The 60948-nt window shown below is 39.9% G+C and overlaps 1 protein-coding gene across 7 annotated transcripts; it reads left to right on the top strand.

Annotated features, from left to right (window-relative positions):
* Nucleotides 1-2466: 2466 nt before the first annotated feature.
* Sugb (Sugar baby) lies at nucleotides 2467-55383 on the top strand. Of its 7 annotated transcripts, none has more exons than XM_071663522.1 (13): nucleotides 2479-2623; nucleotides 3616-3672; nucleotides 3953-4062; nucleotides 8738-8832; nucleotides 9068-9269; nucleotides 9965-10133; nucleotides 15635-15811; nucleotides 17563-17791; nucleotides 37474-37661; nucleotides 43088-43219; nucleotides 51159-51525; nucleotides 51655-51813; nucleotides 54530-55383. In XM_071663522.1, exons 4-13 carry the CDS (start codon nucleotides 8748-8750, stop codon nucleotides 54616-54618), a joined length of 1797 nt encoding a protein of 598 aa, XP_071519623.1. In that variant the 5' UTR covers nucleotides 2479-2623; nucleotides 3616-3672; nucleotides 3953-4062; nucleotides 8738-8747; the 3' UTR covers nucleotides 54619-55383. The 7 variants fall into 7 exon arrangements, with proteins under 7 accessions (XP_071519620.1, XP_071519626.1, XP_071519623.1 ...); XM_071663520.1 differs by having other exon boundaries at nucleotides 3616-3711; XM_071663521.1 differs by lacking the exon at nucleotides 2479-2623 and adding an exon at nucleotides 2724-2740 and having other exon boundaries at nucleotides 3616-3711.
* Nucleotides 55384-60948: the final 5565 nt, after the last annotated feature.

Below are 60948 nucleotides of genomic sequence, written 5' to 3'. Positions count from 1 at the left end.
TTCTCGACTTCCACACATTCTTCAAGGCCCCCAGAATTTTCGCCCCCTCCCCCACCCTATGATCCACTTCCGCTTCCATGGTTCCATCCGCTGCCAGATCCACTCCCAGATATCTAAAACACTTGACTTCCTCCAGCTTTTCTCCATTCAAACTCACCTCCCAATTGACTTGACCCTCAACCCTACTGTACCTAATAACCTTGTTCTTATTCACATTTACTCTTAACTTTCTTCTTCCACACACTTTACCAAACTCAGTCACCAGCTTCTGCAGTTTCTCACATGAATCAGCCACCAGCGCTGTATCATCAGCGAACAACAACTGACTCACTTCCCACGCTCTCTCATCCCCAACAGACTTCATACGTGCCCCTCTTTCCAAAACTCTTGCATTTACCTCCCTAACAACCCCATCCATAAACAAATTAAACAACCATGGAGACATCACACACCCCTGCCGCAAACCTACATTCACTGAGAACCAATCACTTTCCTCTCTTCCTACACGTACACATGCCTTACATCCTCGATAAAAACTTTTCACTGCTTCTAACAACTTTCCTCCCACACCATATATATATATATATGTATATATATATATATATATATATATATATATATATATATATATATATATATATATATATATATATATATATATATATATATATATATTTTTTTTCTTTTTTTTTTTTTGCTTTGTCGCTGTCTCCCGCGTTTGCGAGGTAGCGCAAGGAAACAGACGAAAGAAATGGCCCAACCCACCCCCATACACATGTATATACATACGTCCACACACGCAAATATACATACCTACACAGCTTTCCATGGTTTACCCCAGACGCTTCACATGCCTTGATTCAATCCACTGACAGCACGTCAACCCCGGTATACCACATCGCTCCAATTCACTCTATTCCTTGCCCTCCTTTCACCCTCCTGCATGTTCAGGCCCCGATCACACAAAATCTTTTTCACTCCATCTTTCCACCTCCAATTTGGTCTCCCACTTCTCCTCGTTCCCTCCACCTCTGACACATATATCCTCTTGGTCAATCTTTCCTCACTCATTCTCTCCATGTGCCCAAACCATTTCAAAACACCCTCTTCTGCTCTCTCAACCACGCTCTTTTTATTTCCACACATCTCTCTTACCCTTACGTTACTTACTCGATCAAACCACCTCACACCACACATTGTCCTCAAACATCTCATTTCCAGCACATCCATCCTCCTGCGTACAATACTATCCATAGCCCACGCCTCGCAACCATACAACATTGTTGGAACCATTATTCCTTCAAACATACCCATTTTTGCTTTCCGAGATAATGTTCTCGACTTCCACACATTCTTCAAGGGTCCCAGGATTTTCGCCCCCTCCCCCACCCTATGATCCACTTCCGCTTCCATGGTTCCATCCGCTGCCAGATCCACTCCCAGATATCTAAAACACTTTATATATATATATATATGTATATATATATATATTGCCATTTCCCGCATTAGTGATATATGTATCGCCATTTCCCGCATTAGTGAGGTAGCGTTAAGAACAGAGGACAGCCTTTGAGGGAATACCCTCACTTGGCTCCCTTCTCTGCTTTTTTTTTTTTAGAAAAGTAAAAAATGAGGGGAGTATTTCCAGCTCCCCGCTCCCTCCCCTTTTAGTCGCCTTCTTCGACACGCAGGGAATACGTAGGAAGTATTCTTTCTACCCTGTCGTATTCTTTCTCCCTTGTCATAGCCTTAACTACGTTCCCAGCTTATCGATCAACAGCGATGGGAGGATGAGTTGCTCAGAAATTTGTATACTTGGCAAAAAATTGTGGGAGGTGGGAATAAGACACGCACCTCTCCCCTCTCATCCAGTTCCGTCCTCCCTATTAGATGCAATGTCCAAGAATTATACTCAATTGACCGTCACTTTTCATGGTAATGCTAGACTACTTCCGCTCTACCAAGCGCAATGGCTGATAGTTCAATTCTTAGCTGAAAATAATGAAATAAGCTGTTTGAAAATATTATGCCATAAAATGAAAGACATGTCAACCGTATAAACAAAAAACTTGCATTCTTAGGAGAGTAAATGGAATGCAGATGTGGTTATATGACAGCTCATCTATTGTTCCTTTTGGGGAAGAATTTGTTGAATAGTTAGAATTTTATATTTTACAGAGACTTTTAATGAATTTCAACGTAAGTATAAAAAAGAAAACCAGAAAAGTTATATAGCAACATGTTAGATAGGTATTCGTACGCATTGTTTACATAGGCAACCATCCTTACCCAAAATCTTATCATTAGGTTTACTCTATTTACTTCCATAGTCTTTAGCATAAAGAAATGACCTCTAAAAGCTTCAAGTTTACCTTAAAAGTATTAACAATCTAAAGGCAATATAATATTACCTCTAGAGTGCCAAAAGTTACGGTTGATGTGAGTGAGATTACCGAACCTGGTCACGATTATACAAGCGGTAACCAGCATCTCGCAGTTGGAGTCGTGGACAAGCAATGTAAAGAGTTTTGGTACAAAACCTTGAGGGAAATTGAGTTACTTGATGGTAGGATTCGTACCCGGATACATATTTACTTGTGTATTACATCTAGTACGTATAAAGGTACGTGTTGGTGTTTGGATATAACTGGTGGTCTGTTTAGGGACGGATTATAACGCGTATAACATGGAAAGTGGCTGATGATGAAACAGTAGTTAACCCGGTGCGGGCAATGTGCCAGTAAGAATATGTTTATCGTTAGTTTATGAAACATTTTTATGGCGATTCTTTAATATAAATATAGTTAGTACATGGGTTGAACAGATAACATAATTTGGCCATGGTTCATGAAGAGGTTATTAACCGTAGGCCAAATGACAGGTTCATCATATTAATGTGGTAAAGGCGCTACTCACTGCCTCACAGCTGCTGCCAGGATGAAAGGGAAAGAGAAGGAACTTCACAAGGGATGGAGATAGTATTCCGCCATGGAAATGTTGTGAGAAAGTGTTGATAGTCAAAGTTTCTGTATTTTTGAAGTTCCACATCAGGTGTAGCTTTAGGAGAATGCTACTTATGGTAAAGGTTCTTTATATATATATATATATATATATATATATATATATATATATATATATATATATATATATATAGTAACGTGATTAAAATAGTACCCGTAGAGCATGATTTGGGACATTTAGATTTAATGATACTGAATGTATCCAAGAAAATATGGGTAACTTGTATAATGATTCAACAGAACTTAAGAAAAGCTCACCTAGCCTCATTAGCAATAAAGATTTATCTCAGTTTTCAATTGAGTAGTCAAAATATGCAGTACTAAGGAAAGTGCACCTCCAAAGTGGCATTAGATGTCAACAAACAGACTGCATGATTCCAGCAGATAACTATTAAATTGGTATATTTCTACTCTCATTTCAGCTCCCAAGTGAGATTTTTATGTGTATATTTACTATGACATTAATGAACCTTATATTTACCTGTATATACTTTTCTTGACTTTAAACCTTAAATATTATGTTCCAAATCATGTTCTGCATCTTTTTGTATTCTCCAAACATATAATAAATCTACTGATCATTCAATATTCATAGGTAATTGTGAGGTAGAGCCAAATGGATAACCAGAGTTCCTGCTTGGACATATTCGTGGTTCGTTGAGGAGGAGAATCAAAACTGAAACTGGATAATGTATCACGTTCATGTTACAGTTCGTTCGTTCACATATGAGATTTTAAATGTAGTACTTCTTATTGAGTGTTAGGAGTTCATTGATATGATTTTGTTTCATTTTTGTAAGTTGTTTCTGTAGTGCCCTTGAACTGTATATATTCTGAATTATGTACATTAATGGAAAACTTAGATGAGAATGAACACAACTGTTGAGAACCTTACCAAAGAAATAACTGAATACCTCCCCGTGAACTTTCAGATAAGAACAGTGCTCCTCTGAAAAAACCCTTGTTTATTATGGCTGCTCCAAGTGGAGGAAAGCAGTTGGCCATAACAATGACATATTTCTAATACAGAATTGAATATAAGGTAAATATTGAGTCTAAGGTTTTTATAGGCTCTCTTTATTTTGTAATAATGTTCTTTTTGTTTTCTGTAAAATCTACCTTATTTCCAACTTGTTTTGGGTGTTATAGGATAGGAACTACAGGTACATTTTACAACCAGGTATTTACGTATTGTACTGGGTGAGAACCATTTTAAAGCTAATTATGCCACAGCTGAAAATGTTCTTTTACTGAGAACAGGTTCTGATAAATGTTGAAGATGAGGAGTATTGTTAGTATCATAAGACCTCTTTCTTGTGGACTAATTAAGGTAAGAGTTTACAGTTAGAAGCTGAATTCCGCTAATTTCCGATTTTTTCCCAGGATCATTGATAAATAAACCGTTTGTTTTCCTTCATCCTCAAATGATAATTATTGTTCGAAGTCCTCTCTCCTATCAGGAGGAGTTTAAGGAGTAGCAAAGAGTACTCTGATTCAGAGGCAAATAGTCCAAGATCACCTGAATCACTTTGTGTTCTGAAATAGGGTATGCATTAGGTGCAAACTGCTCTCCCCACGCTCATGATGCTAAATTATTTTCAGCTTTACAGCAGTCTAAGGTTCTAGGAGCTCTTAAAATGTTCAACACTCATAGCACTCTTTTTAGCCATGATTTCTTACAGAATGACTGGCCATTGTACCATAAAAAAACTACAGCTGCTTGAGAACATGTGCATTGAGTTTGAGTTTATGTTGACCAAGCATCTGTTTATCTGAGACATGTGGGAGTTGACCAGGCTAGGCCTTGTTTTGTCCTGAAATTTCTAGAATTATTTCTTTGGTGTAAAGGTACAAAAAAATAGTATCGCATTATTAGACTTAGTAAATCAGTGCAAAACTACATGTATGTGTTCAGAGAGAATATTATATGTAGATGAAGTTAAGTAGATGTGCTCTGAAGTGATGCACAGCAGGTTGTTACATATTCTCCTGATGCTCTGTGTCCCATACTGTGGACAGAGGCTAACAGAGTATTCTGTTACATCCCAGACTCAGACCAATGGGTCCTTACCCAACCAAACTATGATTTAATGTGACTGACATGCACAGAAATTTCGGTTTCATCCCAAACTTATTCAGGTGGAGTCTGGAGGGTCATTTATAAGCTGATTTTTGATACATTGAAGCCTTTCAGATTGAGGTTGCACTTCATTTAAGTTTAGAAGTACATTGTTTTTAAAGAGAAAAATTAGAGAAGTGTATAATTGTAGCTGGTATATAAAGGGGAGTATTTATGCATTGCACAATTGTTCATATCTTTGATATTTTATTGTCACTATAAAATTTTGCTGTGGAGAGCATGATTTACAAGATCAGGGAAAATGTGGAATGAATGTTGCCTGTGCTACATTAGGGTTTCAGTAATGATAAGGTTTACTTTTGTGCCTTCCATTGGTTAACTTCTCTTTGTGCTTGGAGAGTGTCTTTATGATTAATGATCACTCATATCTATTTTCTTTCAATCTATTGATACCAAAAGCTCACCAAATCTGAACTGGTTTTGGGAGACGAGTGAAAAGATGGAGCTGAAATTGAATTACCTATACGGGAGAAAGAATACTTCCCACGCATTCCCTGTGTGTCATAGAAGGCGACTAAAGGGGACGGGAGTGGGGGGATAGAAACCCCCCCTCCTTGTATTTTAACTTTCTAAAAGGGAGACAAGGAGTCACGTGGGGAGTGCTCATCCTCCTCAAAGGCTCAGATTAGGGTGTCCAAATGTGTGTGGATGTAACCAAGATGAGAAAAAAGGAGAAATAGGTAGAATGCTTGAGGAAAGGAACCTGGATGTTTTGGCTCTGAGTGAAACGAAGCTCATGGGTGATGGGGAATGTCTTGGGAGTAAAGTCAGTGGTTGGTGAGAAGACAAAAGCAAAGGAAGGAGTAGCACTACTCCTTAAGCAGGAGTTGTGGGAGTGTGTGATAGACTGTAAGAGAGTAAACTCTAGATTGATATGGGTAAAACTAAAAGTGTTTTGGGAGCAACAGAGTGAGTGTGTTAGCAGCTTTGATGCACGAGACTGGGTTATAGTGATGGGTGATTTGAATGCAAAGGTGAGTAATATGGCAGTTGAGGGTATAATTGGTGTACATGGTGTGCTCAGTGTTGTAAATGTTGTAGATTTGTGTGCTGAAAAAGCAATGGTGATTGGGAATACCTGGTTTAAATTGAGATAAGTATGTAAGTAGGAGAGATGGCCAGAGAGCATTATTGGATTACATGTTAATTGATAGGCGCATGAAAGAGAGACTTTTGGATGTGCTGAGAGGGGCAACTGGGGGGATGTCTGACCATTATCTTGTGGAGGTGAAGGTATAGAGGTTGTTCAGAAAAGAAGAGAGAATGTTAGGGTGAAGAGAGCGGAGAGAGTAAGTGAGCTTGGAAAGGAGACTTGTGTGAGGAAGTACCAGGAGAGATTGAGAGCAGAATGGAAAAAGGTCAGAGCAGAGGACGTAAGGGGAGTGGGGTAAGAATGGGATGTATTTAGGGAAGCAGTGATGGCTTGTGCAAAAGATGCCTGTGGTATGAGAAAGGTGGGAGGTGGGGAGATTAGAAAGGGTAGTGAGTGGTGGGATGAAGAAGTAAGATTATTAGTGAAAGAGAAGAGAGGCATTTGGACGTTTTTTGCTGGAAAATAGTGGAAATGACTGGGAGATGTATAACAGAAAGAGGCAAGAGGTCAAGAGAAAGGTGCTTGAGGTGAAAAAGAGGGCAAATGAGAGTCGGGGTGAGAGAGTATCATTGAAGTTTAGGGAAAATAAAAAGATGTTTTGGAAGGAGGTAAATAAAATGCATAAGACAGGAGAACAAATGGGAACAACAGTGAAGGGGGCAAATGGGGAGATAGTAACAAGTAGTAGTGAAGTGAGCAGTGTGGTTTCATAGGTGGTAGAGGATGTGTGGATCAGGTGTTTGCTTTGAAGAATGTATGTGAGAAATACTTAGAAAAGCAGATGGATTTATGTGTAGCAGTTATGGATCTGGAGAAGGCATATGATAGGGTTGATAGAGATGCTTTGTGGAAGGTATTAAGAGTATATGGTGTGGGAGGCAAGTTGCTAGAAGCAGTGAAAAGTTTTTATCAAGGATGTAAGGCATGTGTACGAGTAGGAAGAGAGGAAAGTGAGTGGTTCCCACTGAATGTTGGTTTGCGGCAGGGATGTGTGATGTCTCCATGGTTGTTTAATTTGTTTATGGATGGGGATGTTAGGGAGGTGAATACAAGAGTTTTGGAGAGAGGGGCAAGTATGCAGTCTGTTGTGGAGGAGAGGGCTTGGGAAGTGAGTCAGTTGTTGTTCGCTGATGATACAGCGCTGGTGGATCATTCGGGTGAGAAACTGCTGAGGTTGGTGACTGAGTTTGGTAAAGTGTGTGAAAGATGAAAGCTGAGAGTAAATGTGAATAAGAGCAAGGTTATTAGATACAGGAGAGTTGAGGGACAAGTCAATTGGGAGGTAAGTTTGAATGGAGAAAAACTGGAGGAAGTGAAGTGTTTTAGACATCTGGGAGTGGATTTGGCAGTGGATTGAACCATGGAAGCAGAAGCGAGTCACAGGGTGGGGGAGGGAGCAAAGGTTCTAGGAGCATTGAAAAATGAGTGGAAGGCGAGAATGTTATCTCAAAGAGCAAAAATGGGTATGTTTGAAGGAATTGTGGTTCCAACAATGATATATGGTTGTGAGGCATGGGCGATAGATAGGGTTGTGCAGAGAGGGGGTGGATATGTTGGAAATGAGATGTTCTAGGATAATATGTGGTGAGGTGGTTTGATTAAGTAATGGAAGGGTAAGAGAGATGTGTGGTAATAAAAAGAGTGTGGTTGAGAGAGCAGAAGAGGGTGTATTGAAATGGTTTGGTCACATGGAGAGAATGAATGAGGAAAGATGGACAAAGAGGATACATGTGTCAGAGTTGGAGGGAACGAGAAGTGGGAGACCAAATTGGAGGTGGAAGGATGGAGTGAAAAAGATTTTGAGCGATCAGGGCTTGAACATACAGGAGGGTGAAAGGCATGTAAGGAATAGAGTGAATTGGAACGATGTGGTATACTGGGGTCGATGTGCTGTCAATGCATTGAACCAGGGCATGTGAAGCATCTGGGTTAAACCATGGAAAGTTTTGTTTTGCCTGGATGTAGAAAGGGAGCTGTGGTTTCGGTGCATTACACATGACATCTAGAGACTGCATGTGAAAGAATGTGGCATTTGTTGTCTTTTCCTAGCACTACTTCGCGCATGGGGTGTGTGTGTGTGTGTGTGTGTGCTGCTGTTTTTCATGTGTGGCAGGGTGGTGACAGGAATGGGTGATGGCAGCAAGTATGAATGTGTACATGTGTATATATGTTTATGTCTGTGTATGTATATGTATGTATACGTTGAAATGTATAGGTATGTATATGTGCGTGTGTGGGCGTTTATGTACATATGTGTGTATGTGGGTGGGTTGGGCCATTCTTTCGCCTGTTTCCTTGTGCTGCCTTGCTAACTCGGGAGATCGTGACTAAGTATAATGATAAAGAATAAATAAGAAAAGAAATATGTGTATATTTATGAAGTTAACCAAAACCAGCTGGAAAACAAAATTTATTATATATGATAGACTTTGTTAGTAAATTATTTGATGTTTTTGGTTACTGATGATTGTATATAATTTCCAGATAGTGACTCATGTCTTTGCAGCAGTATTTAAACAAAATGAAGATCAATATGAAATATTTGCCTGTCAAGGCTCACTACTTTCTTTTGTTTGCAGGTTTGTATTTCACATTCAGTCTGGAAATACTGATATATATGTATGTGTGCGTATATGAGTGGATGGGCCATTCTTTGTCTGTTTTCTGGTGCTACCTTGCTGACGTGGGAAACAGTGATCAAGTATAATGATATAATGATAATATATATTGTCATGATTTGTTGATAGATTTATTAATGAATTAGTTGATAATGTATATTCATCTAATGTGTATGAACTTTCAATACTGCTCCAGGCACAGCTCCAGTTCTTCCATTCTTGCCAGTGTATGCTCGACAACAGGGCATCTCTCCTGCTGGCATTGGCCTAATATACACTGTCTTACCTTTTGTTGGACTCATTGTTAAAACAGCATCAGGAGCACTCTCTGACTGGCTGCGGATCCATCGTGGAATGTTTTTGTCTGCTATTGTTGTATGTGCACTTGGCTTTTTCAGGTGGGTTAAAAAAGATTTACCGCTATGCATCTCCTTTTTCCTTCTATAAACCCTCCTTCCATACTCTCATTTTGCATGGCCCTCTGTCTCAAGTACAGTTGTCAAATTACTTTTTTGAACCTTTGAACTTCAAAAGATATCAGTTAGGATTTAGTGTGTGTTTGATAAATGACACTGATTTTAGCTATGCATCTCCTTTTTCCTTCTATAAACCCTCCTTCCATACTCTCATTTTGCATGGCCCTCTGTCTCAAGTACAGTTGTCAAATTACTTTTCTAAGCCTCTGAACCTCAAAAGATATCAGTTAGGTTTAGTGTGTGTTCGATAAATGACACTGATTTTAGTGGTTTGGGCTGTATTAAAAGGAGAGAGAGAGAGAGAGAGAGAGAGAGAGAGAGAGTCAGTTATATAATTAATTTGTGAAATTAAGGCAGTTGGAGGATACTGTAGTTTTATAGAGTGTAAATAGGGATTGCTGGTACCTTGAAATAGTTTGTGATTAAGGAAGGAAGTTATGCTTACTCTGTTGTCTCTACAAAAATTTGCTGATAGTTTATGATTCCTCATTTTGTTAAAAAGGACATATTTGTATCATCTTAATGATATCATTATTGAATTTTACTTTGCATTGAGATTCTGTTGTACTGAAATGTTTTACCTCTCTAATACGGGTACTTAATTTGTTCTCATATAGCATCTACTTCACCCCTGCTGTGCCTCAGAAGCCAAGCCATGCCTTAGCTCATGTGAAGCTTTACTGCAATGACTCTTCCACTTCATTCAAGCACTGCTTTTCTAAAGATAAATGTGGCCAAAGTGATTTTCTTAACAGCATCTCAGGGAACTATACAACAGATTGTGAGGTTAGTAGATTAAAACGAAGTTTCAGTTGTGATGGATTCTGAGATTATACAAGAGAAAAAGATTGTGGGCTGATGACATTCATTCAGGAAAACTGGATCACATTAAATGTTAACTATCCACCTAGAAATATTGCACAAGGCTTTGTTAGTTTTATATTCATATCACTGTCATTAATGATTGTTCAGCTCTTGTTAGATAGGATGTAAAATCAGTATTGCCATAATCTAGTCCAACCATTAGACATTGCCATCATCCCTGTGACCTGTCATCTGTTTATTTAAAGTCTATGGCAAATTCATGTATGTTAGGTTACAGGATATCTTAGGCTCATTCACAGACTTGAAAGATTTTTTTTTATAACAAGTCAGTGCTTGTGGGATGCTCACATAGAAAGGATTTATTTAATGAGTTAGAAGCCACTTACTCAACTAATCTTTGGCAAAAGGTGTAATAGTTGTTAGAACTACTTATATAGACCATATAAAGATGTAAGCCTAACTTTCAGAGTTCAACAGTTGGATGGATGTATAGTATACTGGTGCCTAATCTTTCTTTCATACTTTCATACTTGTTTCATGCCATTTAATGCTTTCTTCTTCCACAATTACACCTATACCCTTTGTTGTTTCATTAAGGGACTTAGCGACTCATACCCTGCACATCTCTCTTGCTCATCTCTCCTTTTGTCTCACCAAACTTAGCGAGGAACCAGAATTGCTCCTAAGTACTTAGATTCTCTTACCTCTTCTGGTCTTTCTTCCATCATTTCCAAAACACAGTTTATTACACTTTCTTCTTTCACTATGTATGGTTTTGCAAAATCTATACTTTCACTCTCTTTCCTTTCAAACTCCATTACTTTACCGTTACTTGCATTTGCCATCAATTGCATATGCTTGCACGTATCATTAAAGACACAACCATCTGCAGTTACTCTTCACTCTGAGCAAACAACACAATATTATCCTCAAACACACACACACACACACACACACACACACACACACACACACACACACACACACACACACACCTATATATATTTTTATTTTTTATTTATTATACTTTGTCGCTGTCTCCCGCATTTGCGAGGTAGCGCAAGGAAACAGACGAAAGAAATGGCCCAATCCACCCACATACACATGTATTATACTTAAATGCCAGCACATGGACTTATACATACATGTACATTTCAACATATACATACACAGACATATACATATAAACACATGTACATATTCATACTTGCTACCTTCATCCATTCCCATTGCCACCCTGCCACACATGAAAAGCATCCCCCCCCTCTCCCCACTCACACAAAGTAGTGCTAGGAAAAGACAAGAAGGCCACATTCGTTCACACTCAGTCTCTAGCTGTCATGTGTAATGCACCGAAACCACAACTCTCTTTCCACATCCAGGCCCCACAAAACTTTCCATGGTTTACCCCATACGATTCACATGCCCTGGTTCAATCCATTGACAGCATGTTGACCCTGGTATACCACATCATTCCAATTCACTCAATTCCTTGCACACCTTTCATACTCCTGTATGTTAAGGCCCCGATCTCTCGAAATCTTTTTCACTTCCCGCTTCTCCTTGTTCCCTCTACCTCTGACACATATCCTCAACACACCCTCTTCTGCTCTCTCAACCACACTCTTTTTATTACCACACATCTCTCTTACCCTTTCATTACTTACTCGATCAAAGCGCCTCACACCACATATTGTCCTCAAACATTTCATTTCCAACACATCCACCCTCCGCCACACAACCCTATCTAAAGCCCGTGCCTCACAACCACATAACATCGTTGGAACCACTTCCGAGATAATATTCTCGCCTTTCACACATTCTTCAACACTCCCAGAACCTGTATTTACTTTTCCAAGAGAAGGAACAAAGAATGGGGCCAAGTGAGGATATTCCCTGTAAGGCTCGGTCCTGTTCTTAATGCTACCTCGCAAATGCAGGAAATTGCTAATATGTATGAAAAAAAATTGCATTGCCCTGCCTCACACCAACATTTATACCAAAACACTCACTCAACTCTCTATCTACTATTACACATGCATTTGCTTCTCAGTAGAAGGCTTTCACACCGTACAACAGTTGCACCCTTGCTCATTATATCCTTATCACATCCCATGAAACATTCCACTCAGCTGTGTCATACACTTTCTCCAGATCCAAAAATGCTGCAGCTTATCTTATGCTAGATACTTTTCCCACAGTCATTTTCACCACAAAAATCTGACCCACACATCCCCTTCCTTTCCTAAAACCCCCTTGTTCCTCACTTATTCTGATTCAGTCACTTCCATCACTCTTGATCAACACCCTTGCATACACTTTTTCTGGTATACTTGATAATAGACTTAATCTCTTGTGATTGCTACATACATACTTATCATCTTTTTCCTTGAATATAAGAACAGTTATAGCCTTCACCCAGTCCTCAGGCACAGTCTTCTGTTTCCATGCTTAATTACATATCATGTGCATCCAGTGTGTCACACTTTCTCCTTTACACTTCAACATTTCAGCTATAATCCCATTCACTCCGGGTGCCTCTCCTTCCCTCAGCATCATTATTGCCCTTTTTACCTCCCTTCTTGCTAAAAGCCCTTCCACTTATATACTTTTCCTTCCATCCTCCATACCCATGCATGTAACAGCTACTACTTTACCTTCTCCATCATTCATCAGTTCTTCAAAATACTCGTCCATCTTCCTTTCACTTCCTCCTTTTGATTCAGCAACTCCCCTGCCTTACTTCTCACTGTAACTTTTCCACTCTTACATCCACCTCTTTCCTTTTTCACCTCCTACCACTACAGTCTCTTATTTTCCTTAAACTGTTCAGTTAACTGTCTTCCAAAATCTTCACTTACTGTTTCTTTGCTTTCCTCTATCAGCTTCTTAACATTGCACTTGCACATCTAATATTCTTTCCTCCTCCTTTGCTTAACTTCCACTGGTATCTTCTCACAGCTAGCACTGCCTTTCTCAACCTTTCATCCACTGCCACATCATCAGATCAAACCCTTTTGCTCTCTTCCTCCAACATTTCTCATACATGTGGATCATCTTGTGCTGAAAACATTTGTTTGCAAGGAATAAACCCCTCTCAGCACAGACATCCACAAGGTAACTTCCAATCTCATTTACTCTAAGCACTCCCTATTTACCTACTGTCTCGCCAGTTTCATCACATCACCTTTGCATTCATATTGCCCATTACAACCACCTTTATCTCTGCATCAAAACCATTTACACAGTCATTTGAATTCCTCCAGAAATGCTTCATTTCATCATTACCTTGCAGTCTTCATATTCAGAGGCACACATACCCATACCTATGCATATTTCACAGTTCCAGTTTTGTTTCACCCTTGCTATTCTTGATTTATTCCATGCATGCTCTGTGACACTCTCCCATGCTCTCAGTGACAGCAGAATTGCATATCCTTCTTTCCCCTTTCCTTGATGATTTTCATTTGTTCCCATCCATACCACTCCTCCTCCCATGCCTTCCCATAGCTTGGATTCATCACTTTCATTTTGAGTCCATACACCCTGCCCAAGGATGTAGGTTACCGCAATCACCAGCACATCCAAACTATAACTTTTTGAATTTCTCCACAAGCTTCCTCCTTCTACTCTAACCAATCATTCTGTTTACATTCAGAGCCATCTCGCTCAATCGCTAACCCCTTTTACTCCCCGGCATATTTGGTAGTCTCCAGTGCTGCTTTTTGGCCATTTGTGCCTCACCCTTGGCAGTCCACTAGTAGAGAGCAGCTCCTGTGCAGTGAGGGATCCTAAATTGTTTTAAAAATTAAATCCCCATCACACTGCTATTATTTACCTGTATTTATGAAACTTTTACTACTATTACCCTGACAGAGCTGGGCAGTGCCCCCCCCCCCTTCTGTTCCACCCCTAATGGTGTAATAATGAGGTCACCAGCAGAAGTGGGGTGAAACTTAAATACTCCAGATAACTATAGTATCCCCTTGAGGCTCTAAAATTCAAGACTTTTCCCAATTTTGAGCCTATACCACGGTAGCAGCACCCCTTGACCTCTTTGGTTATGAAACCGCCACTGTGCAGAGATAAGATGAGAAACAGAATATGATGACAAGCATTAAAAAGAAAGAAGCCAGTAGTTTGGTTTATGGATGGCAGATTTATGAAGTTTACCCAAGTATTTTAGTTTTAATGAAATGGAAAGTAAGACCAGCAGTCCTGATACAGATAGTGCAGGTACACTCGAATTTCCGGCAGCTGATGGTTCGGCACCTTTAGGGACAGAATTACGTGAGGAAACTTGAAATTACTGCAGCCACCAGACTAGTTTACTGGGCAGCCACAGATGGTGTTGTGTGTAGGGCACGCTTATTAACATTCTTTACTCTGCACTTGTTGGTGGTGATACTGCAATTCTGTGAGATTCTTAGCTTATTTTGCTTAGATTTAATCTAAGCTATGGCTTTAAGGCATATGAGAGTGTCACTCATGGTGTCAAATGTAAACACCAGTCCATATTGATCCAAGATAAAGTAGAACTGTTGAAAAAATGGATGATGGTGTTTCGACAACATCGGAATCATGGAGTGGACTTGTCAGGTAGCATGATAATGGACCAGGCTAAGTTGTTCCATAAAGAACTTAAAGTACAACATGAGCATGACTGTAGTGTAGGATGGGGTCTACAAACCTCAAAGGTGCTGCCGAGTATGTTGATGAATTTGCAAAACTCGTAGCTGACAAGCACCTCAGTCCTGAGCAGGTGTATAATGCTGACAAAACTGCATTATTCTGGTGATGCACACCCAGGAAACCACTTACAACAGAAGATGAAGAAGACCCCAAAGGATTCAAACAATCTAAAGACAGACTTACCATCTTAGGGTGCTCAAACATTTGATATTTGTTTAATTTAAATTTCTAGCAGTCCATGGTATACTTTAGACACAGGAGATGTATAATTAGTGGGTTAGAGGTGTGTTGATGAATTATTATTACATGACCATGGTTGGTCCAGCAAAATGATTAATCTGACAAGGCTTTGGATCTAAGAGTGCCGGAAAATTGGTGGTGTATCTGTATAACATAATTCCAAGCACTGCTTTATTAATTAGGTATGACTGCTGTAATACTTCCTGGGGTGGTTTTTGTGTATAAGTACATATTTGTTTAGAAGAAATCTTACCTAGATTCTGAGTCATCTTATACCAGATATCCTTCTAATTAAGGTGATAGTTTTACAAAGTTAAACATTTATCCTTGTAATTATTAAACACAAAGTGTATATTACAGTTCTGCCAAAATTAGGCTCACTGTACTCACTTGTAGGGTTGCTCAGAAGTGTGATATACTGAAGGGAAAGATCCCAGCATTAAATTCTTGAATTCTGAATATAGGTTGAAGTTATGATTTAGATTGAAAATATTCTTAAAATATATTAAGATCCTTATTTTACATCTCAGGTTATCTGTGATGCACATGAAACAGAAGCATTGAATATATGTGATGCCTGGAATGTATCTTCAGTTTGCGAAGGTGGTGAACTCAACTTAACAGCATCCACCAACTTGCATGATAATGATCAAGAACACCTCTGTACTTTCTTTCCCATCTTGGACATTACAGTTGCAGGACAAGAGGTAAAATTTATCTCACTTTAATGATGACTAAGTTAACATCCACTGTTATTTTTTTAATTGTAATCTGAAAAAAATCCCCTTTCAGGTATGATAGCATTATTTCTCTATATATACAAGCTGTAATGTAGTTGAATCTTTTTTTGATTGTTAGCATGTTATATCTTATTTAAAGTAAATTTATATTTGCACATAAAGATTTTACTTTGCAGATTTGTATTTTCATGTGGTCTGGATTTAGTAATTCATTTTTATCTTAAGAGCTGAAGTTATACCTTGGAGAAGAGTATGAAGTGCAGTGAGAGCCTAGGTAAATAAGTTAATTGTAATATTCAGAAAGCCTGCATGATTAATAACCCTTGTGTTTATAGCATTACTTAACTGCCTCAAGGACAAGTCATTCTTTATTCCTTTTTATCAACAAGAATGTCAACTGCAGTATAAAAATAACTGACTGTAACCAAGATTCACTCTCCCTCATTATCCATTACCTTGGTTTATGTGTGTGAGTTTTAAGAGATAAGTAGAGTAAAGAATAAAGATATGAGAAGAAAATTAGTGGAGAATAATGAGAAAAATACTTGCTTGAATGCCTGAAATGGCCTTGCAGAATATCTGGTAGATGAGATATTAGGGAGATCTGTTTGCAGAAGAGATAAACAACTCCAAAGAGAGAAGTGTGAAAGACTTGGATTGTTTTAGATTTGAATGCCTGTGAATTTATAGTCAACCCTTTAGAACTAAACTTCACATACATCTATGTTACCTGGAGAAGGGAACCTTGTGTAGGTCCTATGATCTGTGTTTTTGCACCAATAATCAAATTTCAGCAGATCATTGAGGACAATGCAAGATTCACAAGTCCTCCTTTTACAAGAATTACAAGAGTTTTTCTGGAACTCTTTAGCCATGGCATGGCCTGCTCAGGGCAGATGACATCTAGCTGAATTTAATCCATGAGATGAGGTGTCTGTCTTTCCAGATGAAAATATGTTTGTTAATGAGTATCCATTTGCACCAAGTGGATCATAACAATCTAAATGAGATGGTGACAGTTGAGGCACATCAACACCAGGCTAAGTAGTGCTTGGCTTTGTCTCAGCATTATACTCCTACCAGAAGTTTTTATTTCTCCTGGGGAAACTTGTGGCAGTTTCACGTTTCTTTGTTTTGTTCTTATGTAATTTTTTTTCTTTCCGCAAAATTGTGTTTTCCTCAGAAAACACCCATTTTTCAGAAGCATTAGAAAATTTATGGGCCTTCTTAAGGGGTTACTTTTGTGCAGAGATGTTTCATGTGCAAGGGTGGAAGTGTAAGATGGAATTTTACTCATATCACACAACTTCATTTAGTGTGGAAAGTGCAAAGTAGTTCTTTGGAAGACTGATTTTTCAGCGTACACACAAATTTGGATACTTGTGTGTATGATTAGAATCTGTATGCACATGATCTGCCACATGTAAATTTAAAGATGATAGACAGAACTTTGAAATGGCATAGTTGTGGAAAATATTGGGAAGAGTTTATGAAAATTGTATGCAAGGAAGAAGGAAAAAATTAAAAACATAAACTAGAGGGATAGAGTGAGGATATACAGAAATTTTACTTGAGATACCTTGCTGGATAGTGGAAGACATATTTTGCATCAACCAGAATATTGTGGTACTAGGGTGAAGTTCAGATGATAATTTAGTGATACAAGTATCTTAGTTTTTACTTTTATTCACATAATTAAAAAAATATTATTTTTTCAGCTGGCTGATTCTACCTGCCCAACTGAAATTACAATCAATTGCTCCATGGTTTGTGATGATGGCAGTTTTATGAACTATCTGGATGCTCCTGTTACCGTTCCACCATCCACATATCACGAGTTGCTCTCCTATTATCAGTTTTGGCTGTATGTGTTGACAGTTGTTATTGCCTGGTGTGGGTTGGGTGTCACTGTTGTCATGTCAGACACAATATGCTTCCAGGTTTTAGGTAAGTTATATTAATTTCATAGATAAAGTAAGATAAGTATGTATCTTTCGTGATAGTTTTCCTTAGGTTATATTAATCAAGAAATGGGCATCATGTATACTTTTCATGTACAGTATGTGAAACTTGGGTCACTTCAGAGTTCTGTGCAGAAGTAATTTATATATGCAAACACCTTTTCATTGAGCTCCTGCCTCTCACTTGGGGCATACTGACTTGTAACAGTGTTGGATGAGACTGTTAGTAATTGTCACTCCATTTAGGTATATGAATCGATCAGCTTTTTTATTTTCCCCATTTCATTTTTGTTGGAGGCTCCAATCACTGACAAAAATCAACATCAAGGCTGGGCCTTAATTGAAATGTAAAGTGGTTAATGAATAGTAAAAAGAAGAGGTAAGTTTGAATGGAGAAAAACTGGAGGAAGTAAAGTGTTTTAGATATCTGGGAGTGGATCTGGCAGCGGATGGAACCATGGAAGCGGAAGTGGATCATAGGGTGGGGAGGGGGCGAAAATCCTGGGAGCCTTGAAGAATGTGTGGAAGTCGAGAACATTATCTCGGAAAGCAAAAATGGGTATATTTGAAGGAATAGTGGTTCCAACAATGTTGTATGGTTGCGAGGCATGGGCTATGGATAGAGTTGTGTGCAGGAGGATGGATGTGCTGGAAATGAGATGTTTGAGGACAATGTGTGGTGTGAGGTGGTTTGATCGAGTAAGTAACGTAAGGGTAAGAGAGATGTGTGGAAATAAAAAGAGCGTGGTTGAGAGAGCAGAAGAGGGTGTTTTGAAATGGTTTGGGCACATGGAGAGAATGAGTGAGGAAAGATTGACCAAGAGGATATATGTGTCGGAGGTGGAGGGAACGAGGAGAAGTGGGAGACCAAATTGGAGGTGGAAAGATGGAGTGAAAAAGATTTTGTGTGATCGGGGCCTGAACATGCAAGAGGGTGAAAGGCGGGCAAGGAATAGAGTGAATTGGATCGATGTGGTATACCGGGGTTGACGTGCTGTCAGTGGATTGAATCAGGGCATGTGAAGCATCTGGGGTAAACCATGGAAAGCTGTGTAGGTATGTATATTTGTGTGTGTGGACGTATGTATATACATGTGTATGGGGGTGGGTTGGGCCATTTCTTTCGTCTGTTTCCTTGCGCTACCTTGCAAACGCGGGAGACAGCGACAAAGCAAAAAAAAAAAAAGAAGAAGAAACAAGGAAAAGAATTTACTCATTTTGGATGAAGTGAAAAACCTGTCTTCTGGAATATGCCTGGTCATAGTTATTGGGAAATACATGAGAGGGTTTAGAGTTTCAAAGTATCGAGATGTTGGGAAAGAGCATTATCAGAACTTCTCACCAATGAGATTTTAATGGCCCCATAGTAATCACACGACACAGCAGCTTGCCAAGTATTGTATGGTGTAGCTAATGTTGGAGGCACTCAAGCAGCTAGCTCTCAGGAGCACAAACCAAATTTATACCTATAGAAGAAGGAGTAGACAACATTCTCGCATTCCACATATTCTTCAACGCTCCCAGAACCTTCGGTCGTTCCCCTACCCTGTGACTCGCATCCGCTTCCATGGTTCCATCCGCTGCTAAGTCCACTCCCAGATATTTAAAACAATTCACTTCCTCCAGTTTTTCTCCATTCAAACTTACCTCCCAATTAACTTGTCCCACAACCCTACTGAACCTAATAACCTTGCTGTTATTCACATTTACTCTCAACTTTCTTCTTTCATGCACTTTACCAAACTCAGTCACCAACTTCTGCAGTTTCTCACCTGAATCAGCCATGAGCGCTGTATTATCAGTGAACAACAACTGACTCACTTCCCAAGCCCTCTCATCCAGAACAGACTGCATGCTTGCCCCTCTCTTTAGAACAGACTGCATGCTTGCCCCTCTCTCCAAAACTCTTGCATTCACCTCTCTAACCACCCCATCCATAAACAAATTTGACCACCATGGAGACCTCACGCACCCCTGCCGCAAACCAACATTCACTCTCCTCTCTTCCTACTCGTACACATGCCTTACATCCTGGGTAAAAACTTTTCACTGCTTTTAGCAACTAAGAGCAAGGTAATTAGGTTCAGTAGGGTTGAGGGACAAGTTAATTGGGAGGTAATTTTGGATAGAGAAAAACTGGAGGAAGTGAGGTGTTTTAGATATCTGGAAGCGGATTTAGCAGTGTATGGAACTGTGGAAGCAGAAGTGAGTCAGGGTAGGGGTGGGGAGGAAGGTTCTGGGAGCATTGAAGAATGTGTGGAAGGCAAGAACATTACCTCAGAGAGCAAAAATGGGTATGTTTGAAGGAATGATGGTTCCAACAGTGTTATGTGGTTGCAAGGAGGCATGGGCTATAGATAGGGCTGTGCAAAGGAGGGTGGATGTGTTGGAAATGAAATGTTTGAGGACAATATGTGGTGTGTGGTGGTTTGATCGAGTAAGTAATGAAAGGTTAAGAGAGATGTCTGGTAATAAAAAGAGTGTGGTTGAGAGAGCAGAGGAGGGTGTATTGAAATGGTCTGGTCACAGGGAGAGAATGAGGGAGGAAAGATTGACAAAGAGGATATATATGTCAGAGGTGGAGGGAACGAGGAGAAGTAGGAGACCAAATTGGAGTTGGAAGGATGGAGTGAAAATGATTTTGAGCGATTGGGGCCTGGACATGCAGGAGGGTGAAAAGCATGCAAGGAATAGAGTAAATTGGAACTATGTGGTATACTGGGGTCAACATGCTGTCAGTGGATTGAACCAGGGCATGTGATGCGTCTTGGGTAAACCATGGAAAGTTTTATGTGGCCTGGATGTGGAAAGGGAATTGTGGTTTCAGTGCATTTATTACCACACATCTCTCTTACCCTTTCATTACTTAATCAAACCACCTCACACAACATATTGTCCTCAAACATCTCATTTCCAACACATCCACCCTCCTCTGCACAACCCTATCTATAGCCCACGCCTCGCAACCTTATAACATTGGTGGAACCACTGTTCCTTCAAACATACCCATTTATGCTTTCTGAGATAATGTTCTTGCCTTCCACACATTTTTCAACGCTTCTAGAACTTTTGCCCCCTCCCCCACCCTGTGACTCACTTCTGCTACCATGGTTCCATCTGCTGCCAGACCACTCCCAGATATTTAAAACACTTCACTTCCTCCAGTTTTTCTCCATTCAAACTTACCTCCCAATTGACTTGTCCCTCAACCCTACTGCACCTAATAACCTTGCTGTTATTCACATTTACTCTCAGCTTTCTTCTTTCACACACTTTACCAAACTCAGTCACCAGCTTCTGCAGTTTCTCACCGGAATCAGCCATCAGTGCTGTATCATCAGCGAACAACAACTGACTCACTTCCCAAGCCCTCTCATCCACAACAGACTGCATATTTGCCCTTCTCTCCAAAACTCTTGCATCTACCTCCCTAACAACCCCATCCATAAACAAATTAAACAACCATGGGGACATCACGCACCCCTGCCGCAAACCGACATTCACTGAGAACCACTCACTTTCCTCTCTTCCTACTCGTACACATGCCTTACATCCTCGATAAAAACTTTTCACTGCTTCCTGCAACTTGCCTCCCACACCATACACTCTTAATGCCTTCCACAGAGCATCCCTTCAACTATATTATATGCCTTCTCCAGATTCATAAATGCTACATACAAATCCATCTGTCCCTCCAAGCATTTCTCACTTACACCCACCAAACCAAACACCTGATCCACACATCCTTCACCACTTCTGAAACCACACTGCTCCTCCCCAACCTGATGCTCTGCACATGCCCCCACCCTCCAAATCATCACCCTCCTATATAACTTCCCAGGAATACTCAACAAATCCATACCTCTGTAATTTATAATATATGAATAGATATTTATTTATTTATTTATACTTTGTCGCTGTCTCCTGTGTTAGCGAGGTAGTGCAAGGAAACAGATGAGAGAATGACCCAACCCACCCACATACACATGTACATACATACACGTCCACACACGCACATATACATACCTATACATTTCAACGTATGCATATATATACATACACAGACATATACATATATACACATGTACATAATTCATACTTGCTGCCTTTATTCATTCCCGTTGCCACCCCGCCACACATGAAATGACAATCCCCTCCCCCGCATGCGCGCGAGGTAGTGCTAGGAAAAGACAACGAAAGCCACATTCATTCACAATCAGTCTCTAGCTGTCATTTATAATGCACCGAAACCACAGCTCCCTTTCCACATCCAGGCCCCACAAAACTTTCCATGGTTTACCCCAGACGCTTCACATGCCCTAGTTCAATCCATTGACAGCACATCGACCCCAGTATACCACATCGTTCCAATTCACTCTATTCTTTGCATGCCATTCACCCTCCTGGATGTTCAGGCCCCGATCACTCAAAATCTTTTTCACTCCTTCTTTCCACTTCCAGTTTGGTCTCCCACTTTTCCTCGTTCCCTCCACCTCTGACACATATATCCTCTTTGTCAATCTTTCCTCACTCATTCTCTCCATGTGACCAAACCATTTCAAAACACCCTCTTCTGCTCTCTCAACCACACTCTTTTTATTACCACACATCTCTCTTACCCTTTCATTACTTACTCGATCAAACCACCTCACACCACATATTGTCCTCAAACGTCTCATTTCCAACATGTCCACCCTTCTCCGCACAACTCTATCTATAGCCCACGCCTCGCAACCATACAACATTGTTGGAACCACTGTTCCTTCAAACATACCCATTTTTGCTTTCCAAGATAATTTTCTTGCCTTCCACACATTTTTCAACGCTCCCAGAACTTTCACCCCCTCCCCCACCCTGTGACTCACTTCCGCTTCCTTGGTTCCATCCGCTGCCAAATCCACTCCCAGATATCTAAAATACTTCACTTCCTCCAGTTTTTCTCCATTCAAACTTACCTCCCATTTGACTTGTCCCTCAACCCTACTGTACCTAATAACCTTACTCTTATTCACATTTACTCTCAGCTTTCTTCTTTCACACACTTCACCAAACTCAGTCACCAGCTTCTACAGTTTCTCACCCGAATCAGCCACCTGCGCTGTATCATCAGCGAACAACAACCGACTCACTTCCCAAGCTCTCTCATCAACAACAGACTGTATACTTGCCCCTCTTTCCAAAACTCTTGCGTTCACCTCCCTAACAACCCTATCCATAAACAATTTAAACAACCATGGAGATGTCACGCACCCCTGCTGTAAACCTACATTCACTGAGAACCAGTCACATTCCTCTCTTCCTACTGGTACACATGCCTTACATCCTCGATAAAAACTTTTCTCTGCTTCTAACAACTTGCCTCCCACACCTCATATTCTTAATACCTTCCACAGAGCATCTCTATCAGTTTATCATATGCCTTCTCCAGATCCATAAATGCTACGTACAAATCCATTTGTTTTTTAAGTATTTTTCACATACATTCTTCAAAGCAAACACCTGATCCACACTTCCTCTACCACTTCTGAAACCACACTGCTCTTCCCCAATCTGATGCTCTGTACATGCCTTCACCTATCAGTCAATACCCTCCCATATAATTTTCCAGGAATACTCAACAAACTTATACCTCTGTAATTTGAGCACTCGCCTTTATCCCCTTTGCCTTTGTACAGTGGCACTATGCATGCATTTTGCCAATCCTCAGGCACCTCACCATCAGTGATATACATTCATTAGATATCCTTACCAACCTGTCAACAACACAGTCACCCCCTTTTTTAATGAATTCCACTGCAATACCATCCAAACCTACTGCCTTGCCGGCTTTCATCTTCCGCAAGGCTTTTACTACCTCTTCTCTGTTTACCAAATCATTCTCCCTAACCCTCTAACTTCACACACCACCTCAACCAAAACACCCTATATCTGCCACTCTGTCATCAAACACATTCAACAAACCTTCAAAATACTCACTCCATCTCCTCACATCACCATTACTTGTTATCACTTCCCCATTAGCCCCCTTCACTGATGGTCCCATTTGTTCTCTTGTCTTACACACTTTATTTGCCACCTTCCAAAACATCTTTTTATTTATTCATTTATTTATTTATTTTGCTTTGTCGCTGTCTCCCGCGTTTGCGAGGTAGCGCAAGGAAACAGACGAAAGAAATGGCTCAACCCACCCCCATACACATGTATATACATACACGTCCACACACGCAAATATACATACCTATACATCTCAATGTACACATATATATAAACACACAGACACATACATATATACCCATGCACACAATTCATGCTGTCTGCCTTTATTCATTCCCATCGCCACCTCGCCACATATGGAATACCATCCCCCTCCCCCCCTCATGTGTGCGAGGTAGCACTAGGAAAATACAACAAAGGCCCCATTCGTTCACTCTCAGTCTCTAGCTGTCATGCAATAATGCCCGAAACCACAGCTCCCTTTTCACATCCAGGCCCCACACAACTTTCCATGGTTTACCCCAGACGCTTCACATGCCCTGATTCAATCCACTGACAGCACGTCAACCCCGGTATACCACATCGATCCAATTCACTCTATTCCTTGCCTGCCTTTCACCCTCTTGCATGTTCAGGTCCCAATCACTCAAAATCTTTTTCACTCCACTTTGGTCTCCCACTTCTCCTCGTTCCCTCCACCTCCGACACATATATCCTCTTGGTCGATCTTTCCTCACTCGTTCTCTCCATGTGCCCAAACCATTTCAAAACACCCTCTTCTGCTCTCTCAACCACGCTCTTTTTATTTCCACACATCTCTCTTACCCTTACATTACTTACTCGATCAAACCACCTCACACCACACATTGTCCTCAAACATCTCATTTCCAGCACATCCACCCTCCTGCGCACAACTCTATCCATAGCCCACACCTCGCAACCATACAACATTGTTGGAACCACTATTCCTTCAAACATACCCATTTTTGCTTTCCGAGATAATGTTCTCAGCTTCCAAACATTCTTCAAGGCTCCCAGGATTTTTGCCCCCTCCCCCACCCTATGATTCACCTCCGCTTCATGGTTCCATCCGCTGCCAGATCCACTCCCAGATATGTAAAACACTTTACTTCCTCCAGTTTTTCTCCATTCAAACTTACCTCCCAATTGACTTGACCCTCAACCCTACTGTACCTAATAACCTTGCTCTTATTCACATTTACTCTTATTTATTCTCCCTAAAATTTATTGACACTCTCTCACCCCAACTTTCATTTGCCCTCTTTTTCACCTTATTACACCTTTATCTTGACCTCCTGCCTCTTTCATTTATACATCTCCCACTCATTTGCGCTATTTCCCTGCAAAACTAGTCCAAATGCCTCTTTCTTCTATTTCATTAGTAATCTTACTACTTCATCCCACCACTTAATACCCTTTCTAATCGGCCCACCTCCCACGCTTCTCATGCCACAAGCATCTTTTGTGCAAGCCATCACTGCTTCCCTAAATACATCCCATTCTTCCCCCACTCCCCTTACGTCCTTTGCTCTCACCTTTTTCCATTCTGCACTCAGTGTTTCCTGGTACTTCCTCACGCAAGTCTCCTTCCCATGCTCACTTACTCTCACCACTCTTCACCCTGACATTCTCTCTTCTTTTCTGAAAACCTCTACAAATCTTTACCTTTGCCTCCACAAGATAATGATCAGACATCCCTCCAGTTGCACCTCTCACCACATAAACATCCAAAAGTCTCTCATGCACCTGTCAATTAACACGTAATCCAGTAACACTCTCTGGCCATCTCTCCTACGTACATACATATACTTATGTATATCTCTCTTTTTAATCCATGTATTCCCAATCACCAGTCCTTTTTCAGCATGTAAATCTACAAGCTCTTCACCATTTCCATTTACAACACTGAACACCCCATGTACACCAATTATTCCCTCAACTGCCACATTACTCACCTTTGCATTCAAATCACCCATCACTATAACCCGGTCTCATGCATCAAAACTACTAACACACTCACTCAGCTGCTCCCAAAACACTTGCCTCTCCTGATCTTTCTTCTCATGCCCAGGTTCATATGCACCAATAATCACCTATCTCTCTCCATCCACTTTCAGTTTTACCCATATCAGTCTGGAGTTTACTTTCTTACACTATCACATACTCCCACCACTCCTGTTTCAGGAGTAGTGCTACTCCTTCCCTTGCTCTTGTCCTCTCACCAACCCCTAACTTTACTCCCAAAAGATTCCCAAACCACTCTTCCCCCTTACCCTTGAGCTTCATGTCACTCAAGAGCCAAAACATCTAGGTTCCTTTCCTCAAACATAAATATATATTTTTTTATTTTTATACTTAGTCGCTGTCTCCTGCAGTAGTGAGGTAGTGCAAGGAAACAGACAAAAGAATGGCCCAACCCACATATATGTGTGTGTGTGTGTGTGAGTGGATGGGCTATTTTTCGTTTGTTTCCTATCACTACCTTGCTGACGCAGGAAGCGGGGATCAAGTATTGTGTTTATTGAGGAAATTGTGTCTGGACAAGATGTAGGTTGAGTGAGAGAAGGAGTAGAATTAAAGGATGTGGAGGAATGTAGTGTTGAGTCATCAGTGTGTGAATGCATTTGAATTTTTTTGTAGAAGCAAGAAAATCATTGATAAAAAAGAGAAAGAGTGTATGAGACAGTGAGGAGGATTAAAGTTGAGAAGTAAGGATTTGTCTGAGTCTATATCTGTAGTTCCTGTTCCCTTCAGAAACTCCCATCAAGGAAATAGCCACAGCAAAGCAGTCTCTGCTTATCCTTGTTCTTACATGCCTCCCTTGCATGCAACATTCCACACATTCTTCCAGCATTTCTTTCCTTCTGGTACTCTTCCTTTCCATTTTCATTTGTCCCAGGAGATCTTACTCTCACACCAACCCTTTTAATCATCTTATCATACATTCTCCTTGTAAACTACCTATCTTGCATTCTTTCCTCATGCCTAAACCACCTCAAAGGATTTCATTTCACCCACTCTACCACTCCACAATTTGCATTCCTTGCCATACCAAATCTCTCATATGCTCCCTCCTATCTCTCTCTATTCCATCTAGTCAAGCCACATGAAACAAATGTCAAGTTTGAAAGTCGCTGCCCCCATTTCTTGATCATTAGCTGTTGAAGATAATTTCCACACACCCTTCAGTAACCTCTTGTAACTATTTTTTTATTGCTTTTGAACGCTTATGGTTGTTAATGCTGGTGTTGGCGGTAGCATGATGGTTTATGGTTTGTAATGGCGATGGTGCTGGTATTGATGGGTAATGGTGGTGTTGGTGATGGTTAGTTATGTTGGTGGTGATTGATGATGGTAATGATGATGTTGCTGCACTGATTAATGGTGGTGCAGATGATTGTGGCAGTGACCCTGATGAGTAATGGTGGTTTTGCTAGTAGTATTGATAGTTGGTAGGGGTTGTGTTGGTTAGTAATGGTGGTGCTGATGTGATTGCTGATGGTTGATAATGGTAGTGCTACTGTTACTGATGATGGTTGGTGATGATTGTGGTGGTAGTTGTTGATGATGATGATGTTGCTGATGGGCAGTGGTGTCTGGTAACAGTGATGATGGTGATGGTGGTATTTGTGATAGATGGTAATGATGGTGATGTTTGAGTTAGCTAGTAATGGTTTTGGTGGATTGGTAATGATGGTGGTGTAGGTGTTGATAGGTGATGGTAGAGGTGTTTGTGATAGTTTATGATGGTGGTAGTGTTGGTGTTGGTTGGTAATGTTGGTGTTTATGATAAGTGGTAATGATGGTGGTGTTTGTGTTGATTGGTAATGGTAGTGATGTCTGTGATAGTTGGTAATGGTGGTTGTGGTTGTTAATGGTAGTGCTGTCATTCTGTTAGTTTTTTATCTATCAAATTTATTGTTGAATTAATCAGATATGTTTTTAGAGGATGGATATACATCAGTTCATTAATGATATGAGGAATAGTGGAAGAAATTAAAAAAGACAACAGAATGATGAATGATTTAGGGGTAGACAGAGGAGGTGGGGAAGGAGGTAATGTAGAAGGGGTGTTGGGAAAGTAGGATGGGCCAAGGGAGGAGAGAAGAATAAGGTGGTAAGGAAAAGCCAGTCATAAAAGAAGACAGGGCATTTCCTCCTCTTACATGTTATACATCCATAAACATAATAAAATTGTCTATAATTAAGATCGTAGGCCACATGGGCACAATTTCAGGAGCTTAGGGGAGCATATAACCCCGATGTTCCTCCAAAATCAGGGCCTGATATTTGGGGCCTTTCTTAGAAGCTTCAATCTACTGCTCATGCACCTCTTAATCTACTACTAGGGAGGCAACACTTTGAAGCTTTGCTTCGAGCGGCATTTCTCCTTGTTACTGCACTGTTATTAGTGGTTTTGAAGGTTGGTACTGATGAGTAGTGTTGTTGGTATTGATGGGTAGTGGTAATGCTGGTGGCATTGCTGATGGTTTTGGTAACAATGGTGTTAGTAGTGATAGTTGGTAATGATGATGGTGGTTTTAATGGCGCTTGTGATAGTTCTGATAGTTGGTATTAGTTGTGGTGCTGGTGGTTGTACTGATGGTTAAAAACTGTTGTAGGGATGGTTGGTAATAGTGGATGGCGTTGGTGCTGACAAGTGTTGTTGTGGTGGTGCTGTTGTTGTTGGTGGTGGTGGTACTGATGGGTTGTTTTAGTGATGATGGTTGGTAACAGTTGTGGTGCAGGTGGTAATGGCACTGATGGTTAGTGGTAGTGCAGTTGGTTAGTAATGGTAGTGGTGGTGGGTGGTGGTGGTACAAATGGGTCTTGATGGTGCCTGTTGTAGTGCCAATTGTTGATGATAGTGGTTGGTAATGGCATTGGGATTGATGGTTGTACTGATTGGTAGCTGTGGTGCTAGTGGTTGTGCTGATAATTGGTAATGGTTGTGGTGATTGGTAAAAGCGATGAGGGTGCTGCTGCAGGTGTTAGTGCTGGTGATTGGTGATGGTGTTGGTGCTGATGGTACTGATTGGTAACATGTGGCAGTAGTGTTGATGATTAGTGATGGTGTTACTGATGGGTAGTAATGGTGTTGAAGGGTGGTTATGATGCAGGAGTTTATTAATGGTGGTGTTGATGGTACTAATGGATAGTTGTGGTGGTGTTCATGGTATTAATGGGTAGTAGTGGTAGTGCTGTTGGTACTGATGATGGGTAATAGTTGAACTAGTGGATTGTAGTGATTGTGGTGGTGGTGGTGGTGGTGGTGTGATGTGTGATGAGGCCTTTTTATGTGAATAGAAACAATTTATTTGATATTGTGATACATAAGATTGAAGGATTTGGGGGGTTTCTGGCTGCAAACCTTTTATTCTTAAACAAAAAAAAAAAAAAATTGTGCACCTAATGATACATTTTTTTCCCTGTTTTGAACCTCTACAGGAATTGTGCTTGGTAACTTGTTGTTTTTACTAATATTATACTAGGAGCACAGCAATAGTATATTTTTAGATTTAGGTTTACTTTACGGTATTGTATTTGTTTGACTTATGTGGCTGCTTTGGACTGTTGTTAGACTTATTGGACTTTTAATTTCATGTCCCCATTGAAATGCTGATATAATGAATCAAATATATTGGAGAAGTACACTCATCAGACAGATTCTAACCCCCAATTAATCCATTTAATGAGGCTTTACTGTACCAGACACTTATATATTTCTCCCCAGGCCACTTGATACATGAACAATGAGAAAATCTCCATGGCCTCTGGGGGATAGAAGCTCTCTTAGGTTAATGCCTCTCACCCATTGCTAACCATTTATTCAGCAGTTGTAGCTCTACTTCATTTCCCTTTAGCAGTCACTATTTGGTAATGACTTCATTGTCGTACCACAAATCTATATACACTAGGCTAGCTGTGTCTTGATTCATCTGGATCTTTAAGCTCGTCAGAAGTGTACAGCTCTCCTTGTCTTTGACATTCATCCTGCTGGCAGGGTTCATATTCTGTGGAGCATGTATGATCTTGGATATGTTTTGAAAAACTTAGGAAGGAGTCCAAGAATTTTAGTGAGGGTGTGGTGTCTCTTAGCTGGAGATCTTATAAAAGAATGTATGATTAGATTTGTAGCCAATAAGTAAGTATAATTATTTCACCATGGTGCTATCACCAGATTGGTCTCCCAAACACCAGAATACTCCTTAAACTTCAGATTAGTAAATAGAGAAACCCTTTTCTCATAAATAAAAGAACATTGTATAAGAATGATAAAACAACCAGGAAAGAAGTGATATAATTCTAGCTTACCCAGGAAGAAATTAAAAACTTGTGTTGCAAGCATAATGGTAAGATAATTCACCAGTGCACTCCAGCCACAAGATTTTTTTATCGTTCCTGTATGATGCACTTTTATTTCATGAGAGAAATAGTTTTTCACTTCACTGTTCTGGTAATTAAGATATATAATTGTTGTTTGGGAGACTGATCTGTTGAGGGGACTAGGACAGAATGATTCTTTTCTTTGGCTTGGAATCTTTTGGTAATTTATATCAGATGCTTTTTTGCTAGCTAATTTGAATGCAAGTTAGGCATTTTGGATGTTATGCATTGTGTTATTCTTGTATGTTTCCACTAATTTCACTATGTTTTGAGGTTTTGTTACACTCCATCTCCTTTCGCTATTTTTATATTACATTTTCCAAATATATAAATGATTATATTAATTATTACATTAGATAAGAACCTTTTAAAGGGAAGTGTGTAGGAAAGATGCATGAGAAATACAGTTTGCTCTATTACGTAATCATTTATATGTTTAATATTTGGAAACGATGGCTGTTGGAAGCTATGCAGTAATTTCATTGCCTTTGTTTATTTTCTCTTATATTTTAGTAGATATGCTTAGGATTTTTGCTTCTTGCAGTAAGTAAGAACCTTTTGAAATGAGCTGTGTAGAAAAAATGCTTGAAAAATACAATTTAAAGTCTTGCTTCATTGTCGTGTTAGAGCGTTTGAAAATAGATGATCAGTAATGTTTGGGAGGAGGTATGACTTCCATTTCTTTCACTGATTTTCTCCTACATTTTTCTGAATGTATAGGGGATCATTAAGTTAAACATTTTGTAAAAACCTTTGGACAAACTATGAAAGATTTTGATTCAGTGTATCTTCACCAATTGTGATTTGAATGTTTTGATACCAAGTTGATCTTTAGTCTTTCCTGACTGTATGTACATATTATGTATATGTAAGATTTCTTTGTGATTATTCTTAGTGGTTAAGGAAACTTATGAGAGCAATGCTTGGTATGTTATTAGGGGTTTCAAGTCCTTTACCTTGTATTTGTATAGAAAACCATTGAACTGAAGTTCATGCAGCTGAGACTGGTGTGATTCTTTGGTCGCTTTTGCATGAGATATCATGACGTTAGTGTTCAGTGCTATTGTATAAAGGCAAGGAGGGCAAAAGTGAATGTTTGAATTACAGGAGGGGAGGGCAGATAATTTGAGATCTGATGTTCATAACAAGGTTATGTGTAAAAACAAAAATGAAAAAAATATCCTTGGATTGGGGAGAAAGAATTTTACCTCCATGTTCCTTGTGTGCCATAGAAGGGAATCCTCCCCTTCTTGTATTTCAGTTTCTAGAAGACAGAATAGAAGATGGAGCCAAGGAGGGAGTACTTATCCTCTTTGAAGGGTCAGGCAGGGGTGTCTAAATGTGCATGAATGTCATCAAGATGAGGAGAGATAAGGAGTATGTTTGAGGAAAGAAACCAGGATGTTCTGGCCCTGAGTGAAACAAGATTCAAGGGTAAAAGGGAAAAATAGTTTGGAAATGTCATGAGTAAAGTTAGGGGTTGGTGAGAGGAAAAGAGCTAAGGAAGGAGTAGCTATACTACTCAAGCAGATGTGTGTGAAAGAGGGTTAGGAAGTGAATTCTAGACTGATATAGGTAAAAATGAAAGTTGTTGGCTAGTGATGGGTGATAATTAGTGCTTATGTGCTTGGCGATGAGAAGAAAGATAATGAGAAGCAAGTGACTTGGAGTGATTATGTCAGCAAGTTTTGATGCAAGGGACTGTGTACTAGTGATGGGTGATTTTAATGTGAAGGCGAGTGATGTGGTAGTTGAGAGTATAATTGGAGAGTGTGGAGTATTCATTATTATGAATAGAAATGGTTAAGAACTTGTGGACTTGTTTGTTAAAAAAGGACTGGTGAATTGGTATTCCTGGTTTAAAAAGAGGGACATTCACAAGTATTCGTATGTGAGAAGGAAAGATGGTCAGCAGGCAACATTGGATTACATATTGATTTATAGGCATGTGAAAGAGAAACTTTTTGTATGTATATGCATTGAAAGGGCAGCTGATGGGATGTCAGATCTTCACCTGTGGAGGAAGAGTGAAGGTTTGTAGAGGTTTTAGAAAAAGAATAAACAATATTGGAGAGAAGAGAGTGGTGAAGGTAAGTGAAATTGGAAAAGGGACTTGTGTGAAGAAATACTTGGAGATATTGAGTGTAGAATGGCAAAAGTTGAGAGTAAAAGAAGCAAGGGGAGTGGGTGAGGAATGGAAGGTATTTAGGGAAGCAGTGCTGTTTCATATGCAAGAGATACACATGGCATGCAAAAGGTGGAAGGTTGAAAGGATAGTGAGTGGTGGAATGAAGTAAAATTATCAGTTAAATAGAAACGGGAGGCATTTGGGTGTTACTTTAAGGCAAGGAGTGCAAATGATTGGGAGATTTATAAGGATAAGTGGCAGAGGGTGAAAAAGAGGGCAAATAAGAGGTGGGGTGAGTGAGCATTAGTGAACTTTAGGGATATTAAGATGTATTACAAGCAGTATGATAATATGCAAAACAAACAAAAGAACAAATGGAAACATTGGTGAAGGGGGCAAAAGGGGAAGTGGTGACAGGTAGTGATGAAATGAGGAGGAGATGGATTGAGTATTTTAAAGGAATGTTGAATGTGTTTGATAGATTGGCAGGTGAAAAGTCATGGAGAATGGTTTGAATAAGAGAGAAGAGGTGGTGAAAGCCTTACGTAGGATGAAATATGGCAAGGCAGCTGAAGTGGATGGTATTGATGTTGAATTTATTGAGAAAGGGGTGACTTTGTTGTTAATTGGTTATTTTGATCTTAGCGCTTGGGGATTGGCAGAATGCATGATTAATGCCTTTGTATGAATGCAAGGGGGATGAAGCTAAGTTAGACTACAGAGGTATAAGCTTGTTGAGTGTACCTGGTACGTTGTATGGGAGGGTAATGATTGAGAGAGTGAAGGCATGTACAGAACATCATATAGGGGAGGAACAGTTTGATTTCAGAACTGGTAGAGCAGGTGTGGATCAGGTGTTTACATTGAAGAATGTGTGTGAGAAATATTTACAGAAACAGATGGATTGCATATGGCATTTATGGACTTTGAGAAAGCATATGATAATGTTGATAGAGATGCCATGTGGAAAGTTTTAAGAATATAGTGTGGAAGGGAAGCTGCTAGAAGCAGTGAGAAGCTTTTATCAAGGGTGTAAAGGATGTGTGTGAGAAGGAAGAGAGGAGAGTGAATTGTTCCAAGTGAAGGTTGGCCAGTGGTAGGGTTATGTGATATCACCATGGTTGTTTAATCTTTATGGATCGGGTAGTGAGAGAGGTAAATGCGAGTCTTGGAGAGGGCTTGAGAATTGGTCAGTTGTACTTTGTTAGTTATACAGTACTAGTGGCAGATTTGGGTGTAGAACTGCAAAAGTTGATGACTGAGTTTGGGAGGGTGTGTGAAAGGAGGAAGGTGATAATGAATGTGTGTAAAAGCAAGGTTATTAGGTTTAGCAGAGTTGAGGGATGGGTTAGTTGGGATGTGAGTTTGAATGGAGAAGAATTGGAGGATGTTATGTGTTTTAGATACCTGGAAGTGGACTTGGCTGCGAGTGCAACCATAGAGGCAGAAGCAAGTCATAGGGTTGGTGAAGGGACGAAGGTCCTGGATTCACTGAAGAATGCTTGGAAAAGAGATCATTATCTGAGAGGGCAAATATGGATATGTTTGAAGGTAAAGAAGTCCCAACATTACGATATGGATGCAAGGCATGGGCTATAGATAAGACTGTGTGGAGAAGGGTGGGTGTATTGGAAATTAAAGTTTGATGTGATTTGATCGAGTAAGTAATGAAAGGGTAAGAGAGTGGTGTGATGATGAAAGGAGTGTTGTTCAGAGAGCAGAAGAGGGTGTGTTGAAAAATGGTTTGGACATATGGAGAGAAAAAGTGAGGAAAAGTGACAAAGAGAATATATTTGTCTGAAGTTGAAGAAACAAGGAGAATGGGGAGGCAAAATTGGAGATGAAAGGATGGAATGAAAAAAGCTAGCGGTAGGATCCTGAATATGCAGGAAGTTGAAAAGCATGCATGGGATTGAGTGAAATGGAATGATATGGTATACTGGGGTCATCGTGTTGTCAGTGGACTGCACCAGGGCATGTGAGCATCCAGGATAGACCATGGAAAGGTCTGTGGGGCCTAGTTGAGGGTTCAGTGCATTACACATGACAGTTAGAGAATGGATGTAAGTGGATGTGGCCCTTCTTTGTCTCTACCTGATGCTACCTTAGGCAAAAATGCTTCTTGAAGCAGTGAGGAGTTTCTTTCAACAAATTAAGGTATGTTTGTGAATTGGAAGTGAAAAAGTTAAGTGATTCCAGATAGAGATGGGCATGCAGCAAGGGTGTGTGATGTCATCATGACTTTGATCTGTTTATGGAAGAGTGCTGAGGAAGGTAAATGTAAGAGTCTTGAAGAGAGGTTTGGATTTGCATTCTGCGGGGGGGTAAGATGAGTCATTTGCTGTTCACTAATGGTAGGCTTGAGTGAAAAACTACAGAAGCTGGTGCTCAAGTTTGGAAAATCTTGTTGAAGGAGAAAGTTGAGATTTAGTGTAAGTAAGGGTAAAGGTATTAAGTTTAGCAGGGGAGAGACTGGTTAGTTGGACAATGAGTTTGAATGGAGAAAACCTGGGAAAGGTGGAGTGTTTTAGATACCTGGGAGTGATAATGGCACTGGAGAGAACAATGAGGTTGAAGTAATCTATAGGGTGGATGAGGAGGCTAAGGTCCTGGGCTCATTAAGGAATGTATGGATGGAAAGGTCACAGTCTCTGAGGGCAAAGATATGTATGCTTGATGGTATAGTTGTCCTGACAGTGTTGTGTGAATGTGAGGCATGTGCTATGGATTGAATAGTGTGGAAGATGGTAGATATGTTGGAAATGAAATGCTTGAGAACATTTTTTTGGTGTAGGGGTTGATCAAATAATAAATGGTAAGTAAAGAGAGAGATATAACAATCAGAAAAGTATGGTTGATAGAGCTGACAAGGGTGATGTTTTGATGAAAATTAACTCAGGACATTATACCTTAAAAGGCTATCAATGTTACTTAGAAGTTTATTTGTTATAATGAAGGTTGCATATTCCAAAATTCTTTAAATTGCCTAGATATGACCTGTACATCTGTATCTTGACACATGATAATGCATCTACAACATGGGGCAGTAAAACCTCGTATGGAAAATGATATGCACACAATCCTAGCAAGAAAACAGTTTGTAGAAAATATTAAGACTCTTTAGCAATGTGCCAATATCAAGTGAATGCAAATTATGGAAGCTCTATATAAATGAATTTAACTCTGTATCATACAAGAATGAAGATTGGAGACAAATTTCCTGTTTATTGTTTGTTTCTTTTTATTCAGGAAGGTCTGCTGAAAGTCTTCACTGACAGTTCTCAGTTATACCTCACCTAGTCTGTTGGAACATTGTCGGGTTAGACCCATATGGATAGAGAACCTATCCTCCAGTCATCTATGTCTCACAAATGGAGAATACACATTACTTTCTTTGAAGATAGGACAAAAATGCAATTGTCATGCTGTGTCTTCTCTTTATCAATAAGGTAGTTGGAACTTCTTCGGTCACACTCTTCTTTACTTACTTTTCTTCAGATAAGGTTACTCATTATCATTAGAGCCAGATTGTCTTGATCTGGTATGGTAAATAAGCAATCCTAGCAACCCTGAGAAAGTGCCAAAAAGGAGTCAGCCAGACAGTTATTCCTTACCACACCATGGATGGAACTGTATTAGAGTCTAAGCTATGAAGAACAACATACACTTTTTTTTTTTGCTCCTACTAGGCACCTAGAACCACTTTTATTCCTCCATTTCAAGGCAGGAGCGTAGGATATTAAGGTACTTTCCTGTTCAGGATTGCTCCTTTATGTAATAGAATTGGAATGATATCGGGAAGATTAGTTCCTTTTCAGATGAGGCTTTGCTGCCGTGCTTTATTTTGGAAGTTTGACATACGAGTGTTTTATTATGTTGTGAAAAGGTCTGGGTAAGAGTTGGACCTCTCAGTCCTTCCTTCCAAAGAGGAATTTGGGACAGCCATATTTCATTGTTTCAAGAATTTAGTCTGAAAATGTTAGACTAGGTGTAACAGACCTTGCAAGAGGAATGGTTTTGCAAATACACCCTTGTTCTTGTCAGGACTTTAGTAGAAAAAGAAAGATTCTAGGTCTGGCTTTAAATACCTGCATCAGAGAGCACAAATATAGGATGACCATTGCACAGGTAGTCAGTCCATCAGTCCCTATGGATAACAGTTGGACAGTCTATTTGGGAACTAAAAAACACTAACTGGCACATAACCTTTTCATCGCAGAATGAATAAGCTTTTGGCTCTCAAGTTTAGGAATTAACCGATGTTCATAGTGATGCCTTTTTTGGATTGTGTATAGCCCCACAGGTTATTCAAGATTGATGGCCTCCCTCTTTTTTTTTTTCTGTTAATTGCAAATTTTATTGGAAGAATTTACTATGGTAGGTTAATGATTCTAGAATGCCCTCTTTAGAAGCAGGTTTTTGGTATCAACCTGAAAAATCTTGGTCATTTTTCTATCAGAAATTTACTTGTCTTTTGATAGATTGGTGCACTCATTTGGGTTCTTTGTGTCTTCCATGGGGAACTGTCTTTAACAGTCTTCAACAGACTGAACCCATTTATGCAGTGACATAGTGAGGGATCATGAAAGTGCCACAGAATAATGTATGATAAGATGTGTTTATGTTCATCTTTTCTGTGGATTAAGAAGTTTTTGACTAACCCTCTGCCTCCATGTTGTTATTTTCTTATTTCTTACGGGACAATCTGACCTTGGAGAGAAAAGTGATTCGCAAAGACTTCCTTTGGGGCACTGTTCAGTGAGCAGCTTTACTGGTTGTTTTTCCCTGTCTATCAAAGAACCTTTCTTTTAACTGCATGTAGTCAGCATTGTGGTGATGTCCTTGTTCTGATATTGTGAGGTGATCAACTGGGTGCAGTGTGACAGCTGGTGAGACAACAGTATCATTGCCAGCTAGTGATGCTGATTGAAGGAAAGGAAGCCTGAAATGAGCTATAGCTGTTGCTACTGAATGGATTATTAGCAAAGGTTGAGAGGCATTAACCTCACCAAAAGGTAAGAGGTTAGATGCCCCAACCTGTGGAGGTTATCGAGATTCATTCATAACTTGCAGGATGCTGTCTCTGAGAGAAACAGTTTTTCTATATACTTCAGAACTCACTTTTTTTGTCCTTCTAGGAGATAATGCTAACAAGTATGGTGAACAACGCATGTTTGGTTCCTTGGGTTGGGGATCATTGGCTGTCATTGCTGGTGCACTTATTGACTACTCCTCTAGTGGTTTGCCTGAGAAGGACTACACACCAGCATTTGTTCTAAGCCTTGCCATCCTTTTCCTTGATCTTTTGACTGCCACTCGTTTGGAGGTGAGTAAATCATGTGTAACCCTTTAACTGCCGTAGTCAATTGATGATGCACAGGCTTACTGTTAATATCACTGATTGATGATGAAATGGTTCATGCCTTCATTTGAATTCCCAGTTATTGTTTGATTTCACTACTTTCACATAGATGTCACTAGCATTCTCCTGCTATTGTTTGAAAAATGTCACAAGTCATAGATAAACATATGTATTCTTGTAAAAGGTAAACATTATGCAAGCTCACATTCTTTCCCAAAGGAAAATACCAACAAATGAAAAGTGATAGTTTTACAATAAAAACTATTAGTGTAGTATTACGTCTTATGATTATGGTGATAAGAAGATTATTACTTCTCTTTTTTCTTTCTTTCATACTCGTTTGCTGTTTCCCACGTTAGTAAGGTATGCCAGGAACAAAGAAAACACATTGCTTGCTCATGTCCATTTTCTTCCTGTTTTGAATGATGCAATGAAGCTACAGCCTCCTATCCTCAACCATGCCTCACAGATCTTTCCATTGTATCCCTTGGCTTCTTCACATGCCCTAATTCGTTCCATTGACAGAATGTTTCCCACTGTACACCACATTGCTCCAGTTCACCCTATCCCATGCATGCCTTTTACCCCCCTTACATGTTCCATCCCTGATCACTCAAAATCTTTTTCCAGCCCACCCTTCCATTTCCAATTTGGTCTCCTTGTCCCCTCCACTTCTAACACATATGTCCTCTTCGTTAACCTTTCCTCACTTTTTCTCTTAATTTGTCTAGATCATCTCGGCACACCCCCATTCAGCTCTTTCAACCATATTCTTCTTATTACCACGGCTCACTCTTGCCATTTTTTCACTTGATCAACTTTCGTCACACTACATATTATCCTTAAGCATTTTGTTTCCTACACATCCATTTGCTCCACAAATTTTCATTTATGGTCCATGCCTTGCATCCATATATCATAATTTAGTATAATATACTGTAGTATATTATTCCTATTTTTCCCCTCCCAAATTATGATCTCTTTCCACATTCCTCTCTGCTCCAAGAACCTTCGCCCCCTCACCCACCCTATGACTCACTTGTGCTTCTATGGTTCCATTCACTGCCAAGCCCACTCCCAGGTATCTAAAACTCTCTACTAACTTCAAATTTTTTCCATTAAAACTCATACCCCATCCTACCTGTCCCTGTCTATCAATACCTCTGAAGCCCATTCCCTCCAGGAACTCCTCCCATTAAGGGGGTTGCCACACAAAAGAGTCTCCACTTATCTCCATCCTTATATACCTCCCTTGCATACACCATTCCATGCATTCTTTCACCATTTCTCTCCCTCCTGTACTCTTCCACTCTATTTCTCAGTGTCATAGATGGCCTTCCTCTCACATCACATCCTTTAATTGTACTATCACATTCTCCTTGTAAACTCTCCATTTTGTATTCTTTCCACATGCCTAAGCCACTGTAAAGTATTACATTTCACCCACTTTACAATTCATTCCCTTTGCATTCCCTGCCATACAAAATCTCTCATGCACCCCATGATTTGTTTCTTCATCCCATCTAGTTGTACCACATTCTTCTCTCAAACAGTTCACTTCTTTAGCCTGGATTCTTGACCTTTGTGACTCTTTCCATGTCCACATTTTGGATGCATAGTTCAGGGCCGGGAGGACTCTGCTGTCCTTTGGTCCTTTCTCTACTTCATTTCATACACCCCTACCCTTCAGTATTCTATTAAGGAACCCAGTGGCTCTTCTACCCTGTACTGCTCTCTCCCTTATCTCTCCTTCTGTCTCACCAAACTTACTCAAGATAACTCGTAAATTCTTACATTCACCTCTTTCAGTCTTTCTCCCCCATATCTGTAATACAGTTTAGTACACTTTCTTCTTTCACAATATAGGGTTTTGCTGAATCTGTAATTTCACTCTTGTCTTCTTTCAAACACCATTGTTTTACTGTCACCTTCAGTCACCTACTTTTACACACTATAAAACACACATTCAACCTTCTGCAACTACTCTTCACCTCATCCACAGACAGGCTTGTAACTGGACACCATACTTCATTAACACATTCCCCTCTTTCTCCAGGACAACCTCTTCCAATCAGTGTTTCAACCATTCCTGTTCTGTGGCCTTTCAGGCAAGGAGTCAAGCATATTGGGCTTAGAAAAACTGTCTTTCCTCCAACCCCCATTCACCATTTATTACTGTCCATAATTATTGCAAGTACGTTATCCTTGAGGCATATTGTTTCTTTATTCAGAGGAAGTGTGATTACTTCTCACCATACACTGATAAGTCTCTTTGGTCTTTAGCTAAGGGCATCTTTAACAACTTTTGTCACTCAACTTTTCCTTCACTTTTACATTCTTCTTATGGTGCTATAGCTGTCTCTCTGGTACACAGAGCAACTCTGTTTGATGCCCATTTCTCCCATAACTCTACCTTGGATGACTAACATTCCTTCACCCATGATGCTTCTATTGATCCTATGCCCCTTCCCTTAATCTCTTCAAACTGCCTGAAAAGCCCTTCTCTTTCTAGATACAAGCAAGACCTGTGATCGTGATGGCACCAATCTCTCTGCATTGAAAGAGTGTCTCTGAACTTAAACCTGTACTTGCTCATCTGTTTCATTTCTGTTTAAAGACCAGAAATTTTCCTTTTTGTTGGAAGCAAGCATTGATACGTTCCATCCCAGAGAAGAGTGACCATTCTAACCCCTCTAACTATCGTCCTATTACTTTGACATCTGCCATTTCCAAAGCTTTTGAATCCGTCCTCAATTCCCATATCCCCAGATATCTTGAATCTTATAGTCTTCTCTCTAATCACCGATATGGATCCCATAAGGCTAGATCCTCTGGTGATATTCTTTTCTCTCCAGCTAGTATTTGGTCACCATCCCTGAAAGATTTTAGGGAATCCTATGTAGTTGCCCTTGACATAACTTGACATAACCAAAGCTTTTAACAGAGTGAAGCATTGGTGTCTCATCTGTAAGCTCCCCTCTTTTGGCTTCCCTCTCTCATATCCAGCTTTCTCCCAGTCTGATCTATCTTAGGGGTTGTTGATAGATCAGCCTCTCTGCCTTTCTCCATCAACAGCAAAGCAATGTCCCTCAGGGTTCTGTCCTGTGTCCTGCACTTTTTCACCTTTTTAATCAACGATTTCCTTTCTTCCACAATAACCAAAAGCACTCATACACTGATGACTCAATACTGCATTTACTCAGGGTTCTGTCCTGTGTCCTGCACTTTTTCACCTTTTTAATCAACGATTTCCTTTCTTCCACAACAACCAAAAGCACTCATACACTGATGACTCAATACTGCATTTCTCTACATCCTTCAATTCTTCTCCTTCTCTCACTCACTTTGCATTTCATCTCGATACAACGTCTTCAGTAAACTAGGACTTTTACAGGATATTGTGGTGGGATACATGAAATCTGGTTAAGTTTAATGCCTCAAAAACCCAATTATTACCCATCTTTGTGTTGAAAACTCCTTGCACCTTTTCTCTCTCCTTTAATGGTTCTGTGATTCCACCTCCTTACTCAGTGAACATATTACTGTTACTATAACATCCACTCTATCTTAGAAACCCCACATTACAGAAATAGCGAAGTCTACCTCTAAGAAACTGGGAGTACTGTTTAGATGTCAGAATTTCTTTCTTTCAGTTTCTCCTTTCACACAAAGGATTGATCCATCCTTGTATGGAGTACTTCTGCATCTGTACTTAACAGAAGTGAGTTGAAAGTGATCTGACTTATAAACTCTCCTAGGCAAACTTTAACACTTGACCCACTTGCTCAACACTGAAATGTTGGTTCGCTTTCCTTCTTCTATAGGTATTACTTTGGTTTTGGCTCCCAGGAACTGGCTACTTGTATGGCCCTACCATTAGCTAGATCATGCAGTACTCAGCAAGCTGTTGCATCACACACTTACTGTATTGCCACTGGCAACTCAAGGGTGGGCCTGTTTGGTAACTGTTTCTTTCCTAACACCTTTGAAGATTTGGAACTCTCTACCCTCCCATGTCTTTCCCAACAACTATGACTTGGCATATTTTAAAAGACAGGTTTTTCACTTCCTTCAGAATTCATGATTACCTTCTTTTGTCTGTTCTTTTTCCCTTTCATTAATCTCTATATGTTTCAATTTAGGCCCATCCTTGATGTGAACTTTTGTTTGTGACAGGAGCCTTTTATGTAAAAAAAAAAAAAATGGCAGGAGGTCAAAAGGAAAGTACAGGGGCTAAAAAGATGGGCTTTGAGGGTATGTAAGAAAGTAAGTACAGTAATTAAAGACTACATGGCCTTGGGGATAGGGGAGAAAGAACTTCCCATTTATTCTCTGTGTGTCGTAGAAGCTGACTAAGAAGGGTAGGAGCGGGGGTCCTGGAAATCCTCTCCTTCTATTTTACTTTTCCAAAAGAAGGAAGAGATATGGGCCAAGTAAAGATTTTTCCTTCTGAGGCTCGGTCATCTGTTTTTGATGCTACCTCGCATATGTGGGAAATGGCGAATATGGATGGAAAAAAAGTTCATTAAGTACTGGAAGGTTGTGAGATCTGGAAAAAGACTGCAAGCTATGTGCAGTAAAACATTCCAATGCAGGAGGAACCTCACACCAAGCTAAATCCATATCTTTAGGTGTATTGTATTAAAAATGATATAAGGGTGATTATATAGATTCGTGTCAAATTTTGAATGCCCAATTCATTCTTTACTGCACTGTAATTCCTGTAATGGCTTATATGATTTTACAGAGCAAATGCATGTAAAGATATATGAAACCAAAAGCAGTATTAGAGATTTATGAATATCATAAACATGGATGCAGTTGTAGGAAACTCAGCATACTTGCTTTGATGTTAGAGTCACAAATTGAAAATTATCATAAACATTTACATGCTGTCTGATAATTGTGGAATTTGCAAACCAAGATGATAGTGTTTCAGTATTTTTACGATACTCCTTCAGAGTAAAGATTGACCTTTGTACATTTAGTCTTGGAAACAGATCAACAGAACTTTAACTGTTGACTACCTTACATCTCCTATGTCACCACCATTAATTTTGCTCACTGACTGTCACAAATTTCACATCTTTCAAACTTTTCTCATTCTCTCTTATTATGACTAATCAGTTTTATATTCTGTTTGCTTGCAGCTGAGGGACATATTTCTTTTAAGAACCCACCAGCTCCCCAACATTAGAGTAGGCATCCTTTGGACAGCAATTACACCAGATTATCCCACTTTTTAGAATAACCAAGAATAACTATTAAGTCTTCACCCTTGCATTCTCTGAAACATGAAGAGCAGTATGCCAAATGGTATGTAGGCTGATAGTTGACCTTAATACTTTATATTTAAGTAAGATCATATTATGATACAGCTTTTCTTGTAGGTGGAGGGCAGTGAGAGGCATACTGGTACTGCTGGATCAGTGGCCCGGCTGATATGTGAACCTCGGATAGTGCTTTTTGTGCTTTGCTGTGTTGTTGTTGGCACATCTACAGGAATTCTTTGGACATTCCAGGTATGGAAAGTAATGATAAAATAACTGGTTCTTGTTGCTGCACATTATTTGAATATAAGAATTACATTCCATTTTAACTTACTTTTATCAGTTTGAAATTTATTAAGGACTTTCTCATCTTTAGATATGCTAGAAATCATCCTTTATTAGTATGTTGAGTTAACAAGTCAGGAAGGAAGTTTATGTGAGTTTACATGAGAAAGACAGACAACAGGAGGCCTGATTGGGGCATGACTGGGTTATCTTAAAAAAAAGGGGGTGGGGGGGGTTGTAGCTTGACAAGAAAATGTAATTCCGCTCGGCAGTTTTTTAAGCTATCACCGACTCCCCAGTGACAGCAAAGGTGATAGGCTTGAACAAGATCAGAAGAAAAGAATATGGTAATAGGACTAAGAAACAAGCCATATGAGGAAAGATTAAAGGTGTGAGGTACTAAAGACTAAGAAGTGGCACTTGAGTTCACCAGTTATGGAGACTCTCTACCATGGTCACCCTGCTGAGGGATTCTTGCAGCGAATGAGTTACAGATATATAGACATTTTTGATATCCAGAATTTGGATTAACATGGATCTGATAATCAGGAACAGTGTGCTAGAGCTTGAAGGAAGAAGATTGTATACTATTATAGGAATGCTTCCTCAGAATTAGGGTCATTGGGACACAAGATGATATCCTTAGTCAAGAAAAGTAAAAGAATTTTCCTCTATGGCTAGTTTGTCCCAAGAGCTATAAGAGATGTCTCAGAACTCTTAAGTTTTTGAAACCTCTAAATCTCTACCTTTTTGGTGAGCTAAGTGGCCCACCTCTTGTAAACCACCTGTTAAGCAATATTGGTCTCTGCTCAGCTTGGGTCCACCCTCCTAACAGTCAATAATCTCCTCTCTGCATTGATGTCTTTGTCACTTTCATGCTGATCTGCCACAAACTGAGATCATACACCACATATGATATAGCCACTTTAGCTGTTTTTTGCCAGCTTCTTTCACCATACCATGGATGAATAACTGCGATTTGCCTCTGCTGTGGTGTACTATGTAACTGAATAATCTATTTGATATACAGAGTTTGTGTGGCATATATTACCACTGCTGAGCTATAAGTGCTTACTTGGTAGTTTTTCTGTGTGTTATTGTGTTCCAATTGCTGTGTGACTGAGTTTATGAAAATTTGTAATCTTGTTACAATCGGGAAATATTTCTCGGACAGGAAAGTGCTTTAGTGATTCATTATGAAACTCTCTTTGATAACCTCTGGTCTGAGGAGTTAGTGAGATACATGTAATATCTACTCATAGATTTTCCTTATGGCCTGTGAAATCTGTAATTAATTAGTGAAGATCGCTAGAGATTCTGTAGTGGTCGCCTTTTGATGTCCAGGAGTCTTAGAACCTTTCTCAGTAAGGAACACCTTCTCTTGGACCAAGAGACTTGTTTTGTAGACCCAGTCTGTCTCTGTGTCAGAGGACATGAGTTTGATAAGGTATCCTACACTGTTTGCATTTCTGAGGAACCTTGCACTGGATTAGATTGGCATAGAGGCCTTTAGCATTCCTATAATGTGTCTCCTAGCTCCTGAACAGTGCAATCCTTCAGTGGAGAATTTTTCTTTTCCCCTTAGATGTATATCTATATAATAAAGTTTTTAAGAAAATACCCAAAAGGGTAGTATACTCTCATCATAGTTGGTATGGGTAATTTTAACAGGGAAGGGCCTGGATATGCATCATAGATGCCCTTTTCTATGCAAGCGCATGATAGTTTTGTTTTTTCATGGGATGATTTCCTTCTACATACACTGGATTATGATATACACTCTTGAATCATAAGGTGTGATTTCATATTTCATATATCCCAGGGATAGGGGAGAAAGAATACTTCCCACGCATTCCTCACGTGTCGTAGAAGGCGACTAAAGGGGACGGGAGCGGGGGGCCAGAAACCCTCCCCTCCTTGTATTTTAACATTTTTAAAAGGGGAAACAGAAGAAGGAGTCACACGAGGAGTGCTCATCCTCCTTGAAGGCTCAGATTGGGGTGTCTAAATGTGTGTGGATGTAACCAAGATGAGAAAAAAGGAGAGATAGGTAGTATGTTTGAGGAAAGGAACCTGGATGTTTTGGCTCGGAGTGAAACGAAGCTCAAGGGTAAAGGGGAAGAGAGGTTTGGGAATGTCTTGGGAGTAAAGTCAGGGGTTGGTGAGAGGACAAGAGCAAGGGAAGGAGTAGCACTACTCCTGAATCAAGAGTTGTGGGAGTATGTGATAGAGTGTAAGAAAGTAAATTCTAGATTGATATGGGTAAAACTGAAAGTTGTTGGAGAGAGATGGGTGATTATTGGTGCATATGCACCTGGGCATGAGAAGAAAGGTCATGAGAGGCAAGTGTTTTGGGAGCAGCTGAATGAGTGTGTTAGTGGTTTTGATGCACGAGACCGGGTTATAGTGGTGGGTGATTTGAATGCAAAGGTGAGTAATGTGGCAGTTGAGGGAATAATTGGTATACATGGAGTGTTCAGTGTTGTAAATGGAAATGGTGAAGAGCTTGTAGATTTATGTGCTGAAAAAGGACTGGTGATTAGGAATACCTGGTTTAAAAAGCAAGATATACATAAGTATACGTATGTAAGTAGGAGAGATGGCCAGAGAGCGTTATTGGATTACATGTTAATTGATAGACGCACGAAAGAGAGACTTTTGGATGTTAATGTGCTGAGAGGTGCAACTGGAGGGATGTCTGATCATTATCATGTGGAGGCGAAGGTGAAGATTTGTGGGGGTTTTCAGAAAAGAAGAGAGAGTGTTGGGGTGAAGAGAGTGGTGAGAGTAAGTGAGCTTGGGAAGGAGACTTGTGTGAGGAAGTACCAGGAGAGACTGAGTACAGAATGGAAAAAGGTGAGAACAAAGGAGGTAAGGGGAGTGGGGGAGGAATGGGATGTATTTAGGGAAGCAGTGATGGCTTGTGCAAAAGATGCTTGTGGCATGAGAAGCGTGGGAGGTGGGTTGATTAGAAAAGGTAGTGAGTGGTGGGATGAAGAAGTAAGATTATTAGTGAAAGAGAAGAGAGAGGCATTTGGACGATTTTTGCAGGGGAAAAAATGCAAATGAGTGGGAGATGTATAAAAGAAAGAGGCAGGAGGTCAAGAGAAAGGTGCAAGAGGTGAAAAAGATGGCAAATTAGAGTTGGGGTGAGAGAGTATCATTAAATTTCAGGGAGAATAAAAAGATGTTTTGGAAGGAGGTAAATAAAGTGCGTAAGACAAGGGAGCAAATGGGAACTTCAGTGAAGGGCGCTGATGGGGAGGTGATAACAAGTAGTGGTGATGTGAGAAGGAGATGGAGTGAGTATTTTGAAGGTTTGTTGAATGTGTTTGATGATAGAGTGGCAGATATAGGGTGTTTTGGTCGAGGTGGTGTGCAAAGTGAGAGGATTAGGGAAAATGATTTGGTAAATAGAGAAGAGGTAGTAAAAGCTTTACAGAAGATGAAAGCTGGCAAGGCAGCAGGTTTGGATGGTATTGCAGTGGAATCTATTAAAAAAGGGGGGTGAGTGTATTGTTGACTGGTTGGTAAGGTTATTTAATGTATGTATGACTCATGGTGAGGTGCCTGAGGATTGGCGGAATGCTTGCATAGTGCCATTGTACAAAGGGAAAGGGGATAAAAGTGAGTGCTATAATTACAGAGGTATAAGTTTGTTGAGTATTCCTGGTAAATTATATGGGAGGGTATTGATTGAGAGGGTGAAGGCATGTACAGAGCATCAGATTGGGGAAGAGCAGTGTGGTTTCAGAAGTGGTAGAGGATGTGTGGATCAGGTGTTTGCTTTGAAGAATGTATGTGAGAAATACTTAGAAAAACAAAAGGATTTGTATCTAGCATATATGGATCTGGAGAAGGCATATGATAGATTTGATAGAGATGCTCTGTGAAAGGTTTTAAGAATGCCTTACATCCTCGATAAAAACTTTTCACTGCTTCTAACAACTTGCCTCCCACACCATATATTCTTAATACCTTCCACAGAGCATCTCTATCAACTCTATCATATGCCTTCATACATACATTAAATAACCTTACCAACCAGTCAACAATATAGTCACCCCCTTTTTTAATAAATTCCACTGCAATACCATCCAAACCTACTGCCTTCCCAGCTTTCATCTTCCGCAAAGCTTTTAGTACCTCTTCTCTGTTTACCAAATCATTTTCCCTAACCCTCTCACTTTGCACACCACCTCGACCAAGACACCCTATATCTGCCACTCTATCATCAAACACATTCAACAAACCTTCAAAATACTCACTCCATCTCCTTCTCACATCACCACTACTTTTTATCACCTCTTCAATAGCCCCCTTCACTGAAGTTCCCATTTGCTCCCTTGTCTTATGCACTTTATTTACGTCCTTCCAAAACATCTTTTTATTCTCCCTAAAATTTAATGATACTCTCTCACCCCAACTCTCATTTGCCCTCTTTTTCACCTCTTGCACCTTTCTCTTGAACTCCTGCCTCTTTCTTTTATACATCTCCCACTCATTTGCATTTTTTCCCTGCAAAAATTGTCCAAATGCCTCTCTATTTGCATTTTTTCCCTGCAAAAATTGTCCAAATGCCTCTCTCTTCTCTTTCACTAATAATCTTACTTCTTCATCCCACCACTCGCTACCCTTTCTAATCAACCCACCTCCCATGCTTCTCATGCCACAAGCATCTTTTGCACAAGCCATCACTGCTTCCCTAAATACATCCCATTCCTCCCCCACTCCCCTTACCTCCTTTGTTCTCACCGTTTTCCATTCTGTACTCAGTCTCTCCTGGTACTTCCTCACACAAGTCTCCTTCCCAAGCTCACTTACTCTCACCACTCTCTTCACCCCAACATTCTCTCCTCTTTTCTGAAAACCCCTACAAATCTTCACCTTCGCCTACGCAAGATAATGATCAGACATCCCTCCAGCTGCACCTCTCAGCACATTAACATACAAAAGTCTCTCTTTCGTGCGCCTATCAATTAACACATAATCCAATAACGCATCTCTCCTACTTACATACGTATATTTATGTATATCTCGCTTTTTAAACCAGGTATTCCTAATCACCAGTCCTTTCTCAGCACACAAATCCACAAGCTCTTCACCATTTCCATTTACAACACTGAACACCCCATGTATACCAATTATTCCCTCAACTGCCACATTACTCACCTTTGCATTCAAATCACCCATCACTATAACCCGGTCTCGTGCATCAAAACCACTAACACGCTCATTCAGCTGCTCCCAAAACACTTGCCTCTCATGATCTTTCTTCTCATGCCCAGGTGCATATGCACCAATAATCACGCATCTCTCTCCATCAACTTTCAGTTTTACCCATATCAATCTAGAATTTACTTTCTTACACTCTATCACATACTCCCACAACTCCTGATTCAGGAGTAGTGCTACTCCTTCCCTTGCTCTTGTCCTCTCACTAACCCCTGACTTTACTCCCAAAAGATTCCCAAACCACTCTTCCCCTTTACCCTTGAGCTTCGTTTCACTCAAAGCCAAAACATCCAAGTTCCTTTCCTCAAATATACTACCTATCTCTCCTTTTTTCTCATCTTGGTTACATCCGCACACATTTAGACACCCCAATCTGAGCCTTCGAGGAGGATGAGCACTCCCCGCATGACTCCTTCTTCTGTTTCCCCTTTTAGAATATATATATTTTGAAATGGTTTGGGCACATGGAGAGAATGAGTGAGGAAAGATTGACCAAGAGGATATATGTGTCGGAGGTGGAGGGAACGAGGAGAAGAGGGAGACCAAATTGGAGGTGGAAAGATGGAGTGAAAAAGATTTTGTGTGATCGGGGCCTGAACATGCAGGAGGGTGAAAGGAGGGCAAGGAATAGAGTGAATTGGAGCGATGTGGTATACAGGGGTTGACGTGCTGTCAGTGGATTGAATCAAGGCATGTGAAGCGTCTGGGGTAAACCATGGAAAGCTGTGTAGGTATGTATATTTGCGTGTGTGGACGTGTGTATGTACATGTGTATGGGGGGGGGGGGGGGGGGGTTGGGCCATTTCTTTCGTCTGTTTCCTTGCGCTACCTCGCAAACGCGGGAGACAGCGACAAAGTATAAAAAAAAAAAAAAAAAAAAAAAAAAAAATATATATATATATATATATATATATATATATATATATATATATATATATATATATATATATATATATATATATATATATATATATATATATATATTTAGATATCTGTGCTACCTCACAAAGGAAAGTGATTGGTTCTCAGTGAATGTAGGTTTGCGGCAGGGGTGTGTGATGTCTCCATGGTTGTTTAATTTGTTTATGGATGGGGTTGTTAGGGAGGTGAATGCAAGAGTTTTGGAAAGAGGGGCAAGGATGAAGTCTGTTGGGGATGAGAGAGCTTGGGAAGTGAGTCAGTTGTTGTTCGCTGATGATACAGCGCTGGTGGCTGATTCATGTGAGAAACTGCAGAAGCTGGTGACTGAGTTTGGTAAAGTGTGTGAAAGAAGAAAGTTAAGAGTAAATGTGAATAAGAGCAAGGTTATTAGGTACAGTAGGGTTGAGGGTCAAGTCAATTGGGAGGTGAGTTTGAATGGAGAAAAACTGGAGGAAGTGAAGTGTTTTAGATATCTGGGAGTGGATCTGGAAGTGGATGGAAACATGGAAGCGGAAGTGGATCATAGGGTGGGGGAGGGGGCGAAAATTCTGGGAGCCTTGAAGAATGTGTGGAAGTCGAGAACATTATCTCGGAAAGCAAAAATGGGTATGTTTGAAGGAATAGTGGTTCCAACAATGTTGTATGGTTGCGAGGCGTGGACTATGGATAGAGTTGTGCGCAGGAGGATGGATGTGCTGGAAATGAGATGTTTGAGGACAATGTGTGGTGTGAGGTGGTTTGATCGAGTAAGTAACGTAAGGGTAAGAGAGATGTGTGGAAATAAAAAGAGCGTGGTTGAGAGAGCAGAAGAGGGTGTTTTGAAATGGTTTGGTCACATGGAGAGAATGAGTGAGGAAAGATTGACCAAGAGGATATATGTGTCGGAGGTGGAGGGAACGAGGAGAAGAGGGAGACCAAATTGGAGGTGGAAAGATGGAGTGAAAAAGATTTTGTGTGATCGGGGCCTGAACATGCAGGAGGGTGAAAGGAGGGCAAGGAATAGAGTGAATTGGAGCGATGTGGTATACCGGGGTTGACGTGCTGTCAGTGGATTGAATCAAGGCATGTGAAGCGTCTGGGGTAAACCATGGAAAGCTGTGTAGTATGTATATTTGCATGTGTGGACGTATGTATATACATGTGTATGGGGGTGGGTTGGGCCATTTCTTTCGTCTGTTTCCTTGCGCTACCTCGCAAACGCGGGAGACAGCGACAAAGCAAAAAAAAAAAAACATATATATATATATATATATATATATATATATATATATATATATATATTTTTTTTTTTTTTTTATATATATATATATTTTTTTTTATACTTTGTCGCTGTCTCCCGCGTTTGCGAGGTAGCGCAAGGAAACAGACGAAAGAAATGGCCCAACCCACCCCCATACACATGTATATACATACGTCCACACACGCAAATATATATATATACATATGGCGGGGTGGCGACGGGAATGATAAGGGCAGACAGTATGAATTATGTACATGTGTATATATGTATATGTCTATGTGTGTATATATATGTATACATTGAGATGTATAGGTATGTATATGTGCTGTGTGTGGATGTGTATGTATATACATGTGTATATTGGTGGGTTGGACCATTCTTTCATCTGTTTCCTTGCGCTACCTCGCTAACACGGGAGACAGCGACAAAGTATAATGAATAAAGAAATAAGTAAAATATATATGTATATACATGTATGTGTGCTCTATAGTATTTACTCTCCTTTTACAGCTCATGTTGGTAGAAGATGTTGCTTTTGAGTGGGACTGTCATTTTGAAGCCCTGAAATTACTGCAAGGATTGATAATGGGTGTACAGTGCTTCTTAGGAGAATTACCATTCTTCTTCCTATCTGGATGGTTTATCAAGAAAATGGGTCATGTCAATGCCATGTCACTTGTCATTGGAGTATTTGGCTTGCGGTATATTATATACTACACTGTAACAAATCCCTGGGTGTTCCTACCTGTTGAACTTCTAAATGGATTTACATTTGGAATTTTCTATGCCACAATGACCTCATATGCCAGTTATGTTGCGCCATCTGGAACAGAAGCAACAATGCAGGGTATTGTTGGAGCAGCATTTGAAGGCATTGGTAAGAATGTTAATTATGATCATATGAGATTTCAGTGTTATGTTAATATCTGATTATTTTTGTCACGTATGGCCATACCGTTGGTTTTAGTGGTCTATTATTTTGATATTTTTGTTTATGTTTTTCTAGGTGTTGCTATTGGTGGATTTGTAGGAGGTTCCCTGTTCTTCACAGTTGGTGGTCCAAAGATGTTTCTCTATACAGGAATATTCAATATGATTTTCAGTGTAGTTCATATTGTTCTTCAAGTTCTTCTAAGCAGATGCAGACCAGAGTCCACTCTAGCAGGTATGTACACAACTAGCCACTAATTACAAGTGTAGATATGTTAATATCCGAGTATGTTCAGGAATTTAATGAAGAAAAAGGGATATGCAAAGTCTGCACATAGGTTAACAATGTATTGTGTAAACCAAGTTTGAAAGATATAGGTAAGAAATACAATAGGATGACTACCACAAAAATGGAATGTCACATTGACATAGATTTAAAACATTTAAAACACCCTTGAGATATTAAAAACATATGTAACTATGTGTTTAAAGCCAAGCACAAGGAACACTCTTTAGGAGACTGACATGAAAGTGAATACAATAAAAGTTTAACAGTTGGAGAAAGAGGCTAGCTACACCATATTAGGGCACTTTACATCATATGGGTTGGGGTAAGGTTTGTACCCAAGATTATCCTCTTAGTCATGGCCAGGGTGATGGCCTCTGAAGTTTGTTGCTCCTTGGAAAGGATTAATAATGGAAGCACAAGCACTAAATGTGAATTTTACAGTATCTGTTATGCCTTCAAATGAAGAGTTATAAAATCTTTGTTAAGTGATTGCACAACTAATGGTATTTCCTCCCAAGGACAGTCGACTCCAAACCCCATCACTGTAGCTAACATTAAGAGGATTACCTCACATACAACCCTTACTCTAACCCATAGGGGTGGTTATGTGACCTAACCTGATGTTAGCAAGTCTCTTTTATATATATATTATCATGTTAGGCTTCTAAAGAGGGTCCTGGTGTTTTGGCTTAAATGATATTCCCAGGTATCTTCTTTCTTTAGGGTGTGTTTTTTTATTCACAATAACATGAATATGGTGATTCATTGTAACAAATGCTTGGACATATAATATCTTGATTCTAAGGAAAGCTCTAGCTTCGTGGCATCTTGTTTCTGGGTTCTAAGTGTTGTTTTTAAGCAAAAGGAGTTTGATTTACAGATGTGCCCATGGTGAGTTGTCATGTAATTCATTTTTCCATTGCCAGCATTAGTTTCATGTAATGAATACAGTTTTTGTTAGTGAAAGATGAATTGTCTCATCATGTCGTACTTTGATTTATTATTCAATTTATCATAAGCCTTTTTTTAAAACCATAGATGCTGCATACATTATATTTTTTAGAACTCTCTCAGCTCAGGTTGGTTCTTAAATGCTGCAGTTGGGCATGTACACCCTCTTCTCTTGATAATTCTGAAAAGATTATTTTTCTCTCATTGTATTGATGCCCATAACATTTTTCAGATTGTATATTGGCATTGAACATGATTCTTTTATGTTTCAATCAGATTTTGATAAGGATTGTATAGTAAGGTGGATTATGTTTAAGTATTTCATGAGGTTTCAATAAAAAGTTTAAAGTATGTAGAAAAGGAAAAGCATTTTATTGAAAGTTGGATAATGGTGCATTATTTGTATTGTGGATTACTTAGTTCATATCTATGATTTGTTTTCAAAACTTATTCTTGACCAGTGTTATGGTGTAAGGTGACTGTTAGTATATTTTCAACTAATATTATAATATAAGGTGATTGTTAGTATATTTTGACTGGTGGAAGAGAACCCCATCTCTTTCAGGCAGCTTACAATTAATATGGAACTAAGTGCAGAGCTTTCATACTTTGATTTATTATTCAATTTATCATAAGCCTTTTTTTAAAACCATAGATGCTGCATACATTATATTTTTTAGAACTCTCTCAGCTCAGGTTGGTTCTTAAATGCTGCAGTTGGGCATGTACACCCTCTTCTCTTGATAATTCTGAAAAGATTATTTTTCTCTCATTGTATTGATGCCCATAACATTTTTCAGATTGTATATTGGCATTGAACATGATTCTTTTATGTTTCAATCAGATTTTGATAAGGATTGTATAGTAAGGTGGATTATGTTTAAGTATTTCATGAGGTTTCAATAAAAAGTTTAAAGTATGTAGAAAAGGAAAAGCATTTTATTGAAAGTTGGATAATGGTGCATTATTTGTATTGTGGATTACTTAGTTCATATCTATGATTTGTTTTCAAAACTTATTCTTGACCAGTGTTATGGTGTAAGGTGACTGTTAGTATATTTTCAACTAATATTATAATATAAGGTGATTGTTAGTATATTTTGACTGGTGGAAGAGAACCCCATCTCTTTCAGGCAGCTTACAATTAATATGGAACTAAGTGCAGAGCTTTCCTCTCGACAGGTTTTTGCCTGAAAAATTTTTTTGATGAATGATAGTTTGCTAGTAAAACATCAGTTTGTACCCCCAGTTACTTCCTGATTACCCCAATGATGTTTAGAGCTTGTGTCCTTACAATGTCTAAAGTCTCAAGGGTGTTTTTTAGAGCTAGGGTAAAGCATCCCGGTGGCAGGCTTGGGGAATCGGTTTTAAGTAACAGATTTGCATGTTTTTCATATATTCGTTTCCCTTCAGTTTATAGCTTACTATGTGAAGTTTTATTTTATTTTTTGAAGTGGCATAGGGTGCAGTTTTTTACTGAAGCCTACCTTAGAAAAAATCTTATCAGAATAGTACTTGTAAAGGGTTTGGTGAAATATTCAGCTATGTGAAAGTTACTATATTTGATTTATCATGTGTATTTGAATGATAGCTTTAGGGAAGACTGCAAATGGAGTCACATTTTCATTTTGAAGATTTCCAAACAAAATGTTAAGAAATTATATTTTCTCATATTTCTTGTAGTCTTTTTAACTATGTACTCTTTCTCTAGGTGGCAGCTCTTCTCCTGTTGGTTACATGCCTCCTAGTGAGAGCATGAGGCCAGTTGCAGCTGGTGATGCAGATACAGAAGACATGTAAAGAAAAGTATTCTCATAGTATGAAAGTAAGACATGAAAGTGCCTTCATGCCAGTAAGGCATTCGTGATTTTTGTAACTAACTATACAGAGTTGAACAAAGATTCTTACAAATATACAATTTGTTCGTGTTTGAAGTTTGAGATGGTATATTCAGTCCATCTGAATTTTTTCATTTGTTTCCTTTTTTATGAATATTTTAATTTATTTTTTAACATAAAGTTTTTATATGATATGAATAAACATTTTATTCATTGTTTTTGTGAGTATTATGTTTCTTGGAAAGAGGGTAATAGTTTTTAACAATTCTGTCCTTCATAAAGGTTGTAATTTGCCTGTAAGCATATTAAAGACTGTTTGGGTACGTAGAGCCATAGTTATGTAAATATACAAAATGCTGTCAGGGATCTCACATGCATGGAAGTGGAAGTACTGTAATGTTTCTTTTTTGTTTACTACAGAACTTACTGGAATTTACGAAACACAAATGTTTTTTAATCCAACTAGACTTTTGCAAACTTCTGTGATTATTAAGTCCCATGGAAAAATATAAACAACAAAAACAGTACTATAAACTATATTGACAAGTTAATAAATTTGTTTTACTCATGGTTAGTCCAGATTTCATTGGGGAAGAGCAGTGTGGTTTCAGAAGTGGTAGAGGATGTGTGGATCAGGTGTTTGCTTTGAAGAATGTATGTGAGAAATACTTAGAAAAGCAAATGGATTTGTATGTAGCATTTATGGATCTGGAGAAGGCATATGATAGAGTTGATAGAGATGCTCTGTGGAAGGTATTAAGAATATATGGTGTGGGAGGAAAGTTGTTAGAAGCAGTGAAAAGTTTTTATCGAGGATGTAAGGCATGTGTACGTGTAGGAAGAGAGGAAAGTGATTGGTTCTCAGTGAATGTAGGTTTGTGGCAGGGGTGTGTGATGTCTCCATGGTTGTTTAATTTGTGTATGGATGGGGTTGTTAGGGAGGTAAATGCAAGAGTTTTGGAAAGAGGGGCAAGTATGAAGTCTGTTGGGGATGAGAGAGCTTGGGAAGTGAGTCAGTTGTTGTTCGCTGATGACACAGCGCTGGTGGCTGATTCATGTGTGAAACTGCAGAAGCTGGTGACTGAGTTTGGTAAAGTGTGTGGAAGAAGAAAGTTAAGAGTAAATGTGAATAAGAGCAAGGTTATTAGGTACAGTAGGGTTGAGGGTCAAGTCAATTGGGAGGTGAGTTTGAATGGAGAAAAACTGGAGGAAGTTAAGTGTTTTAGATATCTGGGAGTGGATCTGGCAGCGGATGGAACCATGGAAGCGGAAGTGGATCATAGGGTGGGGGAGGGGGCGAAAATTCTGGGGGCCTTGAAGAATGTGTGGAAGTCGAGAACATTATCTCGGAAAGCAAAAATGGGTATGTTTGAAGGAATAGTGGTTCCAGCAATGTTGTATGGTTGCGAGGCGTGGGCTATGGATAGAGTTGTGCGCAGGAGGATGGATGTGCTGGAAATGAGATGTTTGAGGACAATGTGTGGTGTGAGGTGGTTTGATCGAGTGAGTAACGTAAGGGTAAGAGAGATGTGTGGAAATAAAAAGAGCGTGGTTGAGAGAGCAGAAGAGGGTGTTTTGAAGTGGTTTGGGCACATGGAGAGGATGAGTGAGGAAAGATTGACCAAGAGGATATATGTGTCGGAGGTGGAGGGAACAAGGAGAAGAGGGAGACCAAATTGGAGGTGGAAAGATGGAGTGAAAAAGATTTTGTGTGATCGGGGCCTGAACATGCAGGAGGGTGAAAGGAGGGCAAGGAATAGAGTGAATTGGACCGATGTGGTATACCGGGGTTGACGTGCTGTCAGTGGATTGAATCAAGGCATGTGAAGCGTCTGGGGTAAACCATGGAAAGCTGTGTAGGTATGTATATTTGCGTGTGTGGACGTATGTATATACATGTGTATGGGGGGGGGGTTGGGCCATTTCTTTCGTCTGTTTCCTTGCGCTACCTCGCAAACGCGGGAGACAGCGACATAGTATAAAAAAAAAAAAAAAAAAAAAGCGGAGGTATCTTAGAGACCAAGTGAAAAATATTTCAATAACATTCACTGATTTTTAGATTGCAAAACCTCATAGAAAGTATGCCAGAGTAAGTCTGTGGATATGAAAACATTAATGAAGGTAGGTGTTACTGAACCCAGTCTACTAGTGGTTACACCTCAAGGGAAAGAACGCTTTCAGCAGGTTTTATCGTCCTAGCAAAATCTGCTCCAAAAGCTCTCTTCAAATGAAACCATCCTTTCCCTGTTACTGATTGTAGAGCACTTTGTAAGCTGCTAGAGAACTTGTATATAAGGAGTTGTATGGTTTTGTGATGATGATAATGAAATAATCTTTTTCATGCTTGATTGCTGTTTCTTGCATTTGTGAGGTAGTGCTAGGAATAGCCAAACAAAGGCTGCATCCCCTCACATCCATTGTCTCTTTTTCATGTGTAATGCAGCAAAACCACAGCTCCCTATCCACAACCAGGCCCTGCATACCTATTCATGGTTTACCTCGGGCTCTTCACATGTCCATTGACAGCACGTCAACCCTAGTATACCACATTGTACATTGCTACAGTTCACTCTATCCTGTTCATGCCTTTAACCTTCCTGCAACTTCAGGCCCCAATCATTCAAAATGTTTTTCACTCCTTCCTTTTATCTCCAATTTCATCTGTTCATTCTCCTTCTTCCATCCAGTTCTGACACACATATATCCCCTTTGTCAACCTCTCCTCACTGTCAACCTTTCATTACTCAATCTTACCATATGTCCAAACCAGTTCAACACACCCTCTTCTGCTGTCTCAACCACACTTATTATTACCACACATCTCTCTTACCCATACTCAATCAAACCATCTCGCACCACATGTTGTACTCAAATATTTCATTTTGAACACATCAACCCTCCTTCACACAGCCATATTTGATAGCCCATGCCTCACACCCATATGATATTGTTGAGACTACTTTTCCTTCAGACATACCCATTTCTGCTCTCTCATCTAATGATCTCTCTTTCCACATATTCTTCAGTGTTTGCAGAATCTTACCCCCCCCAACCCAGCCTATGGCTCACTTCCGCCTACATGGTTCCATTTGCTGCTGTGTCCACTCCCAGGTATCTAAAACACTCCATTTCCTCCAATTTTTCCCCATTCAAACTCACCCCAACTAATCTGTCCTTCAACCCTGCAAAACCTAACAACCTTGCTTTTATTCACATTTACTCTTGGCTCCCTTCTTTCACACACACTTCCCAACTCGATCACTTTAGCTGTTTCATACTTGAATCTGCCACCGTTGTTGTATTAACAGTAAACTACAATTGACTCATTTGCCAGGCCCTCTCATTCCCCACAGACTGCATACTCGCCCTCTCTCCATAACTTTCATTCACCTCCCTCACCATCCCATCCATAAACAAAATGGACAGTCATGGTGACATCACACACCCCTACCACAGACCAGCCTTCACTTGGAACCACTGACTCTCCTGTTTTTGTACTTTTGCACATGCTTTACATCCTTGATAAAACTTCTCACTGCTTCTAGCAGCTTTCCCCACACACTTCACTGCTTCAAGCAGCTTTGCCCCCACACCATATATTTAGACCTCCCACAAGGCTCCTCTGTCAACCCTATTATGTACTTTCTCTGGATCCATAAATGCCACACAGATCCATCTGTTTTGCCAGGTATTTTTCGTTCACATTCTCCAAAGCTAACACCTGATCCACACATCCTCTGCCACGTATGAAACATTGCTCCTCATCAACTTGTACAACTTATCAGATATACTTAACAAACTTGTACCTCTGTAGTTTGAACACTCACCTTTATCCCCCATGCCTTTATACAGTGGCACTATACATGCATTCCATCAGTCATTAGACACTTCACCATGATCCATACATACATTAAAAATCCTTGCCAACCAAGTAACAACAGTCATCCCATTCCTTGATATATTCAACTGCAGTACCATCCACTCCTGGTGCCTTGCTACATTTCATCTAATGTAAGGCTTTCACACCTCTTTAGTCTTCACCAGACCATTCTTCAAGACTCTTACTTTGCATGCAAACCCGCATGCAAACCCGACCCAAACATTCTACATCTGCAACTGCATCATTGCACATAGTCAACATTTCTTCAATATACTTTTTCCATCTCACTTCATCACTACCTGTTACCACTTCCCTTTTGCCCCCTTCACTGATGTTCCTATGAGTTCTCTTGTTTTTCACACATTATATACTTCCTTCCAAAACTTATTATCTCCCTAAAGTTTATTAGTACTCATTCATCCCAACTCATTTGCCCTCTTTTTCAACCCCTGTACCTTCTTCTTGGTCTCCTGCCACTTTCATGTATATATTCCCCAATCATTCGCACTCCTTCCCTTTAAGTACCATCAAATGCCTCTCTTTTCTTTCATTGTCAACTTTTCGTTTTCATGTCACCAATCACTACTCATTTTTATCTGCCCACTTCCCATCTTTCCCATGCCACCTGTATCACTTGCACATGCCAGCACTGCTTCCCTAAATACTTCCCTTTCCACACCCAGTCCCATTGCTCCATTTGCTCTTACGTTTTGTCATTCTTCACTCATTCCCTCCTGGTATTTCTTCACACGAGTCACCATTCCAATCTTACGTACTCCCACTCTCTTCTCACTGACATTGTTTCTTCTAATTCTGAAAATCTCTACAAATCTTCAACCTTGCCCCTGCAAGATAGTGATCAAACATCCCACCAGCTTTCCTTATCATTACATTTACATCTAAAAGTCTCTTTTAAATGCCTATTAATTAACTTAACATGTAATCCAATAATGTCTGACCATCTTTACTACTCACATATGTGTACTTGTGTATGTCCCTTTTTTTAAACCTGGTATTCCTGGTTACCAGTCCTTTTTCAGCTCAACTCCACAGGCTGATCACCATTCCATTCATAACACTGAATACTCCATTCCCCCTAATTATACCTGTAACTGCCACATTATTCACCTTTGCATTTAAATCACACCACTAATACTGGGTCTCTTATGTCAGAACTGCTGACACACACTCAGCTGTTCCCAAAACACCTACCTCTCAAGATCTTTCTCATGGCTGGGTGCATAAGTACTAATAATCACCTGTCTCACCATCTATTTTCATTTTTACCCACATCAACCTATAATTTGATGCCTTACACTCTCTCCAATACTCCCACAACTCCTGCTTCTGGAGTATTGCTACTCCTTCCTTAACACTTGTCCTCTCATCAACCCCTGACTTTAATCCTGAGATATTTCCAGACCATTTACCCTTGAGTCTTGTTTCACTCAGAGCCAGGACATCCAGGTTTCTTTCCTCAGACATATTTATCTCTCCTCTCATATCATCTTGATTGTTACATCCACACATATTCAGACACCCCTGCTAGAGCCTTTGATGACGATGAGCACTCCCTACTTGGCTCCTCCTCCTGTTCCTTCTTTTAGAAATTGAAATAGAAGAGGAGAGGTGGGGGAGTTCCAGCCCTCTGCTCCCACCCCCTATAGTTGCCTTCTACGACATGCAAGGAGTACAGAGGTAGAATGCTTTCTTCCCTACCCCAGGGATCCATCCTTTTCCTGGAAGCTGAAGGAGCCCTTGGATAAGAAGTCCTGTTATTTTTTATATTTATATTTATTTTTATTATACTTAATTGCCATTTCCCGCATCAGCCAGGTAGCGCCAGGAATCTGACGAATAATGGCCCATCCACTCACATAACATACGTATACATAAATGCCCATATGCATACATATACACACATATACATATCAACATATATACATACACAGACATGTACATATTCATGCTTGCTTCATCCATTCCTGGCACTACCCTGCCTCACAGGAAACAGCATTGCTACCCACTGCTTCAGCGAGGTAGCGCCAGGAAAACAGGCAAAGTAGGCCACGTTTGTTCACATTCAGTCTCTAGCACCAAAACCACAGCTCCCTATTCACATTTAGGCCCCACAGACCTTTCCATGGTTTACTCCAGACATTTCACATGCCCTGGTTCAGTCCATTGAAAGCACATCGACCCCAGTATACCACATCATGCCAGTTCACTCTATTTCTTGCATGCCTCTCACCCTCCTGCATGTTTAAGCCCTGATCACTCGAAATGTTTTTCACTCTGTCCTTCCACCTCCAATTAGGAAAGGGAGAGATAAACCATGAGGGAGATGAGTGCTGTATGCACTGAATTATTTGTTTTTTAATTATTACCCTGTGTTGGTGGATAGTACCTGTG

This window comes from Panulirus ornatus, chromosome 7, assembly GCF_036320965.1.
Source record: "Panulirus ornatus isolate Po-2019 chromosome 7, ASM3632096v1, whole genome shotgun sequence".
NCBI classification, from domain to species: Eukaryota; Metazoa; Arthropoda; class Malacostraca; order Decapoda; family Palinuridae; genus Panulirus; species Panulirus ornatus.
This window is presented reverse-complemented; position numbering and strand designations above follow the sequence as displayed.

Bases quoted from the DNA above. Each gene is read 5' to 3' on its own strand.
- Sugb (XM_071663519.1), top strand. From the start codon at position 8,748: ATGTCTTTGCAGCAGTATTTAAACAAAATGAAGATCAATATGAAATAT. The intron at 8,833-9,067 runs GTTTGTATTTCA...ATACTGCTCCAG, and splicing joins CTACTTTCTTTTGTTTGCAG to GCACAGCTCCAGTTCTTCCA. The intron at 15,812-17,562 runs GTAAAATTTATC...TTATTTTTTCAG, and splicing joins TTACAGTTGCAGGACAAGAG to CTGGCTGATTCTACCTGCCC.